The sequence below is a fragment of the Chiloscyllium punctatum genome, chromosome 10 (genome assembly GCF_047496795.1).
Source record: "Chiloscyllium punctatum isolate Juve2018m chromosome 10, sChiPun1.3, whole genome shotgun sequence".
NCBI lineage: Eukaryota > Metazoa > Chordata > Chondrichthyes > Orectolobiformes > Hemiscylliidae > Chiloscyllium > Chiloscyllium punctatum.
Genome location: NC_092748.1, coordinates 78091905 through 78163993, shown reverse-complemented (window position 1 = coordinate 78163993; position 72089 = coordinate 78091905). Strand labels below are relative to the sequence as shown.

General features: G+C 40.0%; 1 long non-coding RNA gene across 1 annotated transcript; it reads right to left on the bottom strand.

Annotated features, from left to right (window-relative positions):
- Positions 1-24926: 24926 nt before the first annotated feature.
- On the bottom strand, positions 24927-61818 carry LOC140481803 (uncharacterized). The gene is made up of 4 exons (XR_011961609.1): positions 61610-61818; positions 59190-59295; positions 27500-27662; positions 24927-25162 (listed from the first exon to the last, which is right to left on the bottom strand). It is a non-coding gene; the product is annotated as an uncharacterized lncRNA (long non-coding RNA).
- Positions 61819-72089: the final 10271 nt, after the last annotated feature.

Genomic DNA, 72089 nt, shown 5'->3' with positions numbered 1-72089 from the left:
TGAAACTTTTGAAGAGCTGGTGTGCATGCTGGAATGGATAAAGATAGAGGAAGCTGATGTGCTGAAAATTTTGTCAAACATTAAGATTGACAAATCGCCAGGCCCGGACCAGATTTGTCCTCGACTACTTTGGGAAACGAGAAATGCAATTGCTTCGCCACTTGTGAAGATCTTTGCATCCTCCCTCTCCACTGGAGTCGTACCTGAGGACTGGAGAGAGGCAAATGTAATTCCTTTCTTCAAGAAAGGAAATAAAGAAATCCCCAGCAAGTACAGACCAGTAAGTCTCACGTCTATCATCTGCAAGGTGTTAGAAAGGATTCTGAGGGATAGGATTTATGACCATCTGGAAGAGCATGGCTTGATTAAATGTAGCCAACACGGCTTTGTGAGGGGCAGGTCATATCTCACAAACCTTATCGAGTTCTTTGAGGATGTGACTAGAAAAGTTGATGAGGGTTGAGCTGTGGATGTGGTGTATATGGACTTCAGCAAGGCATTTGATAAGGTTCCCCATGGTAGGCTCATTCAGAAGGTCAGGAGGAATGGGATACAGGGGAACTTAGCTGTCTAGATACAGAATTGGCTGGCCAACAGAAGACAGCGAGTGGTAGTAGAAGGAAAATATTCTGCCTGGAAGTCAGTGGTGAGTGGTGTTCCACAGGGCTCTGTCCTTGGGCCTCTACTGTTTGTAATTTTTATTAATGACTTGGATGAGGGGATTGAAAGATGGGTCAGCAAGTTTGCAGATGACACAAAGGTTGGAGGTGTCATTGACAGTATAGAGGGCTGTTGTAGGCTGCAGCGGCACATTGACAGGATGCAGAGATGGGCTGAGAGGTGGCAGTTGGAGTTCAACCTGGATAAATGTGAGGTGATGCATTTTGGAAGGTCGAATTTGAAAGCTGAGAACAGGATTAAGGATAGGATTCTTGGCAGTGTGGAGGAACAGGGGGATCTTGGTGTGCAGGTACATAGATCCCTTAAAATGGCCACCCATGTGGACAGGGTTGTTAAGAAAACATGGTGTTTTGGCTTTCATTAAAGGGGGATTGAGCTTAAGAGTCGTGAGATCTTGTTGCAGCTCTATAAAACTTTGGTTAAACCGCACTTGGAATACTGCATCCAGTTCTGGTCGCCCTATTATAGGAAAGATGTGGATGCTTTGGAGAGGGTTCAGAGGAGGTTTATCAGGATGCTGCCTGGATTAGAGGGCTTATCTTATGAAGAGAGGTTGACTGAGCTCAGACTTTTTTCATTGGAGAAAAGGGGACCTAATTGAGGTATACAAGATAATGAGAGGCATAGATAGAATCGATAGCCAGAGACTATTTCCCAGGACAGAAATGGCTAACATGAAGGGTCATAGTTTTATGCTGGTTAGAGGAAAGTATAGAGGGGATATCAGAGGCAGATTCTTTACACAGCGAGTTATGACAGCATGGAATGTGTTGCCAGCAGCAGTTGTGGAAGCAAGGTCATTGGGAACATTTAAGAGACTGCTGGACATGCATATGGTCACAGAAATTTGAGGGTGCATACATGAGGATCAATGGTCGGCACAACATCGTGGGCTGAAAGGCCTGTTCTGCGCTGTACTGTTCTATGTTCTATGTTCTATATTCATTTAATTGAACAAATTTTACAATTTAAGAAGATAATTAGGCCACTTTCACTTTTGGTGTAGTGGGCAAACTGACACTAAAAATGAGCCACCTATTTTATACCCTGACTGATTTTCATTACCAAAGACTTACATCGAAATGAAAATTGATTAGGGTGTGTAACTGACAGTTCATCTGCAACCTCCAGTTCAATGTCTGTGTTCTGAAACCCAGAATTACCCTGCTGTGATTTAATGCATTTTTATGTTAGTTATTTTACTTCAATTTTATGTGTCAAATTTTGTAAGTCTGGTCTAATTTCTTTATTTCATGTCTGAACCTTTTAAAAGGAAATTGTATGTTCACCTGAGTTCAATTTAACCAGAAGTTTATTGTCTAAAATTTGAATCAATAAGTCAATGTTTTACTTTAAAATTTTCACAGCTGCAACCAAAAGAGGATGGCTTCAAGATCTGAAACCTTAGCACCTATTTCTCAGCGCCATCAGTGCTGTGTTGGAAAATGCAAGATGCATTTTGGTGAGAAAGTTAGTGCACGTGCAGAGAACATTCTCCAGCAATGTGCAGATTGTGACATTATCAGCATGTAATGCTGATTTGATGGCATTGCTCCTGTTTTGGAAGTCAGTTCTCCAGCTGATGCCCCCTGGTGACCTTGTACATGTGTTCAGCAGCAGGATGGATGCCCCACCAGTGTTACTAAAAAGGAATCATCAAGTACTTACAGGTTTGATGCTAGTGTTCTAGTTCATAAAACCCACAAGAAACAGGGCGACATGTGCTGAAAGACTTGTGGCCGATTTCAAGGATTCTCCTCAAACCAATTGCTTCCAGACATAATACTGTAGTTTGCAGCCTTCTTCAATAACATTGTGACAGAGAAAATTAGGAAAGGTATCAAAACAGATTAAACTGCTGGAGTGGGAGGGCTGAGAGGAATACTCAGAAATAGGAGGCTTTAGCTTCCCAGAAAATTCATGAAGTAATTCTCCTCCTTCAACATCAGCAAGTGATAGTGACAGGATATTAGAGGGGCATAGGATGTCTGCTGGGAGGAGGAGATGGCCTACATAATGACTCCAGAGAGCTTCACCAACTCTGATGTATTCCTGAAATTAGCCACAGTTCCCAGTAGCATGGCTGGGAGAGAAGAGTTGTTTTATTTATTCATGGTATATGCATATTGCTAGTTGCACCAGTTTTTATTGCCCATCATTAATTTCCCTGGAATATGTGTCAAGGAGCTGTGTTCTTGAACCACTGCAGTCCTTGGGATATAGGGAAACCACCATGCCATTTAAAAGGGATGTCCAGGATCTTGACCAGCGATTGTAAAAGGATGGTGATATAGTTCCAAGTCAGGAAGTATGTGGCTAGGATAACAGCTTGCTTGTGATGGTTCTCCCATGCATCTGTTAGTCTTGAATAATAAACACGTAATCTGGGTTTTGTGCTTACTGATGATACTGTGCATTACATAAACATAGTTATCATAAATCTAAAATATGCAGGTGAAAATCTGAAACAAAGTGTTCTGAAGAAGGGTCATTGTACTCAAAATGTTAACTCTGCTTTCTCTCTACAGATGTTACCAGTCCTGCTGAGTGTCTCCAGAAATTTCTGTTTTTGTTACAGAAACATAGCTGCCTGATTGAAGACATAACAGAGAGTGACTGAAGGCATAGCATCTGCCTTCGTACCAAAATTATATATCCTAATGTTATGTAACTGTCTGATATTGGAAACAATGCTAGAATACAATGCCTTCCAGTCTGAAATAAGTGATACTTGCAATTTTCAGTATAGGAAAGGTCAGTGAGATAAAATGCATTTTATTCTCTACTGGGATGCACAATTCTCTGCATATGCTTTTCCAAAATTCCTTTATATATTTTAAAATGGCCCCAGTGGTTTGAAAAATATCAGAAACAATGCTGCTATACAAGAAAGAAGCAAAAGAGAAAACACAAATATGGAGGTCATTTAACTTGACGCCAGTCTTGGGTTACTACTCCCACAGGAGGGTGGGCAAGGACATGAATGAGAAGGTTGAGATTTAAGATAATTGGCAAATGAAACAATGCAGACATCTGGAGAATTTTTTTCATGCAGCAAGTTATTAAGATCTGGAAATGTTCTATCCAATAGCATGATGGATGCAGAGTCAATCATAGAATTCAAAAGACAATTAGATTATTATCTGTAAAGGAAGATTGTGCAGGAAGAAGACAGGGGAGTGATATTATTTGTGTATTCAAAGGTCTGTGTAGACCCGTTGGGCTAAATAACTTTCTTAAATTTCTGTACCAATTCTATAATTCTACACTTTGGAGAAAATGCTGCAATGTATTATTCAGAAAATGTTGGAACCACTCATCCCTCACCAACACTCCCAGATTGCTGTGCATCTTTTTAAGGTCCAGCCATGCACTAGGTCAAGTGCTGCCAACCAGGAGCTTCCCTTCACCACGTACATAGTAGGGGATCCAAAAAAAGTGCTTCTCAGGGTACATAGGTGACATGGCTGACACTTATTGAAAATACAAGAACACATTCAGAAATATATTGCAAGTTAAGAACTTAGCTATATATGTCTTTAATATTATCCACCTTAGAACCTTGTTATGTGAAAAGATAACAAGGGGCCGATGGATATAGTAGGTCTTTAAGGTGAAAATCTGGTGTTAAGGTTTCCATCCTCCCTGAAAGTGCCTACTTATGCAGATTCCATCTGGCAGAAATGACATGACCTGTCACCTCCTCTGTCACTGAGACATTGACCCACATCGAAAAAAACGTTTGAGGCCCCCCCCCACCATAATTCCACTTTCCCATGTCTCCCCTTCAAGTTCTACTCCCTCAACTTCTTAAATCCCTCCAGCCACATCCCCCACTGTAAACAAAATTCTATAATACCTTCTGGAAGTTTTTGGAATTCTCATAAATATACAAAAAGACATTACTTGGTTACCATTTAAAAAAACTTCTTAAAAGCTCAAAAATGTACTGTTGCAATTCTGTATTATACTACTGTAGACTTAGAGTTTATTTAATGCACACATTCCCTGATGTAAAAATAATAAACTGTTTGTGGGGCTAACCTGCCATGCTGTGCCTGAGTAAAGACAAAATACTTCAAGATGCTGGAAATCTGAAACAAACGCAGGGAATGTTGAAGAAACTCAGCAGTTCTGGCAGCATTGTAGAGAGAGAAATAGAGTTAATTTTTTGAGTGCAGTATGATGCTTCATTGGAACTGAACTTTTGGAAAATCTGAAATAAAAACAGAAATTGCTGGTGAAACTCAATGGGTCTGCCAGCATCTATGGGGAGAAAGTAGAGTTAATATTTTTAGTCTGGCATCTGTTCATCAGAATTGGATTGCTGTAGGAAATTGTTATTTTAAAATGCTTGTGACAGAGGCAGAAGGAAAAGGAGTTGTTAATGGCGAGAAAAAAGAGAGATGCAATCAGAGCATAAATTAAGGTATGGAAGAGAATTATTCCCCTAAGTACAAAGTAAACAAGACACAAATAAGGCAAGGCTTTGTAGTAGTGTGGAAGGAGAATGTATGAAAGATGGACACACAGGCATATTGCAGTTTCTGATGTTGTTGAATTCAATATTGATACCTCAAGGCTGTAACGTGCCTAATTGGAAAATGAGGCGTTCTTCCTTGGAAAATCACAGCAGACTCAAGACAGAAATGTTAGCATGACAGCAAGGTATTTTATTGAAATGGCAAGCAACTGGACATGGCAGAAGTGAGAGGGGATAATCCTTTGAATCAGAGACTAGTAGGCTGGAAAGTGAGGACAATGGGAATGCAATCATTGTTCTGGGAAGTAAGGGAAAGGAGTAAGGACAGAAGTGCATGATGTGTGTCGGACATAACTGAAGTTCCTCTGAACCACAATGGAGGGGATTTCTTCATTGAGGAAAAAGGAGATCATGTTACAGACAACCCAGTGGGAGGTGGCATCAACAGAACAGATGCAATGGAGTCAGAGAAACAAGAAGAATGGAATAGACATCTTGCAGGAAGCAGTGTGTGAAGATGTGTAGCCAAGGTAATTGAGAATTAGTGGGGTTTCATTAGATATCAGCGGATAACTTATTCTCATTAATAGAAACAGTGAAGTCAAGGAGGGGAAGGGAATAATCAGAGATGGACAAGATTGACTGCAGCAGCTCACCAGAGAGCTTTTGAGAACATTTGTCAAACCAGTGACCTTTACCACCAAAAAATACATGGGCATCAGATGAATAGGAATAGCCCAGCTGCAAGGTTCCTTCAATATCACACACCATCTTAATCTGGAACTAAATTACAATTCCTTCATGTTGTTAGATCATAATTCTGGAACACCCATTTTAACACAGCTGTCTGTATACTACAGGACCATAAGATTATAAGGTGCAGAAATTATGCCATTCAGCCCATCGAGTCTGCACTGCCAATCGATCATGACTGATAGGGTTTTCAACCCAATTTTCCTGCTTTCTCCCTATAACCTTTGCTTCTCTTGGCAATCAAAAACATATCCATCTCTGTTTTAAATATTCTCAATGACCTGGCCTCTACAGTCTTCTGTGGCAATGCATTTCATAGTTTCACTGCTTTCTGGCGAAAGAAGTTTATCCTTATCTCCATTCTAAAGGGTCTTTGTTTTACTCAAAGGCTTTGCTCTCAGGTCCTAGTCTCTCCTACCAATGGAAACATCTTCCTAACATCCACTCTGTCTAGGCCATTCAGTATTCTGTAAGTTTAAATCAGATCTCCCTCATCTTTCTAAACTCCATTGTGTACAGTCCCAGAGTCCTCAAACACTCCTCCTATGTTAAGTCTTTGATTCCTGGGATCATTGTCATGAATCTCCTCTGAATCTGCTGTAGGGCACAGGTACCTACACCACATCGTCTGTAGCAGCTCAAGAAGGCAACTCACCACCATCTTCTCAAAGGCAGTTAGGGTAATATAAGCTTGTTTCATCTGTATTGTCCTCATCTTATGAAAACATTTTTAAAAAGCCCTGAGAGAAGCATTCAATAGTCATTGGCTAAAACCTCACACTTTTCTTCTAAAAATTGTTTTGAAAGCAAATTATCCTTTAGTTTCAATTATAAACAATTTGCAAACCAATGTACATTGTAATGACTGCAATCTGGGAATTCAAAGAAAATAAAGGGAATATATAAATAGCTTTTTATGTCCTGTAGTTAAAATGCAAAGTGTATCGTCACCCATGCTTTCCCTCAATGTACAACAAAACCTACTGAAAAGAATCATAAAATCATTCTGTGTATTAAGTAGCTCACAGAAAACAATTTATCAAATACTGTATCATCGGTCATTTGCATGTTATGTATTTGCACATTAAACCTATTAGAGTAAAGCAATTTTGCAGTACTTTAATGGATTTGTGCACTGTTACAGAAAATGACTTTCAGATGCATCTAAATTTATGAAAGTATCTTTAATAAATACACCACAATCCAATTTTAATAACCATTGTTTTAATATTGTTGGTTTCAAATTAATTTTTCTCATTACAAATGAAACCTATCATTACAGTTCTTATATCCTTGTCAATGGGTGTATTAGATTCCTTTTGTTGCTACATGAAACAAAATTCTTCTCTGAGCATGGATGGTAAGATGTTTGGACAGTAATTATTTGAAAGATTTTTGAATTTTTCATATATAATGTGAAATAGTTGGAGAAATTGTGTTTTTGAAAGGAATAGCTTTAAGAGAAGTGCACTGTATCTATAGCAACAGGACCACATTTGGAATGCTTGGCTAAAGCCTCACTCCTTTTAACTTAAGGAAAATCAAACTATTGGTACTTTAGAAGACAATGAAAATTTTACATATTAAGGTAAGCTTATTTGAATTTGCCAAACCCACAGTTGCAGATTTTCAACTTGCTCCCAAGTGTCAAACTGATATTGTGAATCTCCAACCATTACAGAAATGGCCTGATTTTTATTGTCTTGATTTCAGTGGCAGCTTTCTACCTAGACATTGTTAAAACATTCTCCCCATTGTTACTTTTTTTTGTCAGAGGGAAAACCACAATCAAATGGCAAAGGAGGACTGCTGTCTCATGGTTTCTAGTTCTTGGTGTGCCTGAGTTTAAAAGTTTTCTGTGTGAGGTAGCCCTAAATTAACATCTAGAGTTTTAGTTGATGAATACAGTTACAAAGATTATGGACCATCCCTTCCTTAATTTGAAACAGTTGATATATTATGAAGGCTTTATTCCTCCCTACCTCTGCAATATCTTCCATTCTTATATCCCTGTGGACACTCACTACTCTTTTTGAAACCAATCTACTTATCACTTCTTGTTCCCTTGGGAGGATGATCAACTGACAAAAATTCAACCACTGTGCCAGAATCTTTGCAGTTCCCTCAGCATTTCCAATTTATCACACATTTCTCAGACATTTAATATGCTTTCCCATCCTACCCCACTCCTCTAATGTAAATGTATTATTGTCCTCTGGTATTAGATTTTTTTTATTTTTCTGTAACTTTGTCCTTCATTATGATGTCTTGCTCTTAAACAGGTTGCTTAATTTTATTTCCATTTTAAAAACTGGGGAATATGCTATTTACTGCAATTTGAGTAGAGTGGAGAACATTTGCTCAGTAACGATATACTCCAGCAAAGAAGAAGGATTATAAGAAGGGGATAAGCCAACCACGGTTTAAAAAAGAATTTAATGACAGCATGAGATTGAAAGAAAAATGAGTAATGTGACTTAGAGTAGCTGTAAGCTGGAGGTTTGGGAAAAGTTTTCAGACCCTACAAAAGACAGCCAAAAGAAAGGGAGAAGATAAAATTTGAGGCTAAAGTTTAAAGCAGTTTTAAGATGATCATATAATAATTTTTTAAAAAATATATAAAAGGAAGACAGGCCAGTGTGAGCATAGGCCCCATAGAGAATGAGAATGTGGAAATAATAATGGGGATCTAGGAAATGGCAGAGGAATTGAACAGATAATTTGCTTCAATCTTCATTGTAAAAGACATTAATACCATTCTAAAACCAGTAAATAATTAAGGGACAAAAAGGAAAGACAAAATAAATACAAAAAAAACACTAGAGATGAAGTGCCTGGGAAAGTAATGGGGTTAACAGAAGAACATAAAAACCTAAGAACTATAGCAGGAGTAGGCCGTCTGGCCCCTCAAGCCTGCTCCGTCATTCAATAAGATCATGGCTGATCTTTTCATAGAAGAAGCTCTATTTACCCGTGCTTTTACCGTATCTCATAATTTCTTTATCGTTCAAAAAATACCTACCTTAGCTTTAAAAACGTTTACTGAAGTAGCATCCACTCTGTCACTAGGCAAGGAATTCTATAGATTTATAAACCTCTGGGTGAAGAAGTTGAATTGAATTAAATTTATTGAGACGTGTTCTGAAGCACAGTGAAAAGCTTTGTCTTGCGAGCAATACAGGCAGATCACATAGTTAAATAGCATAGCTGAGTAAATACTAGGTAAACAGCGGCAAAAACCAAAACACAGGCATTGGCAAATGCTTAGAGCTTGTGAATCCATTCAATATTCTAACAACAGTAGGATAGAAACTGTTTCGAAACCGGCAGGTGCATGTGTCCAGGCTTCTGTACCTTCTCCCCGATGGTAGAGGTTGTAGAAAAGCATTGCTAGGGTAGGATGGATCTTTGAGAATGCTGGCAGCCTTTCCTTGACAGCGGGCCTGGTAGATGGATTCTACAGAAGGGAGTTTGGCCTTTGTGATTGTCTGGGCCGAGTTCACCACTCTCTGATCTTGAATGGTATAGTTAAATACCAAGTAGTAACATCCAGACAGAATGCAAGGGTAGGCAAGGGTATTCGCTGTCATGCCAAATTTCCTCAGCTGCCTGAGATAGAAGAGATGTTGTTAGGCTTTTGTAACCAGTGCGTCCATATGAAGAGTCCAAGAAAGCTTGTTGTGGATGACCACTTCCAGGACCTTGACACTCTCCACTCATTCCACCTCTGTGCTGTTAATGTGTAGGGGGCCATGAGTAACATCCTGCCGAATGTCAAGAATGAGTTCCTTGGTTTTGCCGGCATTGAGAGCTAGGTTGTTCTCAGTACATCATTTTTCCCAGTCTTCCACCTCCCATCTATAGTCTGTTTCGTCGTCATCTGAGATTTGACTGACTATGGTGGTGTCATCCATGAACTTGTAAATGGCATTAGTCTTTTATTTGATGACACAGTCATGGTATACAGTGAGTACAGTAGCGTGCTGAGTACATACCCTTGGGAGGCTCCAGTGTTGAGTGTTAATGAGGATGAAATATTGTCCCCAATCTTCACTGATTGTGACCTGTGGGTCAGGAAACTGAGGATTCAATTGCAGAGAGTGGGGCTTAGTCTGAGATCACTAAGTTTAGTAATCAGTCTCGAGGGGATAATAGTATTGAAGGCTGAACTGTGGTCAATAAGTAGGATTCTTACGTAGTTGTTCTTGGTGTCAAGATGTTCTGAGTACGAGTGAAGGGCAAGTGATATGGTATCTGACATGGACCTATTGGTCCGATAGGCAAATTGGAGTGGGTCAGGAGTAGTGGGGAGCCTGGAGTTGATTAATGCCATGACCAGCCTTTCACAGCACTTCATGACCACCAAAGTTAGGGCCACTGGGAGTAGTCATTGAGACATGCTGCATGAGCCTTCTTAGGCACTGGGATGATGTTAGCCCTCTTGAAACAGGCAGGGACAGTGGCCTACTGCAGGGAGAGGTTGAAGATGTCTGAGAAGACCTCTGCCAGTTGATCTGCGCATGCTCTGAGTGCACGGCCTGGAACTCTGTGTGGTTCCATCACTTTCCTTGGATTCACACAAAGGAAAACTGATCTGACCTCTGATGCAGTGACTGTTGGGATAGGTTCGTCAGGACTTGTCTGAATAGGTGTTACCTCTCTGCCGGAATTCTGCTTAAATTGAGAATAGAAGGCGTTGAGATGATTTGGGAGGGATGTGTCATTGTTTGCTATCTTGCACTGTCTCTTTCTAAAACTTGTGATGTCATTCAGTCCTTGCCAATGTCGCCAGGTGTCTGTCTGGGTCTCTGGTTTGGATCGGTATTGATCCTTGGCTGTCTTAATGCCTCTGCGAAGGCCATACTTGGATTCCTTATATCTGAGTGAGTCTCCTAATCTGAAAGTCCCACGCCTGGTTTTTAACAGATTGTGTATGTACTGATTCATCCAGGGTTTCCTGTGGGGGGAACGCCTGGATTAACGTCCTCGGTATGCAGTCCTTCACACACTTGCTGATAAAGTCTGTGACGGTGTGGTGCACTTGTCCAACATACCTGCGGACTGTTTGAACATGGCCCAATTAGCTGATTCCAGACAGCACCAGAGTTGATCCTCTGCCTCCTCAGACCAGCACTGGACCTGTATCCATGAAGGGGTCTACTGCTTGAGCTTTTGCCTGTCAGCTGGGAGAAGAAACATGGCATTGTGGTTGGAATTCCCAAAATAAGGATGGGGGATGGAGCGGTAGGCATCCTTCACAGTGGTGTAGCAATGATCTAAAATGTTCAGGCCCCTAGTAAGGCAGGTAATGTTCTGGTGGTACTTGGGCAGCACCTTCCTTAGATTGGTTTGATTGAAGTCACCCAGTTACAATAAACAGGGCCTCAGGGTCTTCCGTCTCCAGGGTGTTAGTGGTGGAGTACAACACATCCAGAGCTTCCTCAACCTTTGCTTGTGACGGTATGTACACAGCAGTTAGTATAACAGTGGTAAATTCCCATGGTAGATAGAAGGGACCGCATTTAATGGTGAAGAATTCAATGTTTGGGGAGCAATGGCTGACCAGGATTGCAATTCCTGAAGAAGGGCTTATGCTCAAAACGTCGATTCTCCTGCTCCTTGGATGCTGCCTGATCTGCTGTGCTTTTCCAGCAAAACATTTTTCAGCTCAAGGTTGTAATGTCCATGCACCACAAGTTGTTGATGAAAAAACAAACCCCTCCATCCTTTGTCTTCCCCGAGGATGCTGTAAGGTAAATATGATAGATTGAAAAACCATCAGCCTGAAGTGCACAGTGGGGAATGGATAGGTTAAGTCACGTTTCTGTGAAGCAGAGTGCGCAGCAGTCCCGCAGTTCACGCTGGAAATTGAGCTGTGATCTGAGTTCGTCCATCTTGTTTTCCAGAGATTGTACATTTGCTAGGAGCAAGCTAGGAAGGTGGGGGTGGGGGGGGGGGGGGGGTGTCGGGGGGGGCTTGAAATCTTGTAGTCTCAGTCTTACTAGCAGGCCGACATGCTTAGACCCGCTTCCTTGCAGGTTTCTTACATTTGAGTGGTCCGGTGGTCTGGTGGAGTGGATTATGACTGCTTCCAGTTAAGTGATCCTTCCTAGGACCCTGTGAAGCAGGTAGATTGCAGTTTAGTGTATTTTTGCAGAGGGTCTGCTCATGACCCAGTATAGCAGGTAATTTGTTGTGTGTGTTTTTTTTACCAGAGGGAGTTTGCTTAGGATTCAGTGGAGAAGTTCCTGGTTTTAGTTTTGCTGATTTGCTGCTCCAGGTCCAGCCACATTTTTTGCAGAAGTGTTTGGGCTGCCCTCCCAGTATGTTCTGATCGATTTCATGTCAGGCAGGTGTCTTATGGGGCCTGGAGCATTTCATTTCAGATCTTTCTCAATTCCTAAATTTGCTCCCTCTAAACTTGAGGATATGCCCTCTTCTCCTAGTTTCACCCGCCAGTGGAAACATCCTCTCTACTTCTATCTCATCTATTCCCTTCATAATTTTATATGTTTCTATAAGATCCCCCCTCATTCTTCTAAATTTCAATGAATATAATCACAATCTACTCAGTCTCTCCTCATAAGCCAACTCTGGAATCAACCTCGTGAATCTCCTCTGTACCCCCTCCAATGCCAGTATATCTTGTCTCAAGTAAGGAGACCACAACTGCACACAGTACATCCAGGCATGATCTCACCAGCACCATGTACAACTTCAACATAACCTCCCTGCTTTTAAATGAAGGACAAAATTATATTTACCTTCCTAATTACTTGCTATACCTGCAGACCAACCTTCTGTGATCCATGCACAAGGATGCCCAGGTCCCTCTGCACAGCAGCATGATGCAACTTTTTACCATTTGAATAATAATCTGTTTTATTATTACACCTACCAAAATGGATGACTTCATATTTATTAACATTGTATTCCATCTGCCAGACCTTTGCCCACTCATTCAAAGTATGGATGTTCCTCTGCAAAGTTTCACAGTCCTCTGCACACTTTACTCTGCCACTCATCTTAGTGAGAACTTGACACACTACACGTGCCCCCCAATTCCAAATCATCTATATAAATTGTGAATTATTGTGGTGTCAACACTGATCCCTGAGGCACATCACTGATTGCCAATCAGAATAGCACTCATTTATCCCCACTCTTTGCTTCCTATTAGTCAACTAATCCTCTATCCATGCTCATACTTTACACATAATGTCATGCATTTTCATCTTATGCAGCAGCCTCTTGTGAGGCATCTTGTCGAAGGCCTTTTGGAAATCTAGTTAGACCACATCCACTGGGTCCCTGTTGTCCACCTTGCTCGTAACGTCTTCATAAGTAATGTCTTCATAAAATTCCAAAAGGTTTGTAAATCATGGCCTACCCTTCATGAACCCATGCTGTATCTGCCCAATGGGACAATTTCTATCAAGATGCCTTACTATTTCTTCCTTGATAGTAGACTCAAGCAACTTCCCCACTGTAGAGGTTAAGCTAACCGGTCTATAATTCTTTAGTCTACCTCCCTTTTTAAACAGTGGTGTCACATTTACTGTTTTCCAATCTATTGGAACTGTCCCAGAGTCCAGCAAATTTGGAAAATTACCACAAACACACCTGCTATTTCTCCCACCATCTCTTTTAGTACCCTGGGATGTATTCCATCAGGGCCAGGGGACTTGTCTATCCTTACCTCCATTAGCTTGCCCGACACTAGCTCTTCTGTCATAATGATTGTTTCCAGGTTCTCACCTATCTTCGTCTCTTTGCCAATTTCTGGCATGTTATTAGTGTCATCCACTGTGAAAACTGATACAAAATACCTGTTCAATGCCTCAGTCATTTCATCATATCCCATAACTAAATGCCCTTCTCATCCTCTAAAGGACAAACATTTACTTTAGTCACTCGTTTTTATTTTATATATTTATGGAAACTTTTGCTATCTATCTTCATATTCTGTGCTAGTTTTTTCTCATGTTCTATCTTACTTTTCTTTACAGCTCTTTCTGTGACTTGCTGTTGATCTTTAAAGTTTTCCCAGTATTCTAGTTTCCTGCTGTTCTTGGCCATTTTGTATGCCTGCTTTATTTCTTTCAACAACCTTAAAGTGCAATATGTTTGTTGCACCTGATTGTATGGATCCTGAGAGTTTTTTTTTAAATCTTGCAAGAAATCTAGAAAAGTGTCAGAGGATTGGAAAACTACCAATGTAACTCCTTTATTCAAAAAGGGAAGGAGACAATAAACAAATAATTATAGGCTAGTTAACTTCACAGCTGCTTTTGGAAAATGTTAAGCATCTCTTCTAAAGGCTGTTATAGCAGAACATATAGAAAAACACAATATAATCCCACAGAACTCAGTTTGACTTCATGAAGGGCAAATTATGCCTAACAAAATTTGAAGAGGTAACCTTGCAAGGAGGAAAGTTAGATACAATATATTTGAAATTTCAGAACGCATTTGGAAATGTGCTACTTGTTAGGGTACTTAATAAGCTAAGAGCCCATTGTGTTGAAGATAATACACTACCATGGATAGAGATTGGCTAACCAAAATAAGAGAGAGAGTTTTAAGAATGGAAACTTGCAACTAGTGGAATAAATAATGGGGCTGCATATTATTTACAAAAGAATGAAGAACGTGGATGAAGAAAGTGAATGTACAATAGCCAAGTTTGTGGATAACACAAAATTAGATGGGGATACAAATAGTGAGTATGACACCCAGAGTCTGAAGAGTGATATTGACAGATTAAGTGGACAAAAAAGACTGGCAGATGGAATATAATGTGGAAAAATGTGAGGTTATACATTTTAGTAGGAAGAATTGAGGAGCTAAATATTATTTAAATGGAGATAGACTGCAGAGAGCGTTGAGATTTGGGAGTCCTTATGCATAAATCAGAAAGAAACCAGGATATAAGTTGATCAAATGATGGGGAAGACAAATGAAATGTTGACAATAAAAACAGAAGTAGTTGTAAAAGCTCAGCAGGTCTGGCAGCATCTGTGAAAAGAAATCAAAGTTAACGACTCAGGTCTGGTGACCCTTCCTCAGAACTGATGGAAGCTGGAAAAATGTCGTCTTTTATGTCGAAGATAGGGGAGGGGTAAGGAGTAAACAATAGGTAAGGATAGAGCTCAAAGAGAGAGAAGAACAATTGGACAGACAAAGAAGTCAATAATAATCTAGCTAGGAGGGTGAGTAGCTGATAATGGAGACTGTTAGTGGTTAACAATAGGTAGTATGTAAGGCAGACTATGTGATAACAAGGCCTGGTGTGCATGGAAGGGGGCTAGGTTAGGGGTGAGTTCAGACCCTGAAATTATTGAACTTGATATTGAGACCAGAGGGCTTCAGGGTCCCCAAGCAGAAAATGAGGTGCTCTTTTTTCCAGCTTGCCTGAGCTTTGCTGGAGCACTGCAGCAAACCTGAGACAGAGATGTTGACCAGGGAACAGGGTGGTGTGTTGAAGTGGCAGGCAAATTGAAGCTCAGGGTCATTTTTGCAGGCAGAATGTAGATGTTTTGCCTCCTCTACTTGGCCAAACTCATTTGCAGCCTCAGCAACTTCTCTTTTAACTCCTCTCATTTTCTTCAAGCCAGAAGGGGAGCCATGGGTACTCACATGGACCCTAGTTATGCCTGTCTCTTCATGGGGTATGTGAAATATTCCTTGTTCCAGTTCCATTTTGGACTCCACTCACAACCCTTTCTCTGATGTATCAAACATATCATCGGTGCTGCTTCCCTCTCTTGTCCAGGGCTGGAAATGTTCATTGATTTTGCTTGCAATTTCCACCCACCCTCTCTTTCACCTGGTCTATCTCTGACTCCTCCCTGCCCTTCCTCAGAAGCTACTGATGGTTGCTTGGAAATGTAGGTTTCTATGCTGAGGACAGGGTCATGGAAGGGGTAGACTGGCCTCTAATATCACTGGGAGAAAGTGAGGATTGCAGTTGCTGGAGATGCTTATCCTTGAAACATCGACTCTCCTGCTCCTTGGCTGCTGCCTGACCGGCTGTGCTTTTCCAGCATCACACTTTTTGATACTAATATCCACTATAAACCCACTGACTCCCATACCTACCTGCACTATATATCCTCACAAACTGCTTCCTGTAAAGACTCCATTCCATTCTCCCATTTCTTCCATCTCATATGATTCGATGAGGCCAACGTTGGTAAGGGAGCCTTCGAAATGCCCATCTTCTTTCTTAACCGAGGATTCTTCAGTACCGTTGTGACAGGACCTTCAACTGGGTCTGACCCACCTCCTGCTCCCCTCCCCCACCCTAACTTCTCCATAAAAACTGAAATTTTCCCAGCTACCATCAGTTCTGAGGAAGGGCCACTGGACCCGAAATGGAAACTTTGCTTTCTCTTCACAGATTCTGCCAGACCTGCTGAGCTTTTTCAGCAACTTCTGTTTTTGTTTCTGATTTACAGCATCTGCAGTTTTTTTAGATTTTTATTTAAATAAAATGTTGGCCTTTTTTTCACAGGGAATGGAGTATAAAAATAGAGGCCTTAATCTGACTATACAAAGCAATATTCAGACCACAGCTGCAATACTGTGAGCAGTTTTAGTCTTCTTACCGATGGAAAGATAAATTAACATTGGAGGCAATTCAGAGAAGTTTACAAGGCTGTATGCCAGGTATGGAGGGACTGTCTTATAAGGAAAGTTTAAATAGGTTGATCCTGCAGTAATCAGAGTTTAGAATAATATAATGCCATGTCATTGAAGAATAAGGATTCATGAGGTGTTTGACAGGGTAGATGCAGAAAGATAGATGAAGAAATTCTCCCTTGTGGAGGAATTTAGATGGCATGATCTCAGAAGAAGGGGTCACCCATTTAAGAAGGATATGACGAGGATTTTCTTTTTTCAGAGGGAAGAGAATCTACAAATATAACAGAGGTGTTAGCAATATAGGAGAAAGCGAGTAGAAAAGTGTGGCCCTGGAAAAGCATAGCAGATCAGGCAGTATCCGAGGAGCAGGAGAGTCAATGTTTTAGGCCAAGATCCTTTGTTAGTGTTAACAAAGTATCTTGTGCAAGACTGCACTGCTTCATCTTGTCTCCCTATTACAGGATCAGTGCTGCAGTCCAGCTGGTAGGCTTTGTCAACACACCTGGCTTTCACCAGTACAGAGTAACCATGACTGATGTCTCCTTTTGGCAAATTCCTGATTGAGAGACTAAATGCAGGTAAAATGCATACCATCCTTTCACCACGGTGGGCAATAAGAGCAAACAACAGTCCTCCAAATAATGGGTTTCCAATGCTTGGATCGAACAGGATGTATTTACAGGATGGTCCTGATAGAGTTGGCTGCCTAATACTTGCACGCTGTGTTCTGCACAAGTGGAATAGCAAAAGTTAATGTAATGGATGCTGAAGAGCTTGGAGGTCGGTGGTAGTATTCCAAGGAGGAAAATAATGATATTGAGCATGTAGATCATTATTTTTGGCATTATAAATAGTTGCAAGGTCAAATGCAAAAGGATTGAATAGATGCTCACTTCTAATAGTTCTGCATTGAATGATGATGATTCATTGATAGTAAATGTATTGTTGTTTGCAAGGTTTAGTCCCTGATACAAATGCTGCCTTTAAGCTTGTTATCTCTTCACATATCCTCTGGTTTAATTATCAGCAAACATCCCTATTTCTAAGCTTATGTTGGAGAGAAGGTCATTGGTGAAGCAGCTGATGATGGTTGGGTCTATGACATCATACTAAGGAACTCCTGCAGAGATATCCTGGAGATGAGACAACTGAACTCCAATAAACATGACCATCTTCCAATGTGTCAGGTATGACCCTAATCACCGGAGGGTGTGCTCCTTGATACCCACTGATTCCAGTTTTGCTAGGGCTACATCGATACCACACTCGGTTGAACGCAGCCTTGAAGTTAAAGGCTGTCAGTCTCACCTCACCTCTGGAATTTAATCTTTTGTCTATGTTTAAACCAAGGCTGTAATGAGGTCAGGAACTGCATGACCCTGACAGAACCCAAACTGGGCTTCACTGAGTAGATTTTTGTTGAGTAGTTGCTGCTTGATAGCACTGTTGATGACAACTTCCATCACTTTACTTATGATTGACAGTAGACTGATGGGGTAGTAAGTGGTCATGTTGGATTTGATGTATAGGACATACTTGGGCAATTTTCCACATTGTTGGGTAGATTGTAATTGTACTGTAACAGTTTGGTTAAGGGATTGGCTAGTTCTGGAGCTCAAGTCTCCAATATTATTGCTGGAATATTGTCAGGGCCCATAGCCTTTGTAGTATTCAGTGCTTCCAACCATTTCTTGATATCACGTAGAGTGAATCAATTTGGCTGAAGACTGGTATCTGTAATGCTGGGGACCACTGGAGGAGGGTGAGATGGATAATGGATCAATACTTCTGGCTGAAGATTGCTGCAAAAAGTTCAACCTTATCTTTTACAGTGATGTGCAGGGCTGTTGCATCATTGTGGATGAAGATATTTGTGGAGTCTTCTTCTCCAGTGAATTATTTGATTGTCCACCACCATGCCCCCCACAGATCCCACTGTCACCATTCCCGCCTCCCAGAACCCTGAGGGGAACACCACCCCTGCTCATGACTCCACCCCCATTCCCCCCACCATCACACCCACTCCAGTTACAGGCTCCGCCTTCCACTCCCAGCTCCACACCCACACCACATCCCAGCTCCCGGCCCTGCCGAGTTTTCACCATCCCTCCAAACCTCCCCCTCACTGAGGATGAACGATCAGTCCTCAGCAAAGGACTCACCTTCATCCCCCTTCGTTCACGCATCAATGAATTTAGTACATGCCGTGACGTTGAACACTTCTTCCGCCGCCTCTGCCTCCGAGCTTACTTTCACAATCAGGACTCCCGCCCACCTTCTGAGGACCCCTTCGTCAACCTCCAACACACTGCATCCACCTGGACACCCCACGCTGGCCTATTACCCGCCCTCAAACTCTTCATTTCCAACTGCCGCCGGGACATTAACCACCTCAACATGTCTACCCCCCTCCCCCACTCCAACCTCTCACCCTCCCAACGCGCAGTCCTTCAATCCCTCTGCTCCAATCCTGACTTCACCTTCAAGTCAGCAGATAAAGGGGGTGCAGCGGTAGTCTGGCACACTGAGCTCTACACCACTGAAGCCGAACGACAACTTGAGGGCACCTCTTCCTACCGCCCCCTCAACCATGACCCCACCCCCCATCACCAAACCATCATCTCGCCAGACCATACAGAACCTCATCACCTCAGGAGATCTCCCACCCACAGCTTCCAACCTCGTAGTCTGGGAACCCCCCACTGCCCAGTTCCACCTCCTTCCCAAGATCCACAAGCCTGACCACCCTGGCCGACCCATTGTCTCAGCATGCTCCTGCCCCACTGAACTCATTTCTACCTACCTCGACACTGTCCTATTCCCTCCTAGTCCAGGAACTCCCCAAATACATTCGAGACACCACCTACGCCCTCCACCTCCTCCAAATCTTCCGTTTCCCCGGCCCCCAAAGCCTCATCTTCACCATGGATATCCAATCGCTCTACACCTCCATTCTCCATGACCAGGGCCTCCAAGCCCTCTGTTTCTTCCTCTTCCGATGTCCCCAACAGTACCCTTCCACCGACACTCTCATTCGTCTTGCCGAACTGGTCCGCACCCTTAACAATTTCTCCTTTGAATCCTCCCACTTCCTCCAGACCAAAGGGGTAGCCATGGGCACCCGTATGGGCCCCAGCTATGCCTGTGTCTTTGTTGGCTATGTAGAACAGTTGATCTTCCATAATTACACCGGCACCACTCCCCACCTCTTCCTCTGCTACATTGATGACTGCATTGGCGCCATCTCGTGCTCTTGCAAGGAGGTTGAGCAATTCATCAACTTCACCAACACATTCCACCCTGACCTTAAATTTACCTGGACGATCTCTGACACCTCCCTCCCCTTCCTAGACCTCTCCATTTCCATTAATGACGACCGACTTGATACCGACATTTTTTACAAACCCACCGACTCCCACAGCTACCTGGATTACACCTCTTCCCACCCTATCTCCTGCAAAAATGCCATCCCGTATTCCTAATTCTTCCACCTCCGCCGTATCTGCTACCAGGAGGACCTGTTCCACCACAGAACACACCAGATGGCCTCCTTCTTTAGAGACTGCAATTTCCCTTCCTACGTGGTTAAAGATGCCCTCCAATGCATCTCGTCCACATCCCGCACCTCTGCCCTCAGACCCTACCCCTCCAACCGTAACAAAGACAGAACGCCCCTGGTGCTCACCTTCCACCCTACCAACCTTTGCATAAACCAAATCATCCGCCGACATTTCCGCCACCTCCAAACGGACCCCACTACCAGGGATATATTTCCCTCTCCACCCCTTTCCGCCTTCCGCAAAGACCGTTCCCTCCGTGACTACCTGGTCAGGTCCACGCCGCCCCCTTCAACTCACCGTCCCATCCTGGCACCTTCCCCAGCCACCACAGGAATTACAAAACCTGCACCCACACCTCCTCCCTCACCTCCATCCAAGGCCCTAAGGGAGCCTTCCACATCCATCAAAGTTTTACCTGCACATCCACCAATATCATTTATTGTATCTGTTGCTCCCGATACGGTCTCCTCAACATTGTGGAGACTGGACGTCTCCTAGCAGAGCACTTTAGGGAACATCTCTGGGACACCCGCACCAATCAACCACACTGCCCTGTGGCCCAACATTTCAACTCCCCCTCCCACTCTGCCGAGGACTTGGAGGTCCTGGGCCTCCTTCACTGCTGCTCCCTCACCACCAGACGCCTGGAGGAAGAACGCCTCATCTTCCACCTTGGAACACTTCAACCCCAGGGCATTAATGTGGACTTCAACAGTTTCCTCATTTCCCCTTCCCCCACCTCACCCCAGTTCCAAACTTCCAGCTCAGCACTGTCCCCATGACTTGTCCTACCTGCCTATCTCCTTTTCCACCTATCCACTCCACCCTCCCCCCCGACCTATCACCTTCATCCCCTCCCCCACTCACCTATTGTACTCTATGCTCCTTTCTCCCCACCCCCACCCTCCTCTAGCTTATCTCTCCATCCTTCAGGCTCTCTGCCTGTATTCCTGATGAAGGGATTTTGTCCGAAATGTCGATTTTACTGCTCCTCGGATGCTGCCTGAACTGCTGTGCTCTTCCAGCATCACTAATCCAGAATCCATCACCATTCATGATTGGATGTAGCAGGACTGCAGAGCTTAGATCTGATCCGTTGGTCACGGGATCGCTTAGCTCTGTCAATCACTTGCTGCTTATGTTGTTGGCATGCAAGTAGTCATATTTGGTGGCTTAGAAGATTAGATTAGATTAGATTACTTACATTAGATTAGATTACTTACAGTGTGGAAACAGGCCCTTCGGCCCAACAAGTCCACACCGCCCCGCCGAAGCGCAACCCACCCATACCCCTACATCTACCCCTTACCTAACACTACGGGCAATTTAGCATGGCCAATCCACCTGACCTGCACATCTTTGGACTGTGGGAGGAAACCGGAGCACCCGGAGGAAACCCACGCAGACACGGGGAGAACGTGCAAACTCCACACAGTCAGTCGCCTGAGGTGGGAATTGAACCCAGGTCTCAGGCGCTGTGAGGCAGCAGTGCTAACCACTGTGCCACCGTGCCGCCCACGAAGTGAGGACTACAGATTCTGGAGCGTCAGAGTTGAAAAGTATGGCGCTGGAAAAGCAGTTCAGGTCAGGCAGCATCGAGGTTGCAGGAGAGTTAACATTTCAGGCATATTCTGGATTAGTGGTGCTGGAAGAGCACAGCAGTTCAGGCAGCATCCAAGTAGCTTCGAAATCGACATTTAGGGCATATGCCCTTCAACAGGAACTCTTACCGATACTGTCATGGACAGATACATCTGCACTTGGCAGTTTGTTAAGGATTAGTTCAAGTATGTTTTTCCCTCTTCTTAGTTGCTTCACCAGCTGCCACAGACCCAGTCTAGCAGCTAAGTCCTTTAGGACCCGACTAGCTACATCAGTAGTGCTGCTGCTGAACTACTCTTGGTGATGCATATTGTAATCTCCCATCCAGAGTACACTTTGTGCCCTTGCCATCCTCAGTGCTTCCTCCAAGTGTACAACATGGAAGAGAACTGATTCATCAGCTGAGGGAGAATGGTATGTGGTAATCAGCAGGAGGTTTCCTTGCCCATGATTAACCTAAAGCTACAAGACTTTATGGGATCCAGAGTCAATGTTGAGGACTCCTGGAACATTAAGTAAGGCATTCGACAAGGTTCCCCATGGGAGATTGGTTAGCAAGGTTAGATCTCATGAAAAACAGGGAGACCTAGCCATGTAGATACAGAACTTGCTTGAAGGTAGAAGACAAAGGGTAGTGGTGGAGGGTTGTTTTTCAGACTGGAGGCCTGTGACTAGTGGAGTGCCACAAGGATCAGTGCAGGGTCCACTCCTTTTTGTCATTTATATAAATGATTTGGATGTGAACATATGAGGTATGGTTAGTAAGTTTTCAGATGACACCAAAATCAGAGATGTAATGGACAGCAAAGAAGGTTACCTCAGATTACAATGGGATCTTGATCAGATGGGTCAATGGGCTAAGAAGTGGCAGATGGAGTTTAATTTTGATAAATGCAAGGTGTTGCAGGATTTCTATACTGAATGGTAAGGTCCTAGGGAGTGTTGCTGAACAAAGAGGACTTGGAGTGCAGGTTCAAAACTCCTTGAAAGTAGAGTTACAGATGGATAGGATAGTGAAGACGGCGTTTGGTATGCTTTCCTTTATTGGTCAGAGCATTGAGTATAGGAGTTGAGAGGTCATGTTGTGGTTGTACAGGATGTTGGTTAGGCCACTGTTGGAATATTGTGTTCAATTCTGGTTTCCTTCCCACTGGAAGAATGTTGTGAAACTTGAAAGGGTTCACAAAGGATTTACAAGGATGTTGCCAGGGTTGGAGGATTTGAGCTATAGGGAGAGGTTGAATAGGCTGGGGCTGTTTTCCCTGGAGTGTTGGAGGCTGAGGGGTGACCTTATAGAGGTTTATAAAATCATGAGTAGCATGGACAGGACATGATTTGGAGATCCCTGTGTTGGACTTGAGTTTACAAAGTTAAAAATCATGCAATACCAGGTTATAGTCTAACAAGTTTATTTAGAACCACTAGCTTTCAGAGCGCTGCTCCTTCACAAATAGACAAAGTCTTTTCCCTGGAGTGGTGGAGTCCAGAACTAGAGGGTATAGGTTTAAGGTGAGGGGAGAAAGATATAAAAGAGACTTAAGAGGCAACTTTTTCACACAGAGGAAGGTGTGTGTGTATGGAATGAGCTGCCAGAGGAAATGGTGGAGGCTGGTACAATTACAACGTATAAAAGGCATCTGGATGGATATAAGTATAGGAAGGATTTAGAGGGATATGGGCCAGGTGCTGGCAAGTAGAAGTAGATTAGGTTGGGATATCTGGTTGGCATGGATGAGTTGGACTGAAGGGTCTGTTTCCGTGCTGTACATCTCTATGACTGTGTGGATTCCCTCCTGACTGTATACCGCTGTGCCACCATTTGTGCTGGGTTCTGTTGGTGGGAAAGGACACATCTAGATATGGAGATGGTGGTGTCTGGGACATTGTCTTTCAGGTATGATTCCATGGGTGTGACTATGTCAGGCTGTTGCTTGACTGGTCTGTGAGATAACTTGCTCAATTTTGGCCCTAATGTTCGTGAGGAGGACTTTGCAGCATTGTCAGGGCTGTTACTGCTGTTTTCTTTTCCAGTGCCTGGATCAAGTGATTATCTCTTTGAAACTGTGTAGTGATTTGTGCAACTGAATGGCTTGCTAGACCATTTCAGAGGGCAATTGAGTGCGAACCCCATGCTGTGGGTCTGGAGTCACATGTAGGCCAGACAAGGTGAAAATGGCAAATTTCCTTTCCTGAAGGACATTAGTGAACCAGATGGGTTTTTCCAACAATTGACAATGATTTCATGGTCACAAGTATATTCTTAACTCCATATTTTTAAAAATAAATTCAAATGACACTATCTGCCATGGCAGAATTTGTCTCTGAGTACCCATAACATTATCTGGGTCTCTGGATTAATGGTCTAGCAATAATACCACCAGGCCATTGCTTTCCCAATGGGAAAGCTCTTTTCCCCAGTGGAGGGGAGTTCAAAACAGGAGGGTATACATTTAAGGTGAGAGGAGAAAGACTAAAAAAGGGACCTCAGGGGCAACTTTTTCACACTGTGTGATGCATATATGGAATGAACTGCCGAGGCAGGTACAGTTACAACATTTAAAACACATTTGGACAGGTACATGAATAGAAAATATTTAGAGGGATAAGGGCCAAATATGGGCAACTAGAATGAGTTTAATTTGGGAAACTTGGTCAGCATGGATGAGTTGGACCGAAGGACCTATGTCTGTGTTGTATGAATCTATTACTCTATGACTCTCACATTCAACAATTATGTTATTATGTTACATTGCATGTTAGGGAGAGAATAGTGCAGATAAGTTTCATTTTCCAACAAAATGTCACCCATGTCACTTATGTTCCCTCAGCAGCTTTTTTTTTGTTTCACTTCCACAACATGTAATGTGAAGACCAATCTTGTCTGGCAGTGTTTGAGCTGGTGGACAGCTGGGATTTAAATTGATGCTCATGGTACGAAACCCTGAAAGTCCTGTTTTTTTTGCTGCTGTCAATGGGTCTGCCAAAATAATTTACATTGTATATTGGTAAATCTATTGTGGTGGGGAAAGTTCCTGATAGGTAATGGAAGATATTTTTTGTTGTGGTCCCTGTTCCCTGATACACCTGTGCGTGCAAACATTTGAACCCATGAAATTAGAGTAGGTTTATTCAGTTTTTAAATTTTAATTAACTACTGCTGTGATCAGTTAAATCTTTAACACAATTGTGCCCATGGGGGGACAATCCATTCCCAAACTTAACTTTCATAGCCTGATGTCCATGACTGTAAAAGATCCAACTCTGAATTCACTCAGTGACATATGACCTGCCATATTGTATCATGGAAGGTGTTCATTCCAAAACTTCTTTCTGGAATCAGAATAATTTAAACAGAATCTTGAATACTGGGGAGGATATTTCCAGAAAGTGATGCCTATGTAAAGTGAATGCTTGTTGGTTGCTGCTCCAGATTTGTCTGGAAAAACAAGATAGCCAAAGTTAACCACATATTTGACATTTAGTGCACTGAGTACTTAGAATACAGCAGAGTAAGTATAGTACTGATAAGAAATGGCACTCTCACTGCCCATTACACTCTCAAACATTACATCAGTGGATCAAATGTATTTCTAGAATCCATTTGTGTAGAGTAGAATACAAAATGTTGTTTACAGTTCTGGTGTCCAATGAAAAGGATATTGAAGAACTAGAGGAAGTACAATAAAAAATTTGGAACACTATCAAAAAGAAGAAATATTAAAACACTCAGAAAGAAATGAACAGATTTTGAATTTTTACTTTACAAAGTCAAAGACTTTCACCTTGCTGTTTGGAAGGATTTTGAATCATTGACTGCAAAGGAATGATAATATTGTTCCAAGTTATTATTGTGTGTGTCTTGGAGGAGAAATACCGGCAATGTTCATTTTGTGTCTGCTGCTCTCGTTCTTGGAGGTGTTAGAAGTCACAAGTTTGGAAGGTGCTAGAAGAGGAGCCTTGATGAGTAACTGCAATGTGTCTTGTGGATTATAAAGTTAAAAATCAAACAACACCAGGTTATTGTCCAACAGGTTTATTTGGAAGCACTAGCTTTTGGAGCGCTGCTCCTTCATCGGGTGATTATAACAATCACCTAATCACAATTGCCTGATGAAGGAGCAGCACTCCAAAAGTTAGTGCTTCCAAATAAACCTGTTGGACCATAATCTGGTGTTGTGTGATTTTTACCTTTGTACACCCCAATCCAACACTGGCATCTCCAAATTGTGGATTATATACAGCTTCGCCACTCTGCAACAGTGGTGAAAGAAATGAATTGAAGGTGGTGAATGTGGTGTTAATCAGCAGGACTGCATTGTCTTGGATAGTTCTATGTTTTTTGAGTATTATTGGAGCTGCACTCATTTGGGCCAATAAAATGTATTCCATCGCATTTTTGGTTTTGGCTTGTTAGATGGCAAATAGGAGGTGAGTAATTACCGCAGAATTCATGTCATATGCTCTGTGCTTGTAGCCGCAATCTTAGTGTGGCTGGTTCAGTTCAGTGTCTGCTGAGTGGCAAACCTTAGGATTTTAATAGTGAGATAATGCCATCGAATATCAAGAGGTAATGGTTAGATCCTCCCTTCTTGGATATAGTTATTGTCTGGGCATTTGTGTGAATGTTGGTGTGCAAATATTAAATATCACTCATCGATGCAAACCTATAAGTTGCCCAGAATTGGCTTTAATAGACATAGACTACATCAATAACTGAGAAGTCACAATGGTGCAGAACATTGTGCAAACATCAGTGAACATCTCACTCCTGTCCTCATCATGAATGGAAGATCACTGAAGAAACCACTGAAGATGGTTTGGCTTATGATGCTAACATGAGCAACTCCTAAAGTAATGCCACGTAGCTGTGAGTGACCATATCTGGAATATTGTGCACATTTTGGTTTCCTTATCTTAGGAAGGATGTTCTTGCTATACAGGAGTGCAATGAAGCTTTATCAGAATGATTCCTGATTTGGTGGGATTGACATACGAGAAAGGGATGAATCAAATTAAGATTTTATTCTCCAGAATTCAGAAGAATGAGATGGGATCTCCTAGAAACCTATCATATTCTAAGAGGACTAGACAGGGTAAATTCTGGAAGGGCTTCCCTGATGGTGGGGAAGTTCAGAACTAGGAGTCACATTCTAAGGATATAGGGAAAACCATTTAGGATTGACTTGAGGAGAAATTTCTTTATCCAGAGAGTGGTGAACTTGTGGAATTTGCTATCATAGAAGGCAGTCGAGGCCAAGACATTGTATGATTTCAAGAAGGATTTGGATATAACACTTGCGGCTAAAGGTGTCAAAGGATCTGGGGGAAAAGCAAGAACAAGCTATTCAGTTGGATTATTAGCCAGGATCATAATGCATGGTAGACCAGAATCGAAGGGCCAGATGTCCCACTTCTGCTCCTATTTTCTGTGTTTCTAATTCCATTGTTGAATGTTGTTAGAACCCATAGACTTTGCAGTATCAATGCCTTCAGTCCTTCTTTGATATCACATGGAATAAATTGAATTGTTTGAAGGCTGGCTAGCTTGATGCTGGGACCACAGAAAGAGGCTGAGATGCATCATTTACACACACTTTTGGTTGAAGATGCTTGTGACTCCTTCAGCCCTGTCTTTTTAACTTATATGTCATCTCCTCCATCATTGAGGATGTAGAAATCTGCTGTTAGCTATAGAATTGTCAACCACTACATACAACTGGATGTAGCAAAATTTCAGAGCTTAAAATGATCCATTTAGTCTGGGATCACTTACCTCTATCACTTGCTGTTTATGTTGCTTCGTAGCATGTAGTACTGTGGTATAGATTCACCAGGTTGATACCTCACTTTCAGGTAAACCTGGTGCTGCTCCCAGCATGCTTTATTGAACCAGGGTTGATCGCCTGACTCAATGATAAAGGTAACTTGGAGGAATCCTGAAATTATAAAAACATACAGTACAGAAGAGGCCCTTTGCCCATCAAGTTTGTAACATCAAAAATATACCACAACCTACACGAGTCCTATTTCCCACAGCCTTGGATGTTACAATACTTCAAATGCTCATCCATGTACTTCTTAAAGGTTGTGAGGTTTATAGAAAGAACTTCAGCACAAGCTCTTGATTATTAGTCCAGTGACCTTATCATTATGCCACAACCTCCCCATTGAAGAGTATAGTTGGTGATAGCTTTGAAGTCAGCATTACTGAGACTAACATTTTTGTTATAGTCCATACTTACTAATGAAAATTCTACAAGTTGCCATGATGGGATATACTGGATCATGCAGTTGTTGATTGCGGTTGCATGTAACTGATGGCTCACAGTGCCTCATGTGTGAAATCTATCCTGTTCAGATCTATTGATAATGCTGTATATATTGCAGAATATACTCAATGTGAAGGCAGTATTTCACCTCCGCAAAGACTGTGTGGCGGCCACTCCTACCAGTACTGTCATGGACAGATACATTTGCTATAGGGAGATTAGTGAGATGAGGTCAAGTCTGTTTTTACTCTCACCACTTGCTGCAGGTCCATCAAGCATCTACGTCCTTTAGCTCAGTCAGCAGTGGTGCTATTGAGTCACTCTTGGTGATGGACATTACGTCCGCTATTAAGAGTATATTTACTTCCTTGAACTTTCAGTGCATCCTCTAAGTGGGACCATGACAATTCATAACCACTGGGTCCACTTGTGGACTCCAAAGGCAACTCCTTCCTCTATGTATGCCACTGTGCTGCCACATCTGGTACATCCTGCCAGTGCCTGCATTAATGTTGGATGGTTGGTCCTTCCAGTTTCTTTCTGTTTGTAATGTTTTAAAGAGGTTTGATTCTTCTGAGTAGCTTTAAGAGTCAACCATGTTGCTGTGGATCTGGAGTCACCAGGAGACCAGTGGAGATGAGGATGGCAAATTTTCCTTCTCTAAGCACATTAGAGAACCAGATAGGTTTTCATGCCAATTCCATTAACCTAGCTTTTAATTTCAGATATTTTATTAATTACATTTGTTTTTCACCATCTGCTGTAGTGGAATTGGAAATGATGCAGAATTAGCTCATTCATTGGGATACTAGTCTTGTGGCATTACCAGCAGGCTACTTCCTCCCTATGTGATTAGGTGACTCCAGATCCACAGAAATATGGTTGACTCTTAACTGCACTCTGCTCTAATTAACCTAACAGACTTTAGTGCACATGCCCTAAAAAGCCACTTATTCCAAGACCAATTAAAGATGGGCAACAAATGCTGATGTTGCAGCATACCCCTAAATAATAACATTTTGAAACTGCCCTTTTCAGTTTACTTTGCACAGTAGTTGATCTTGAACCAACCTCTATTCTTAAGATCTGAAAATGTGTTGCTGGAAAAGCACAGCAGGTCAGGCAGCATCCAAGGAACAGGAGAATCGACATTTCGGGCATAAGCCCTTCTTCAGGAATCCTGAAGAAGGGCTTATGCCTGAAGCGTCAATTCTCCTGCTCCTTGGATGCTGCCTGACCTGCTGCGCTTTTCCAGCAACACATTTTCAACTCTGATCTCCAGCATCTGCAGTCCTCACTTTCTCCTCTATCCTTAAGATGCCCATCATAATGTTTTATCTGTTTTAGCTCCTTTATAGTATAATAAATTAAACATTTTCACTTAATTTGTCGAAAAAAATATTTCTAAACATTAAACATTAAACTGACTATAGTCTCAAATGTCTAATTGTGTAAGCAAACTCAAAGTTTCTTTGCCTCAGCTGTGATTTTTAAAAAAGTGTTTATTATTTTTAAAGTGCCTTTCACATGAACTTTATTAATGTAATGAAATTGGGATTGACGGGGTCATATAGAAGGATATATTCATGGCACTCAGTGCCCATCCAAACTAGAACTTTTTTAAAATCTAAACTAAAAGAAGCTTTAGATTGTTTGACTCACCTCTCACATCAGTCTGGATGTCATGATGAACTAAAGCATGGCAAAACTATTCGGATGCTGCCTGAACTGCTGTGCTCTTCCAACACCACTAATCCAAAAACTATTTATGTGGTCATGGATTGACAAAACAGTGCATCCTCTGACCTATTGTGATCAAGACCACGCTTTCATATAATCACCAGCACAATTGTTACTTGTGTGAAAGGAAACACTATTTCAAACCTCCAAAAGCCAGAGGATATTAAACAATACTAGTGGTGCTGAGACTCTCTGCAGGACTTCTACACTGACGCATATGATTTGACACCACAAGGCAGTACAGTCTAGGGTTGTCACATCTTGATTAACTCCCTACAGGTTTTTAAATTTATACTGCGTTTTCTGATCACACCATAAGAATCAATCAGTAGAACCACAGCATGACTGAAATTCCACTTTGTACAGGTATGATAAAAAGTTAACATAGCAGGCCCAAGCCACAAAGATTGCTTCCATTACTAATAATAGTTCCAAACACGTCCTTTATCCCTATGTTTTTGCTCTGACATTTCTCATATGCAGTGCTCTGTACTGGTTTCCCTGTACTGGTTATATCACTTTGCTGATGAAACATAAACTGTTAAAACTGGCTTCTACAGCTGAATCTAAAAACATCATTTTAAAATAAAAAACAGATGTGTGTTCATCAGATTTATTGAGGTTTCTAGTCTGTTGACCATTCCATAGCAATGCCAACAATGAATGCACAAGAAACTTTAATCGCAGCATGAGATCCTTGGCTCAGAAAAATTGCTAAAGATTTATATGTATGGTTTGATAACAATGAAAGACACAAGCAAAGATGACTATATTCTGAAGTATGGTCTTTATAAAAAGTAGGTCACTGGTGGCAGATCATTTACTTCTCTTCATACTCCAGATGTTTTTGTTGTTACATGCTTGTGGCTTGACTTTCAGGATTAAATATATTTAATTTTCTTTAATTGTTATGCATGCAGTGAGGAAAAAAATTAAATATCTCACGTGAGGTAAGGAAAAGGACTAAATTTTTTTTGAACTGAAGAGAGGTATGTGGTATCCTGTCATGGTTGAAATGCTGGTGATGGACAATCTGACAGTGTTACTGCCATGCTGGTACCTGAATAGAGTTTATTTATTGTTTATGGAGCTGAATCGGAAACCTTTCTGCCCCAGTGTGTGTAATTCTCCACGGAGTCAATAGTCCCTGTGAGGGGTTCTGAAGCGGCTCAATATTCCATTTATTTTATTCATAAAGAAATTCTAAGCTTGAAAAGATGAAGTAATTGACTTACAGGAATGACAGTTAAGCCCACTAAATTTAATCTTATCCTCTCAAGTACAACAGATCACGCTTACAAATTATCACCTTGCACCAGACAGGCCTGCACTCTTCACCTAATCCAGATGGAAATGAGGGTCTCTGTTATTGTATTATCTGACTTTGCCATCAGCATTAATCCGGCTTAACTCACTTAATGATGCCACTTGTGGCGCTCTGAAGGAAGGAGAGAAGTCTATAAACTAGTTCTATTAAAATGCAAATCTGCCCCACAGAGAAAATAAGTGACACAAAAGTAAGAGAATTTGACCATATACAGTACTGTATCAGCCTCATGCCGCACTAAACTGATACCAGTATAATAAGTGAACCTGCAATTATTATTCTAGCCACAGATTTCAACTGAAATGGAGCCAGTCTAGCACAGAATGTCAAACCGCTTCAACAAACCAGCGTGTTTAATTCCTGTAGAGATTTATAGTTTTTTGTTGTCAGGAAATGAGCAAACAGTTATCAGTGTGAAAGCAGAGTTATCTTGAATCTCCATGCTAGGCCATTTTACTGATACTATTTGTACTATATACCACAGGAAATGAATTTTTTTTCATATTCCTCTTTCAAAGCCTTACATCATCTTAAAATCCTCTCACAACAGATTATTCCATTTTGTTGACAGTAAAAAACAACTCTGTGTGCTAAACAAACTACCTCCATTCAACGGATGATCAAAATGCAATATGTATCACTGAGTTTATTACATTTATACAGATTTCTATTGCTATTCTCAGATATCTTTTTAAAAAAGTGCATTATTCTCAATTTTTAAAATGCAATCAAACCATGAAGTCAGAAGAATGCATCGGAAAATGTTATTTTGGAGAAAAAGCAACATTTATAGAAGCAAGTGGAGTTGTTTTTGAAATAACTGTACTGTAAAAATTAACAAGTAACTATATTTGTTATATTTTGGCAAAATTTGCATAGAATATTATGCATTACAATTGAATGCATATTAATTTTAATGATGTTATTTTACAAAGCCTAATTAACCATTGAGAACTGGTTTCTGTTAAACTAAATCATTGTTATCTGGCATTCTCAAGGAATAAGTAGTGCTGGTTAATCTAAAATACTGGTGAACAGGGAGTTACATTATTTCAGATGTGAAACAAGGTCCTGTCTTTGACGGGTTGAGGGAAGAGGGGCAACACTTGGACAGTCAAAGGTCCCAGGATAGCAGGGCATTTCTATAAAAGCTCCACAAATGAAGATTAAGCTGACACCAGAATGGTATTCAGACTGGATTTTAAAAACAAATCCTGCCCTTATTTTCACTGCCAGTCACTTCAAGCAGTACATCTTTATTCAAGCACAATAACCATAATTGATAATTTCAATGTAAAGTCTAAGAACACCTTCTGCAGATTTACAGTTATTACTGTTATTATTAACTGTTTTTAAAGGATGCAGCATCTGAAAACGAAGATGAGTGGCTTCTAAAAAGGTGTGAGCTATCAGAAATTCTGGTTACGTAAGAATTCCCAGTTGGTAGAGTGCTAGATAACACAAAGTTTACTGTATTGTGAAATTGGCTCTCTTTGTATATTACAGCTCATTACCATGTTAACTGCAGTTCCATGATAATCCATATGCTTTATAATTGAACTGTGTACTGCTGTAAAATTTTGTTAGAGGAATATGAAACTACATAGAAATATAATGCAACTTACAACCGGTATTATAAATTATTGATGTTTATTTTTAATAATTCAATTTTTGATTAATATTGCAATCTTAATTTATCCTTTCTAATTTGTCCAAACAAAAATCAGTATCCAACATATGAGAAGCTATTCAGCCCATTCAGCCTCCAATGCCATTCAATAAGATCATTACTAGTTTTTGGCAGAACTCCATATATTCGCCTTTAGCCCATAACCCTTGATATCTTTGCTTTATGAGATTGTCTCTCATCTTCAGATTTAAAAGTAACAACTGATCTAGCATCCATTGTTGTTTGTGAAAGATAGTTCCAAACATCTACAGTCTTTTTGCACAGAAATTCTTCCTAACGTCTCTCCTGAACACCATGCACCCAATTCTCAGGCAATGTCGCCTTGTTCGAGAATCACCAATGAATGGACCTAGTTTATCGACATCCATTCTGTCATTCCCTGTTAATATCTTGAAGATTTTGATCAGATAACCCCTTACCTTTCTGAATTGTAGAGAAAACAGGCCTAATTTGTATAAAAGAAACAAAAGAACTGTGGATGCTGGAAATCAGAAACGAAACAGAAATTACTGTAAGATCTGACAGGTCTGGCAGCATCTGTGGAGAAAAATCAGAGTTCAGTGAGCTTTCTTCAGAACTGATGCTAGTCGGGAAAAAGTTGCATTTCATGCAGAAGATAGGGTGTGGGTGGGGTTAAGGAGTACTGTATATGATAGGTGGAGATAGAGCCCAAAGAGAGAGAAGAACAGTTAGACAGACAAAGAAGTTGATCATGGTCAGTTTAGGAGAATGAATGGCTGCTAATGGGGACTATTAATGGGTAGTATGCAATAGCAGACCATGTGATAACAATGTGGTGATTGGTGTAAGGACATGGGACAAGGTGCCTCAAGCCCTATAATTGTTGATCTCGATAGTGAGTCAGGAAGGCTGTAGTGTTCCCAAGCAGAATATGAAGCGCTATTCCTCCAGCTTTCCCTGAACTGAGACAGGAATGTTGACCAGGGAACAAGATAATCTCTTTTGCAGCTCTAACTCACCCATCTTTTACTGCTTACCCCCTCCTCTCACTCCATCTTCTGCACAAAAACAATTTTTCCCAAGCTACCATCAGTTCTGAAGAAAGGTCACTCGACCCAAAACGTTAAGGCTGATTTCTCTCCACAGATGCTGCCAGACCTGTTGAGATTTTCCAGCCATTTCTGTCTTTGTTCCTAATTTGTATAATTTTTCTTCATAACAATACCTGAAGTCCAAGTCATTCTTGCAAACATATGCTTAGGGGGAGGTGATGGCCTAGTGTGATTATTGCTGGACTGTTAATTCAGAGATTCAGCTAAGGTTCTGGGAACTCAGGTTTGAATCTCATCATGGCACATGGTAGAATTTGAATTCAATACAAAAAATGTAATCAACAGTTTAATGATGACCATGGATCCTTTGTTGATTGTCCGGAAAAATCTATTTAGTTCACTAATGTCCTTTAGGGAAGGAAAGTGCCATCCGTACTTGGTTTGAGCTACATGTGATTCCGACACACCACAATATGGATGATGCTTAACTGCCCTCTGGGCAATTAATGATGGGCAATTAATGCTGGGTTAGCCACTGATGCCCTTGCCCTGTGAAGAAATTAAAAAAGAAATTGTACTTCCTCTGAAGCCTTCCTAAGATATCTACCCAGATTTGCTTGCAGTACTCCAAGTAGGATCTAAGCGGGGTTTTGTATAATGGCAGCATAATTTCTGCATTTGTATAATCTAGTTCTCTAGATATAAAGGCCAGCGTTCCATTTGCTTTCTTGATTATTTTCAGCACTTAAAAGTTATTTAAAGGTTTATGCACCTGAACACCCATGTCTCTTTGGACATCCGTTGTATTTAACTTCAGACCATACTTCAACAGTATAAAAGAAAGCAAAAGCTCAAATTTCATTTTTCTGGTAGATTTTTGATAAATTTGAGAAACATTGCAATCATTCAAAAATATTGCAGCTGCTGGAACAAAGTATCTATTTATTTAGATTTACATTTGCCAATTAAATGTTGAAAATATTTTGCTCTACAAATTGCTGGAAGAGTGAAATGGAAAAAAAATGTCTATCCATTTGGATGACTTTGGTAACTTAGTGACAATGTCAAGAAGTAATGGTGTTTCTAATCAATCACATTGAAGGACAGTGACATTAACATTACAAGCACACAGAGGAAGTGTGAAGTAGACTGGATGTATTCAATGATTCTGGATTAGTGGTGCTGGAAGAGCACAGCAGTTCAGGCAGCATGCAAGGAGCTTTGGAATTGACGTTTCGGGCATCAAATCAGGCATAGAACAAGATACAGAGGGAAAGAAAGATTGGAGTGAAAGGGAAGGCAAGAAGTAAATAAACCTTTTGTTTGTTCTGATCACTAAAAAAAGAGTTTGATCAGGACATTTGGTCCATCGAGTCAGCTCCAGCTGGAATCAATAAGGTCATGGTTAATCTGACTGTAACCTTAACTCCACTTTCCTGTCTGTCCTTTGTAATGTTTGGCTGTCTTATCAATCAAAATTCTTTTTAATTCAGCCTTGAATATATTCAAAGACTTAATCTCTTCTGCCACGTGGGGAAGTGAATTCCAAAGATGAATTACTTTAGTAATTAATAAAGAGAAAGAAAAAAACAATCATCCTCATCTCTGTCTTAAATGGGAAAGTCCTTATTACTAAATTATGCTCCGTAGTTCTAGACTTCTCCTTGAGAAGAAACGCTCCCTGAATATCTAACCTGCCAAACTTCCTCAGAATTGCTTGTTTCAACAGAATCATCTTTTATCCTTCTACACTTCAGTGAGTATAGGCCTAACCTGCTCTACGTTTCCTCATCCCATATGCAAACTTGTGAGCCTTCTCTGAACTGTTTCCAATGTAACTATTTACCTCCTTAGATTAGGAGACCAAAACTGTACTCAGCACTCTGGGTTTCACTAATGCTTTGTTCAACTATGGCTTCTTCATTCATCCCACTTGCAAGAGACCAACGTTACATTTTACTTCTTAATTATTTTCTACACCTGTACAGCAAAATGTGGTGATTTATATATGAAGAAACCCAGATTTCCTCTACTGCAGCATTCTGCAATTTTTTTTCTATATAAATAATATTCTGTTTTTCTATTCTCACTGCCATAGAGAATAACCATACTTTTTCCCACATTATGCTCCATCTGCCATTTTTTGTCCCCTAATTTAACCTATATATATGCCTGTGCAACCTCCTTTTATCCTACTCACGCTTGCTTTCCTACCTATATTTGTATCAGCAAAAAAATTGATAATACACTGTGTCCTTTCATCCAAGAAATTATTACTCATCCTAACTATAGAGGCTTTAGCTCTGATCCTTGCTGCAATCCACTTATTGTAGTTTGCCAACCTGAAATGACCAATTCATCCCAACTCTTTTATCCCCATTAGTTAATTGAATATCATGCTAATACATCACTCCCAACATCATTAGCTCCTGTGTTGTAACATTACTATTTCTCACCTTATCAAATTCTTTTTTGGAATCCAAATATAGTACACCTATGGGCTCCCCTTTATCCACTGTTCTTGTTATTTCTTCAAATAACTCTATTAAATTTGTAATACATGATTTCCCTATGATAAAATTATTTTAAAGTTGCCTGATTGCACGATGATTTTCTAAATATCTTTATATAAGCTCCTCAATAATGGATTCTAGCATTTTTAGAATGATAGATGTTAGCATAACATATCTAATACCTTGCTTTCCGATACTCATTTTATTAAACACCTGTATTACATATCATGTTTTCCTATATATTGGAACCTTTCCAGAGTGGAGGGAATTTTTAAAGATTACAATTAGTGCATCCACTTTCTCTGCAGCCACTTCCTTTAAGACCTCAGGATGCAAGCTGTCAGTTCTAGAGAACATGTCGGGATTTAGTCTCCTTAACTTTCCTAGTACATTTTCTGTAGTGCTTAAGTTCTTTTCATCTTCTTGACTATTTTATCACAAACGTTTACTTTGATTGGTGCTTTATATTCACTCATTTTCTTATGGTTCTGTGTTCATTAAAATAAAGAGCTTTAAGTCTAACTTTTTACCATTTTTCCCTCCACTGACCTTATTCGCTGGTGTGCTTTAATATTTGTACACTTTGTCCCTTCTTATTTCACTCTGGCTCTCTGCATCATGGTGTCATGGTCAGAGTGATTAACTCCCTGCAGTCCCTGTTCTCATCCACACAAACTGCAAGAAACTCAAAACCATTAGACAATTGCAATTCCTCCATTGCTCTTTTGCATTTCTATACCTCCCTAGTGCATCCTCACACATTCTTCTCCCAACCTACAGGTCAAATCTAAAGTACCTAGCTTAAGGGGTGGGCCTGGATTTTGGAACAAAGTGTCCAAGTAACTTTCTCCATCCTTAATGCATCACAAAGTTCAAAGCTTGGGACTTCAGTTTTATCAATTTGGAACTGAAGTTATTTGAGTTGCAAGTCCTTACTGCAGATGAAGTTCCCACAGATGCAATTGAAACACTTTACCTGCCCTGCCATTTTTATTCTGTTTAATTTAACTTTTATTGTTTCAATTTTAGAAACGTAGCTCAACTGCTCATGTAGTAACATCAAATAGCGTAACTAGTTAGGCTATAAATTTAATGTAAGATGTATACCGCCTCAGTATTAGTACAAATTGTTGCCTACATTTAAAAGGGTTATATCTTAAAAACTCATCAAATTATCATATCCAGGCTGCCTAATTAATACATCGAAGACTCACTAGTCCTGATGTCTGAAAAAAAAATCAAAATCATCATCTCTTTCCTTCACTGCACCAAATTCTCAATTGTATACATCATCCTGTTTTGCGCTGTTACACTCTTTATGAAAGCAAAACGTGTAAAGTCTTACAGAGATCCAATTACTCACAGTCAAATTGCAATTGCAAAGTCAGCTTCTTACTACAGTGATTAACACCCATTCAGTTTCAGTTCAACGTACCTGATGAAGGGCTTTTGCCCAAAACATCGATTTTCCTGCTCCTGGGTTGCTGTCTGACCTGCTGTGCTTTTCCAGCACCACACTCTCAATCCATTCAGTTTCAGTTGATTGATAAGTAACAGCCACAAGCAAGTTGTTTCTGCAACTAAAATCTGTGAATGCTGTAAATCAGAAACAAACACAAAAGTTGCTAGAAAAGGCCAGCAGGTCTGGCAGTATCTGTGAAGAAATATTTGAGTTAATGTTTCAGCTCCGGTGACCTGGTTCTGAGGAAGGGTCACCATACTCAAAACATTAGCTCTGACGTCTCTTCACAGATACTGCTAGACCTGCTGAACTTTTCCAGGAACTTCTATTTTTGTTTCTCCAACAAGTCACTTTATCCTGCTTTCAGTTCTGCATCAGAGTTTGACTGCTAATCAAAATTATAAATGTTAGAAACTTACCAGTGAAATTCCCTTTTGCATTCTTCTCTTGTGGGTGGAGAACAAGTTGAACTATGAACAATGTAAGTCTTATTGAAATCACAGGCAGCAACTTCTCAAGTAGCATGTTTTACTGCACATCTGCCCTTGCCATTTTCAAATAATAATATTTGAGAACTATTATAAATATATTTATACTTTTAAACTTTACAAAGGTTTGCAATGTTTGTATTAAAAGAAATTTCGAAAAATTGTAATTACATTGAATGTTCTATACAAAAATATTGAGCCTGATTTTCCATGGAATGGCAATCTCATGACTTTTGCCAGTCTGCTTTTTTTTAATGAAATGAAAGAGCTCCTCATTTCTAATTGGAGATTCCAATCAGAGCTCTTTCAGAAATGTGGAATCATACTTCCATTTTGACAGGTCCTTGTAGAATGCAACTGTCAGGGGAAGTCAAACCATGCCCCCTTTTTAAGGCTATTGGTTGTTTAATGATCCAGGTCTTGATAAAGAATAAGTACATGATGTAAGTATGAAGTTAGGGTGCTGGATGAGCTGGGTGGTTAAGGAAAGGTAGTGGACCATATAAGCAATGCTAGGTGGGTACAGCTAGGGTGCAAGGACGGTCAAGTGACAAGTCCATGGTGGATCAGTGGTTAGCACTGCTGCCTCACAGCACCAGGGTCCCAGCTTCAATTCCAGCCTTGGGCGACTATCTGTGTGAAGTTTGCACATTCTCGTCGAGTCTGCGTGTGTTTCCTCAGAGTACTCTGGTTTCCTCCCACAGTCCAAATATGTGCAGGTCAGGTGAATTGGCCTTGCTAAATGCCCATTGTGTTAGCTGCATTAGCCAGAGGGAAATGGGTCTGGGTGGCTTGCTTTTCGGACGGTCGGTATGGATTTGTTGGGCCGAAGCACCTGTTTCCACACTGTAGGGAATCTAATCTAATCTAAAAATTGGTGGGAGGTAGGCTGCTAGGTGGGACAGTACCATATGCACAAGGTGCCAGGTAAATTGGGTGCCAGTGCACAAGGAGACCAGATACATGATGGAGTGTTAAAAGTAGCTTGAAATGGGCAGGAGATATCTTGAGTGGCAGAATTTGGTGGTGGGTGGGTGATGTCTGTTCTCTGTGATGAAATGGGGATGTGGGATGTGGGAAGGGTACATTAGAAAGCAGACATATCAGGTTTGGCATATGGGAAGGGGAATTAGGTCTGATGGTGGTGGTGGAAGTGTGGTCAGGTCTGGCAGTGGGGTTGGGGTTTGGTTTGAATTGGTGGATGGGAGGTCAGCTCTGGTTAGGGGCAGGTGGGTTGGTTTTTTGGCGGGGTCAGAGGTGGGAGTTGCATATCAGTTTGGTGAGGAATGTTGGGTCCCAGGCATAGAGAGGTCACGTCAGATTGCTGGCAGGGTGTGTCAAGCATTGGGAGAGACAGTGTGCTGGGTCAGGGTCTGTGGGGTGAAAGGGGTCTGGGGAAGTGTAGATTGGATGCGTGAGATAAATTGGTGATCCCCTGAAGAGTTGCTCAGGTGTTATACTAGGTATCTAAAAGTCTAATCTTTCTCAGGTACCAATTTACCTAATACAGCAGAACTCTCCAAATTTTCTGATACATTCAGAGAGTTTCAAATGTAGGAGAATTGCCCATGGAATATTAAATTTCCCAGACAATTCCCTCGGTGTCTGCTACAATGGGGAGTCCTTTCCTAACCGTAACATGGACTTCAGTGCTTCAAAAAGGCAGCTCGCCACCACCTTCTCAAGAGCAACAAGGGGTGGACAATAAATGTTGGCCAACTAGCGACATCCACATCTCGCAGAAGAATTTTTTTAAAAAGTCAACACGGTCCCATGGACAAAAGCCCATCTATTGTCAGAAACGATTATCTGACCATTCGTAAATCTGGGCCATAGCTATTATGCTACAATGGAACCATCACATAGCTATATTAAACAGTGTACTGGTCTTCCAAAAGTACCCAACAAAACAGACACAAGTAAGCCAAGGAATCATGTGTGTCAAGATCCTGCCCTCAATACATCTACCTGTACTTTCATTTTCATCCCCACGACAACGAAGTGCAAACTTGCATACTGTTCCTGAGATCGTGTTAAAGTCCAATGGAACACATTCAATCAAAATAAATAAATGAGGACAGGCTTCTTCAGGTCTGGAAGTTATAATTTTCACTTGAAACTAATGTACCTACTGCTAAGAAATATCAGCCCACCTGGAAGCTTCAAGAGGAGTCTGTATGAAAACTAAAGAAATATATGTATCCTGTTGCAGTTAATAATGCTGTTGTAAGACTATGTAAGAGGATAGTAAGACTATAATAATACACACATGTAATCCGTTCTTTTAATTATTTGGAGGTTTGAAAACAATCCATGTGTTTCATCCAGTACCATTCTGCAAAGCTAAGGATTGGTTCTGTGATCTTTGATTTGAATAACCTTATTGAAGCAGTAATGCCTATTTCTTTCTCTATGCAGATTGTAAAAGAAACAGATTTTGTGGCTTTTAGATTTTTTAATTGGATAGATTGGAAGTTTTGGATGAATTGTAGGTATAATGAAATGCTAATACAGTGTATTTTGTCATTTGATCTCTGAAATTAGAATAACAATTACAGTATAAATTTGTATAATGAGAATAATCACTGCATGGTGGACAAGGTTTGATGATTATTAAACTCAGAACTTGGCAGCAAAAGCAAATATAAGAGAAATGTGCAAAGAGCTATGTAAATGAATCAATGGTTAATTTTAAGTTGTGTTCTATGTTATCAAATAATGAAAAATGTTAGGGCTGGGAGAGGGGAAGGAAGCTCAGAGAGAAGTTTAACCAAGTGAACAAAAAATATGCAAAGTTCTGAAATCAAATAGTACCCAACATGGAGGGGTGCCTTTATTCTCAATGATAGGCTGCAGGGTGAAAGTTAGAAAAAAATTACACAGACACTGCTTCTATAATGTCATGGTAAATTCTTCCTTATAGCTGTTTACCATCTTTGAAAGTCAATGATCGAGAAAAGCTTGGCACATTGCCACTAACATCCTACGTTTGGCCCTGCTTCATTCGTCACATCTTTCTGCAGCTGCTCTCCTTTTATCAGTCTAAGAATTGCATGTCATACACACATAGACATAGAAGTTTTTCTACACAATGTGCAAAATAAAAGTTTGCCATCAATACAAAAATATTGTTCAGCTGAAGACAGCCAAATAATTTTGCCATTCACCCTGGCACTGCTTCAGACGAGAATGAGAGACTGGTAACTGTGAGCCAGCACACTGTGATTATCCTTCTAAATTTTGCTCTTATCCCAGCAACATATGAACCGCACACAAAAAAAGTGTTGTTTATCACCTTTGGGATAAGGCAACCACTTCAGCAATCACAATTGACAGGAACTGGCTTACAGACACTGGTCTCAAAAATTTCAACCAATAAAAAAACTAAGATAAAATTGATTTTGGACCTTGTTTTGAATTATTTCTAAATGAATAGAAGAAAACATAAAGCGTTTTGAACAGTTTTTAAAAAGACACAGAACAAAGTTGTGGACTTAGCTTTAGTCTGTTTTTAATGTAACGACCACTCACTGAATATAGCAGCACCTGACAATGTTATAGCTAATGGGGCCTGGAAATAGCAGTTAAGGGAACAGGCTGTTGTTAACAGCCTCTAAATCTTTATGTAGTTGACAAATTAAGTGAATGCAAGTTGCATATTCTCAGCATTCCTACAAACTGCTAGTTCATATAATTGCCACATGTTTTAAAGATCAAGAAAAATGTGCCCTGTTTTCAATGACCATTAGCAGAGTCAGTATAATAGTCCAGATATATGCATGCTGAATGATTAACAAAACCTTCATAATAATCCCAAAGACATGATAATAAAATAAGTTTTTAATGTGGTGAATTTATCGTTCTCATTTTTTAAATAAAGCAGGCGACAAACCTGGTGGCAACATGATTACATAGCCCAACATGCATTGAATATAATGTTAAGTACTGAGGTCAATGCTCCAGGATTCATACCAGAACAAATTATATCACATGCCATAGATATTTATGTAAAGTGACCTACTGTCTGCACTGTGCGCTTTGGACATTTCCTATAGTTGTATGCATGCCTAATTAATGCTATTATATAGGATGAATACAATGACTTGCAATTTGCATTTTGAAAAGAACAGAACTCCATGCTGAAATAGGTTTACTGTTTTTTTTCCATACCAGCTAATAGTGTTTTCAGGGCAGCGACCCATGTGTCGGCAAGATGATAAATCTGGTTGTGATTTGGCATTGTATGAGAGTTACTGAAACATAGCTTTTTGTGGCAACTGCCAGTTAAAGTGCGAGTCTGACCACAAGCTACCAAATGGCATTCATTAGCCTTTTGTTGCAGAAGCACTCTCTTTGTGACCAAACCTGTCAGGCTATACTCCAAGTTACAATATGCTCTTCAGAATGGAGGATTTGTTATTGAATCTCATGCTGTTCAGTGTGAAACCTTGTAATCACTCAAATTGCCAATGGTGAAGAAAAAAATTGTCAATTAAGTAAGCATGTGATGTGATCACAGTTTTTGAAAAATATCAAAACTTAAAAACATAAGTAAGAGATTGATGTATTAAAATGAACAGAAGTTGAAAGCTGAACAAATTAAAATTACTGTTTTTGTGTGACAAATCTGGTACAATTGAATATTCTGTCTGTGATAAATACTAGACATTTAGTAAATTCCATATAATATGTTATCCCATACATGAGAAAGTGTGAATAATTCAACAGCAACATGGATTGCAATTTATCCATATGTTTTGTTAAGCAAATTTATAAACAGTTTGTTGTCTTAAAGAAAGTTGTTGCCATACAAAAGTACATTGGCTGAGATAGGCATTCATGCAAGAGCATTTTCTTACAAGTTGTATGTGAACATAATTTATTTGAAGAACTGATTGCTAGATTGTCAGGTTTGTGTGGATACTTATTGTAATGCAAGCTCACATTTCCAATCTTGATTGAAATAAGATTACAAAAATAATTATGTTAACTATTTATTTCTAAATAATTTCCTTTGTCATCCCATCATTTTGATCTAAGTCTTTTTATAGGGAGGTGCAGATGTTTTTCTACATTTTCAACATCCCTTAGAATTTTCCATTAACATAAATCAGAGAAGGTTAAATAAACCAAAATAGAATGCAACAAGTTAGGTATATGTTAAGACTCTTAATGAGTATCACATTCTAAATGTGTCTACAATCTTCACCTACATTCTGGTTTCATAATTACCTAAGTTTTACAAAATATTCTAGAATATTTAATGGACTCCTGGATGAAAGAAAACAATAACTATATATTAATAAATTACCAAAACAATACTGAATGTTAATAAAAGACAAATTTGCAACTATGGCAAACAAAACATTAATGGAAGTAACATTCTACATTCTAAGGCATGACATTCTCAGTAGTTCAGTAACACCATAATGACTTCAGTTTTGTGCTAGTAATAATGGGAAAGCTGTTAGAATCTGCAGACATTAAGCCACTGGAGCTGACAGAAAACTTGTGACTCTAGAAACGCACAGAAACTAAAAACAGAGTCAGAAGTTGCTGTCAATGATTTAAAATTCCTCTAAAGAATACGCTCTAAAGTATGACCAGAATGCAATAACTAAGTCTTTTATGGTGTCAGTCTTGCTTTAGAAATCTTTGTCAGAGTAGATATTTTTAAGTAAAGTGCAACTGGGTTTTAATGGTCTACCAACAACATAATTACTGATAAATATATTTGTTGGCTTTATAAACATAATATTCTGTGCTGTATGATTCGGATTCTATGAATTTTATATTTGTTATTTCAAGTTTCTTCCACTTTTGAAATCTGCATATTTCTAACATACTACTTTCTAAGTTTATTTCTACTGTTTTAACTTTGTGTTTCAATCCATAGTCATAGTCATTTGTTTCACTATCTGACAACTTAAATAAAAAAAAACGTGCTTTTAGTTTCCAGTTTTACTGTCTGTGAGAATGCCCAAATCTGGTTCACTGTTATCTTGTTTACTGCCATTGTCTGCACATTACCTTGAACCTGGGCCAACTTTACCATTGGGAAAGGGAGGTATGGGAAGAGAGATCGTTACATTTTTGTGGGCAGGCTTTTAATAGTGTACAGCATTACTTTAGGAGAAAGTGAGGACTGCAGATGCTGGAGATCAGAGCTGAAAATGTGTTGCTGGAAAAGCGCAGCAGGTCAGAATGTCGATTCTCCTGTTCCTTGGATGCTGTCTGACCTGCTGCGCTTTTCCAGCAACACATTTACAGCATCGTTTTACCACTCTGAGTATTCGAGCATAAGATTGAGCATTTTTCATCAGATGAAAACAAATAATAAAGAAAAGTTTGCCTCCAATTATTTGACTCTAATTTGTTTTTGCAATAATATTGGATGTAATCATTTTGAAATGATCATTAATATTTCAGTTAGAGAAAGCTGAGTGAAGACATTATTGACTAATTGACTCATAGAGTCATAGGGATGTACAGCATGGAAACAGACTCTTTGTTCCAACTTGTCCATGCCGACCAGATATCCCAACCTAATCTAGTCCCATTTGCCAGTACTTGACCCATATCCCTCTAAACCCTTCCTATTCATGTATCCATCCAGATGCCTTATAAATGTTTTAATTTTACCAGCCTACCCACTTCCTCTGGCAGCTCATTCAATATATACACCACCCTTCGTTTGAAAAAATTGCCCCTAAAGTCCCTTTTAAACCTTTCTCCTCTCACCCAAACCTATGCCTTCTAGTTTTAGAATTCCCCAAATTAGGGAAAAGACCTTATCTATTCACCCTATCCATGCCCCTCATGACTTTATAAATCTTTATAAGGTTGCCCCCTCACCCTCAGATGCTCCAGAAAACAGCCCCATCCTGTTCAGCCTCTCCCTATAGCTGAAACCCTCCAACTCTGGCAATACCCTTGTAAACCTTTGCTGAACCCTTTCAAGTTTCACAACATCCTTCCAATAGGAAGTACACCAGAATTGCAAGCAATATTCCAAAAGTGACCTAACTAATGTCCTGTACAGATGCAACATGACCTCCCAACTCCTGTACTCAATATCTGACCAATAAAGGCAAGCATACCAAAGGCCTTCTTCATTATCCTAGTTACCTGAGACTCCACTTTCAAGGAATTATGAACCTACACTCCAAGGTCTCTTTGTTCAGCAACACTCCCCACGACTTTTTCATTAATTGCATTAGTCGCTGTCCACTACACCTCCAACTTTGGTGTCATTTCCAAACCTATTAAATATACTTCCTATTCACATCTAAATCGTTTATATAAATGATGAAAAGCAGTGGACTCAGCAACGGTTCTTGCGGAACACCACTTGTCACAGGCCTCCTTTCTGAAAAGCAGTCCTTCACCACTGCCCTCTGTCTTCTACCTTCAAGCCAGTTCTGTATCCAAATGGCTAGTTCTCCCTGTATTCCATGTGATCTAACCCTGCTGACCAAATTATATATATATCTATAGATAATATTTTTGTTTTACAGATTCCTTATACTTACTATCTGTAGTCATGATATTTGAAATTAAGCTATGATGAACGGCAGCTTGAAAGTTCAGTTAGGCAAAGACAATATCTTTCAGGACCTGGTGGTAAATCACCAAATCAAGAACCTATAGCAGAGAATAGCTTTAAAATAGTAATCCAGCAGCTTGCCTAAAGTATATGGAAGCATAGATTTTTCATGGTGAGATCTGCTTGATTATGCAAAGTTTAAGTCTCAATTTGTTACAGTAGCACACTATGTAAAACAGAAGTCTGCAATGTTATTTCTTTCAGTTTATACTACCTGTAGCCATACTTTATAACAGCATTCATTGTTGATTATCAAAATATGCTTCAAAGTGATTTAATACAATTGTTGTTTTTCTGTTGTATGTTACAACATTTTCATTGCTTGATGTGATTAGAAACATAGAGCTGAAGTTTCCAAAAAATCAGCAAAGTGTCAATCCAAAGGAATTTCATACAGGGTTTCTCTCTGTGAGCTCCAGTAAGTTTCCTCATCCAGTTTTATACTGCTCATCTCATTATCTATCCATCACTTCCCTGCTCCGGTTTCCTCCCACAGTCAAAAGATGTGCAGGTTAGGTGGTTTGGTCATGGTAAATGCAGAGTCATAGGGACAGGATGGGTTGTAGGTCTGTGTAGGATTCTCTTCAGAGAGTTGTTATGGACTTGATGAGCTGAATAGCCTGATTCCACATTGTAGGGAATCCATGATTCTGTGATTGCACTCAGTAGCAGTGGAAATGCTTGTACTGCTGGGATACTCTGGGTTTCCCACTGGCGCCATAAAGCCTTGCTGTGCACCAGTTCAGATATGAAGGCTGATAATTGCCTTTCAGGTTTCCAGTGTGGGACGAGTTATGTAAGAGATGGCAAATGGAGACGTGCTGACATTCACTTTTCCCACAAGGGGCTGGAGGTCTTGGTGGATGATATGGTGGACAGGAGAACTGCCCTCTTTCCTCAGGAACACCAAGCAAGACCATGGCACCAAGTCTAAGCAGCCTGTCTGAGGTTGTCACCTAGATCAGTGCAGTGTCCCAAAATTCTGAGGAATCCTGAAAATAATTTAATTAATTTTTGTTCTATCCTCTTTTTTTTCTACCTCATATTTATTATAACTCTGATACAGCACCTGCCTCTCACCACATCTCATGGTCAACAACTTTCAATAATACATGTACCATCTTCCCTCAATCACTCTCACACAAGCCCTCTCCCCAAACTACTGACCCTTCCTGCCCTCTGCACTTCCTACTCATTCCTCTGCCACACGGCAGCCCCTTTCAATGACCTGCATTAACACTAACAACTGTGTCAGTCACTTTGCTCTCACTCAATCCTTTGCTTTGTCTCATTCCATGAGAAAATGATTCATGATAGGGCACAGAGGATCAAGACAGGGGCAATGTGCCTTACATCTGTCTTCTCCCCCGTACAAAGAAAGAACCCTTGAGACCAGCGGATACAATAGCGACAGCTCATGTGGTGATGCTGATACCTCCATGTCCCAGTAGAATTCATTTTCAAGTGCAGTGCCACTCTCTCATCACTACCATGGTGAATGTTTTCTTGACATGCCCAAGCTTCTAATCCTATTCCACAACTCTGTCACCATTTATCTTCTGCAGGCAACAACAGCATCTGCATATCTGTCCAACTTGAAGAGAACAGCCTCCCCAGCCAGCACGTCCTCCTCCAGCTCAGAATAAGCATGAGCAAGACATTCACGTATGCCCACATCAGTTTAGATACGAAGTTCTCAATGGCACATTAGCTATATTAATCTCAGGAACATAGTCTAGTGAAGATATCATTGCCACGAGTCCATAGTTGGCCAAGGAAATGTTCCCCAGGTCACTGGTACTCAGAGGATGGCCAACGACCAGGCAACTGCTTGGCATCATGCAGGAGAGGACCTATAGTGTTAGTCACGAATGATTTCATCAACATGTACAATCTAACACAGGAACAACTGGCAGGTTTGCCATGGACACTCAGAAAAATGGATCAAAGCTTGGGTGAGTGCATCTACACCATCTATATCATATTTGCTCCAGTATGTTTGTGTCTGCCTGTCTACAGGAAGACTGCAACTGCCACATGCAGAGTAGTCAGTGTCTTCTACATATGTGCACAGACCTGCACTCCATCACTGTCATCATTGGGGGCTTAGCACAGGCAGCAAGCCAACATGGACTTGACGGACCTTGATCTTCCACAAGGTGCCCTTTCTCACAAGGAGACAGTGTGGTGCATGTAAGCACTCAGCCAAGAGTGGAACCACCACAGGCAGGCACCCCAGAAGTTGAGAGGGTGAATTTGTATCTAGCCAAGACATTCTCAGTATTTCTGGGCTCTGCAGACACAAATGCCCCTGGGATTTCCTGCCGCAAATCTCCAAGGCCAACAGGCTCCATGATAGGGCAGGCTGCTCTAAACCTGCTGCAAACCCCAGCACTGCACTTAACAAAGATGGCGGAGAGAAGAAACAAAATTTTCTGAAAGCACATCGGTGGCATGGGTGAAATTTTGTTGTGAACCAAGGATCACATTATTAAATGTATGTTCACTATTCATCATCAGCTGTGTGATCAACTATTATTTTAGCTGCAGTTGTAAGGGTGTAAATAAAGTGGCTCACTACTCTTAACACCACCCAAAATTCTAACCTGACCTGAAGGAAAGCTATTCTTTGTATACTGCTGATGAAATGAAATGAATAAACTTTGTCAAGATTGAATGAGGGAGCATCAGATTCTCTAAAGTTTCCATCAATGTGTAAACTTAACTCATATTAAACAATAGGAAACATGAAGCAAGAACAAGCTGGTCAGCTGCATTTATAGTTGGTCTTAACCAGTGGCTACTGGACACTGCAATATCAATATATTCACTGAATGCTGATGAATGATGACTTCATTCAATGGAAACTTGTTGCTAAATAAGTCCTGCCTAGGTTGCTAGAGCCAATGATGCTGCACTACAGCGTGGTAAAGATAATGAACTTTCTGATGAATATTCTCATTTCCCTACTCAGTATAATACTGTATCTCCCACAAATCCTCACCAATATCCTCACTAAGTCCTCCTGTTGTCCAGAACAAAGCCTCCAGATATTGTGTGCCACTCAGTGAACCCGTAGCCTTGAGCAAGCATGGAAATCTCCTGTGGAGGAGACATTTTATTTGTTTGCCCATTCAAAGAAATTTTGCATTGGATATTTATTACAATCTACAACCTCATGCACCGGTATATACCCATTCTACTGTGACCATCAAGCTGGTTCAAGTGTGCAGGAGGGCATGTCAGGAGCCAGACCAGGCATACTGAAAAATGAGGTGTCAAACTGGTGAACTGACAAAACAGGACCACTGTATAACAAACAGCATAAACTGCAAGTTATAAGTAGGCTTCAGTAATTCCACAACCAACAAATCAGATCAAAGCTCGCCATTCCAGTCACATCCAGTTGTGAATGGTGGTGGAAAAATGAACAATTCACTGCAGGAAGAGGCTCCACAAATATTCTCATCCTCAATGATGAGGGATAAGTAGAAAAAGCAAACAAAAACAGAAATTGCTGGAGAATCTCAGATCTCTCAGCATTTGTGGAGAGAAAACAGAAATAGGGTCATTGAACTCAAGATATTGGCTTTGTTTTCCCTTCACAGATGCTGCCATGCTTGCAGAGTTTTTCCTGCTATTTATGTTTTTGTTTATTTCAGCATCTGCAGTTCTTTGACTTATTTTATTCGAAAAGAGTAAGGCTGAAGCGTTTGCAATAATCTTCAGCTAAAAGTGTTGAGTAGTTGATCTATCTCAGCCTTCTCCAGCAGTCTCCAGCATGACAGAGACCAGCCTTCCGCCAATTTGATTCGGTCTATATGCTGTCAAGAAATGGTTGGAGGCATGAGATACTTCAAAGCATGTGGGCCCTGTCAACACTCTGCAATTGTACTGAAGATGTGTGCTCCAGAAATCACTGCACTCATGGCCAAGTTATTCCAGTGCACTACAATACTGTCATCAAACTGAAAATGGGGAAGAATTCCCAGACATATGCTGTACACAACAAGTAGGACAAATCCAAGCTAGACAAATACCACCCCATCAGTCTGCTCTTGATTATCAACAAAATGATGGAAGGAGTCATTAGCAGTGCTTTCAAGCAGCATTTAGTTAGCAACAGGCTGTTCACTGAGCTATTAAACTCTTATATTCTTCCTGCCAAAATGCATAAGCTCACACTTTCTACATTATATTCCATCTGCTAAGTTATTTCCCACGCACTTAGTCTGTGTATATCTCTCCGCAGACTCTTTGTGTCATCCCCCCACTTGCCTTTCCTCTTATTTTTGTGTCAGACACAAACAAGGCTATTCTACATTCACTTTCCTCATTCAAGTCATCAACCTATGTTGTAAATAATTGTGACTGCAGGACTGATCCCTGTGGTATTCCATTAAGTTACCATCCTGAAAATGTCCAGCTTATCTGAATACTGTGCCATCTATTAGTTAGCCAATTCTCTAACTATGCTAGTATATTACCTCCAATAACACAGCTCTTAGCTTAGTCTAACTTGTGGTACCTTACTAAGTGTGCTCTAAAATTTAAAATAGATTTCATCCACTGCTTCCCCTTTATCTATTCTGCTTGTTACCTCCTCAAAGAATTATTATAAATTTATCAGGTATGATTTTCCCTTCATGATACTATGCTGACTCTACTTGATCGTGTTATTGCAGCGTTGATTTAAACATGGACAAAAGAAGTGAGCAGAGAGGTCATGTTGAACTTGTACAATGATGTGGAGGAGCTGTGTTGGACTGGGGTGGACTAAGTTAAAAATCACGCAACATCAGGTTATAGTCCAACTGATTTATTTGGAAGTATTAGCTTTTCAACCACTGCTTCTTAATCAGGTAACTAGTAGAGCAGGATCATAAGACACAGAATTTATTGCAAACGATCACAGTGTCATGCAATTAAAAAGATATATTGAACAAACCTAGATTGCTGTTAAGCCTTTCATCTTTTAGAATGGATTACAGGTTTCGGTTCATTAATATGTAAATCCCAGAACTTGTTTTAAATCACGGTTTCGAGATAACTTAATGTTTTGTACAAAAAAGGTGACATCTCAGCTCAGACAATGTATTAAAGGTATGAGGTTCGACTCTATCTGTATCCCAATCTTGAGTTCTATTTCCAAAGTAGGAATTTATAAATTGTTATATGAATTGACTGCCTGCAGGTTGTGTGCTTTTTGAGCAAAAACAGAATGTATCTGCAAATTCAATTCTGCAAATGCAAATACATCCCATAGACTTGTGTGTGTGTGTGTGTTTTGTGTGTGTGCGTGTGTGTGTGCGTTTGTGCCCGCACGTGTGTGCATGTGAGGGAGAGAGAGAAAGTCTGAGTGTGCGTGTGTGAGTGTGAGTGCGCATGAGAGAGTGTGTGTTTGTGTTTGTGTATGCTTGGTACAGTGTGTGTGTGGGGCTGTGGCAGAGTATGCGCCTGTGAGAGGGTGTGTGCGTAGCTGTCAGTATGGGGGGTGTATGTGTGTGTGTGTCTGAGAGAGACGGAGCATGTGAATGAGAGAGGGTCTATGTGAGTATGTAAGAGTGTGTGTGTTGTATTTGTGTATGAGAGTGTATAGTGTAGTGGGGTCACCTGTAGTGTGACATGAACCCAAGGTCCCAGTTGAGGCTATCCCCATGGGTACTGAACTTGGCCAGCAGCCTCTGCTCAGCCATTCTGAGTTGTTGCAAATCCTGAAGTCCACCTTGGAGGATCGTCACCTGAAAATCCAAGGCTGAATGTCCCTGACCACGGAAGTGTTCCACAGCTTGGAAGGAACATCCCTGTTTGGCGATTGTTGCACACGAACACACACTCTCTGACATGCATTCACACTCACATGCACACTTTCACACTCTGTCCCTCACATGCACACGCACGCCCACACACACATAAGTCTATGGGACGAATTTGCATTTGCAGAATTAAATTTGCAGATATATTCTATTTTTGCTCAAAAAGCACATAACCTGCAGGCAGTCAATGCAGATAACATTTTATAAATTCCTACTTTGGAAATAGAACCAGTCTGACTCAAGATTGGGATACAGACAGACTCTAACCTCATAGCTTTAATACATTGTCTGAGCTGAGATGTCATCTTTCTTTATAAAACCTTAAATTATCTCGAGAATGTGACTTAAAACAAATTCTGGGATTACATATTAATGAACTGAAACCCACAACCCATTCTAAAAGATGAAAGACTTAACAGTAATCTAGGTTTATTCAATACAGAGGAACCTTGATTATCCAATCATCGATTATCTGAATTTTTAATTATCCGAATATGATCGCAAGATCCCAATGCTTGGCTAAACTGTATTATCCGAACATTCAATTATCCAAACAAAATACTCCCGTGTCATTCAGATAATTGAGGTATATCGTTTTAATTGCATGACCCTGATTTTTTGCTCTAAATTCTGTGTCTTATGATCCTGCTTCCACTAGTTACCTGATGAAGGAGCAGCGCTCAGACAGCCAGCACTTCCAAATAAATCAGCTGGATTATAACCTGGTGTTGCGTGATTTTGAACATGTACAAGACATTGGTAGACCTCAGCTGGAGTGCTGTGTACCATTATGAGCACCACTTTTAGGAAAGATGTGAACGCATTGGAGCAAGTGCAGAATCGATTTATAAGAGTGGTTCTAGAAATAAAAAAAACTTCAGTTAATAGGATAGATCAAAGATGGTGGATTATTCTCTTCAGAGAGAAGGAGGCTGAGTGGAGATTTTGAGAGGTTTTCAAGATCTTGAGTGAGCTGGGTAAAGAGGACAGGGAATAGCTGTGTCCACTTTTAAAAGAGAAAAAAGCGAGGGAGTAGATTGAAAGTAATATGTAAATGAAGCAAGCATAGTGCACAAAAATCTTTTCCACACAATGTATTGAATGCACTGCCTGGAAAAATGTGGGAGAGGCAAGGTGAATTTGTAACATTCAAGAGATCTTTGGATGATTGTTTTGGATAGAAATGGCATGCAGAGATATGAGGAAAAGGGAGGAGATTGACATTAAATAATGGAACAAGTCCAGGCATGATGGGCTGAAAGGCCTTCTTCTGTGCTGGGACAGTTCTGCGATTCTGTGATTCTGTAACTTCAGAGGAGAGGTGAGAGTGACTACCTTTGACAGAAAAGCTGTATTTGACCAAGTGTGGCATCAAGGAGCCTGAGAAAAAGTAGTCAGTAGGAATTAGGGAGAAAAATTCTCCATTGTTTAGAATCATGTCTAACATAAAAGAACCTGGTTGTTAATGATCAATTATCGCAGCTCCAGGATACCTCTGCAGCAGCTCCTCATGTTAATGTAGTAGAACCGACTATCTTTAGCTGCTTCATCGATGGCCTAAGCTCCATTAAAAGGCCAGAAGTGGCAATGTTCACTGATGATTGCACAATATTAGGACGATTTGACATTCTTCAGATACTGAACCAGTATGTGTTGAAATGCAGCAAGCCTTGGATACTGTCCAGGTTTGGGCTGACAAATGGCTCGTGAAATTTATGCCATAGAAGTGCCAGTCAGTGATATTTTCAATGAGAAAGAAGATAACCATCACCCCTTGTTATTCTCACTGAATCTCCCCATCGCCAACATCCTAGTGGTTGCCATTGACCAGAAGCTGAACTGGACTTACCATTAATTACTGTATCTGCAAGAGCAGGTTAGAGGAAATGAATCCTGCACAAAACAGCTCACCTTTTCTGACTACGCAAAGCCCATCCATATGACACAAGTCAGGCGTGTGATAGAATACTTGCAACTTGCCTCAATAAACACAGCCCAAACAGCACTCAAGAAGCTTGACGCCATCCAGGATAAAGCATCCTGTTTGATTGGCACTACATCTACAAGCATCTATTCCCTCCAGCACCGATGCTCAGTATCAGCAGTGTCAACAACATACACTGCAGATTTCTTAGATAGTACCTTCCAAATCCATAACCACTATTGTCAAAATGGAAACGGGTAGGAGATATAAGGTAACACCACCACCTGAAAGTTCCACACCAGGTCATTCATTCTGACCTGATAATATATTGCTTATCCTCCATGTCAATGTGTCAAATCCTGGAATACCCTTCCTAATGGCATTGTGGGTCTATCTTCCCCAAATTGAGAGTTGCAGTTCAAAAAGGCAGCTTATCACCATATCCTCAAGGGTAACTTTTAATGGGCAATAAATGCTGGCCAATCCAGTAATGTCTATACCTAACGAATGAATGAAAAAGAAACACTCTCTTTGTCTTTGCTCTGCGCATGCTCACCAACAGTTACATTGCTTCCAATCCCACTTTATCTATAGCTTAAAGTCATCATTTTCCTCCTCCTTCAGATTCAAAGAAGAGTCATATTTCTCCATGGATGCTACCAGACCTACAGAGCTTTTCCATTACATTTTCTGTCATTTCAATTGCTTTATTGTTTTCCTTTGAAGCAACTTCGGTAGAGAACACATGAGAATAGAATATGTAGTGCTGAGTGAAAAGGAGTTGGATGAGGTTTCTTGGAGATATCAGAGTGAATAAAATATCTCAAAGAAAGAATTAATAGAGGAAGAAATTAGAATGCAGTCATATATCTAGGAAATAGTTATAAATATGTTTACAATATTATTATTGACCCATAAAAGTTAGATTATTTCTAGATGCTGTTAATCATATAACACAATGAACCAAATAGAAATGTCAGAGTCTCACTATTGCTATGTAGTATGATAATATTTTAATACAATCACAGCGATAACTAATTCCTGTGTTGTTAGTAACAACAGAATGAATGTGGATGCATACTTCTAACAGTGAAATCAAAGAAGGGTACAAACGGATGAAACACAAGTTAACATTGAAGCTTTCATAAAACAATCAATAAGAAAAGTCACCTTCTCCAAAGAGAGTGAGAGATCATATTACATTCTTGTTGCCATCTTCCTTATTCTCCTATAATCATCATGCAAGATTTCTAACTGTCGATTGTTGCCCTCAGCATGATATAATCAGTCAATGTAAAATATATGTGGTGCCGACACACCACCAATGATTTATTGATGCTGCATTCTGGTACCTCCTGGTAATAGAAAGAGAAACAAAGCCAGAAGTGTACAACCTCCTTCACCTTTCAACTTATACATTTAGTCTCGAAAGGTACACACAATTTCATATTGATCTTATTGACCATGTTCTGTACAGTTTGGAAGAACAAGCAGTGATCTTATTGAGACATACAAGGTTCTGAAGGGATTTGATTGAGCAGGTGATGAGAGCTTGTTTCCACTAGTCATGGAATCTAAAATCTAGAAACAGTCTTAGGATAGGGTGTCAATCATTTAGGACTGAGATGAGGAATGATTGCTTCGCTCAAAGAGTTGTAAATCTGTGAAATTCTCTACCGTCAGAGGATTGTGGATACTGCATAATCTAAGGCTGGAATAGATAATGTGGACAACAGTTAAGAAGGTGGAGATGAAACCCAAGATCATCCATGATTATGTTAAATGTTAGAATAGGCTCAATCGACCATTTGTACTGTTTATGCTCCTGTTCTTGTTTTCATTATCATCAATCATGTAAGTATGACCCTGACCTTGCAAACTCAGTGCAGGAACAGAATCAGGGTGGCACGGTGGCCCAGTGGTTAGCACTGCTGCTTCATGGGACCTGGGTTCAATTCCAGCCTCAGGTGACTGTCTGTGTGGAGTTTGCATATTCTCCCTGTGTGTGCGTGGGTTTCCTCCCACAGTCCAAAGATGTACAGGTTAGGTAAATTGGTCATGCTAAGTTGCTCGTAGTGCTAGTGCATTAGTCAAGGGGAGATGATTCTAGGTGGGTTACTCTTCGGAGGATCAATGTGGACTTGTTGGGCCGAAAGGCCTGTTTCTACACTAAAGGGAATCTGATCTAATGCATCAAACCTAATCTGTAGGACAATAGCAATCTTGATCAAATTATTGTTAGGTTCAGAAATGAATTAAAAGCGGCCACTTTCAGATCAAATAGGGCCTGATCTAACTGAAATTATCCTGGAAAGACAGAGCCTTTAAGATGTTAAGATAAATTGCTTAATTTAAGATAACTTGAGCAAGTCATTTCACACTGCTGCTGGCAATGTGAGTGGTATTTTTCCACTAATAAGATGCAGCTTTCCATCCAAAAAGATGTTCTGCCTACTACCCAAATGAGCAATGTTGCACTCGAATTTCAGTGTCAGTATGATGCAATTAAGACATATGCTCCAATGACTAGCTGATCAATTCAAAAATATATTGCGCTGGCTGCTCATGATAGGTAGAATGCAAACTGTACTTAACTAGCTTGAAGTTGAAAAACCGAAATGGAACATCTACTGTTAGATGCAATTGTTTGCACTTACTAAAGTATTCTGTGTGTGCTACTAATTATATCAATAATAAATGCAAGATGATCAGTTGTGCCCGTAATCTGACTCACTTATGGTTGTGAGAAGTATGCCGCAATCCATTTTTTTCAACAAAAGGAATCCGCTCAAGCTTTGTGCATTTCTTGAATTATCCATGTTTTCTGTGCATTGGACACCTCATCCAATTTATGTATTGAAAACAATTTACTGGAGCACTATTGTCGGTGAGGTGAATAGAGGGATATAGGATTTTTTTTTAAGATTAGATTACTTACAGTGTGGAAACAGGCCCTTCAGCCCAAGACGTCCACACCGACCTGCCAATGCGAAACCCACCCAGACCCATTCCCCTAACACTACAGGCAATTTAGCATGGCCAATGCACCTAACCTGCACATTTTTGGACTGTGGGAGGAAACCGGAGCACCCGGAGGAAACCCATGCAGACACAGGAGAAGGTGCAAACTCCACACAATCGCCTGAGGCGGGAATTGAATCGGGGTCATTGGCGCTGAGAGGCAGCAGTGCTAACCACCGTGCCACCGTGTGGCCCCCTTTTTTTCATTTTTCTCCAAAGAGCTTGTACTGAATATTCTGTACTTAGGTCCCTTTGGATTATTAACAAAGGAATAAAATTATTAAAAGGAATAAGCTTTACCCCAATTCACAGAATATTTACTCTCCATCTAGCTCTGTCTGTCTGAGAAAAGATATTACCCACAGTGACCCATGTGTTTGAGCTGGGCCATGAGAATCTCCTTCCACTCTGACCAGGACACCTGGATTGAAGTCCCATCTGTTCCATGAAAGTGTAATAACATCTCTGAGCAGTTGTTTAGAAAAATAAGCCAATGCAAAGAGAGTGGCCATATTCACTTATCACATGTGCTATCACAATTGATCAACTATTACTTTTAAAAGCTCTTTTATTCAGGACATTTGCGCCAAATTGTACGGTACTTGTGCAGCACATGCAACCCATCATAGACAAATGGTGAATCACATAAAGTTTTTAAAAAGAAGCCTCTGCCAGCATCTGTGACTAACCTGAAAAATCTGTTACAATTTAGATCATGATTTTGAGATTCTGAAATAAAAACAAAACACCCTGGTGGTCTGGCCACCCTCAATGTCATGGTACAATTTGCACAATCAAAGAACCTATCTAAAAAATTAGTTCCATGAACCTATAATGTCTTGCATACACTGCTATAACAGTGAAGTGTGTTGCCAACACATTTTTAATGTATGTCTTCTTTATTTTTGAAAGAGTGAAAAATTTCCCACACCACTCAACTACACTTGTGATTCAAGATCTGCACCTGGCAACTAATGTGCCCTAATTGACTGAAATACTGATCACATTGGTATCCAAAGGTCACATCTTGTCTATGTAATCATTTTATGTGTTGCTGTTCACTTACTTGGCAGGAATAAGGTTCTCTCACCAAGAACAGATGCAAGCCAGCCCCGATTAAAATGGCCCCTTTTCAAAATCAAGCAGTGACAAATAACTACAGCTCAACATCAAAGCAGTGTTAAATGTTATTAATTATTCCTAGCTCTTTGAAAATGGATACTAATACTGATACTTGTGTTTTAATTGTGACATATTTACTCAACCAGAAATAAATTGATGATCAATTTAAATTAATTGATTATCAAAACCAATTGGATGATGACAGAAAAAAAACTTTACAGTAGAAATCAAACTTAATTGATAGATAGCATGTTGAATCTTGTGCTTAATTTGCAGGTAGTCAGAACCCTGACATCAGGACTTACTGAATATACTGAGCCAACACTTGTTAACATTGTATTGGATTGTACAATCCTTCAAGATATGTCCTCTGAATTAGCCACTAAGTGGTTACCTTCTGACTAATGACAGTTGGCAGACTCTTAATATCCCTGGTCCAACCAGAGTCCTAATAATTATTGTGCCTGTGTAGCTCCACCAGAAAGGTGACTGTTGCTGAGGCAAGTCAGGAGCAATAAGAGTTCTCTGTAAGGAGGTGACTTTGTGTCAGGACTGCAATAAAGACTCATAAAGCTGGTGGAATGTGGGAATTGTGGGGAAACTGCTGCACAGCAATTGATTGGGCTACAGGCACGGCCTTTTCTATCTTCTGTGCTGTCACTGGGCAATTTAGCCCCTGACTCTGATGGACTCAGCTTGTGCAGGGAAGTCATTTGTAGTAAGATGACAGCTAAGTCTACTTGATGGTGGAAAAAAAACCTAATTGGGTCCATTATCACCTCAACTGGCTGGCCACCTCCATGGTCTGGACAGCAGATCCAGATCACTGCCATTAAGGAAACCTCCCCAGTGGTGGGAATGCATTAAAGATCCATTTAAAATTGTCATTCCTCATTTTTCTTCTCTGGACTCACCTGCCTCCAACTCCTCCTCCTTGGGGCTAGGGAAATCTTCCCCCTGGTGCACTGGCCAACAAGAATCAGATGCAGGCATTTAAGTACTGGAGGATGTGCAAAACATGACCATAAATGTAATTCCTAGTTCAAGATTTTAAGTAATGGGGACTCTTGGAGAAATGTGGACTTCTTAGTCTAGACAACAGACATGGGAAAAGTTATGTTAAAAGTGTTACCATCAGTGAGGAAGGATGGGATGGTTTTCTTGATGCTTCTTCTCATTTAATTTTAGCAGGTATGTTTTAAAATTTGAAAGGATTAATTTTGTCAATCCAGTGTACTTCACTCTTTGTGTGCTCATTGCAAAGAGCTAACTTGTCAAGTTTTCTTGTGTTTTAGCAAAGTAAGAGATCAAGTTTATTATTTTGAAATTGACCTGAATGAAAATATTAAATGGTTATTATAATTCCAAGACACAATACATTCATGTGAAATCCATTCACACAATTACAGATTTAAAATAGAGATCGCTAAATTTAGCCAAATACTAAATTATACAAACAAGAGTCAACTCACATTTTTGGCTGGTGTCACGGTCCAGTTGCAATTCTGACTTTCAGTTCTCAATGAGATGATTTTTCAAAATGTGATTGGAAAGTTCCTTCATTTTCTAAAAACGTTGCTGGAGAAATAGAGAAACATTTTCTTCAGGAATTCCTTGTCTGTTTGTAAGAATTCACATAAGAATTGACTGACAGGGCTCAAAGGAAGGGTAAGGTTGAAAGAGGGAATAAGGGTAAGCAGCTTCTTCTGACTCCTGCTGGTACCTTCTGTCACACAAGTCCTAGGACACACACACAAAGTTTGACTGGTGACCTGACTTCCTCACAATTGTCATTCAGTAGTTCAAAAATCCATTGCATATTCCAAAAGCTTTAATTAGCTTCTATTTGCAGAGCTTCTCAGCAATGGTTTCATGGTCCCAGATGATTGTCTTTGGATACTTTGAATCATTATTTTTGATAAGTTAGGAAGGAAACTGATTATGTCTTTTTCAAGGGTTTATTGTCTCTGGTCTTCATTTTTTCTGACATAATGAAATGTGACTAAGGTAGTAATATAAATTGACAGCCATTTTAATTGGATCATTCTATGTTGTTATGATTATTTTTCACCTACAATTGCTTTTTATAGATGCCTGAAATGTAAATACTACAGATGAAATTCCAGAATTATGACAACGTTAATAACAATTGACCTGGAATATTACTTCCAATTAAACTGTATGACTTTAGCGGGTGTGTTTTAAAATTTGAAAAGATTGTTTTTGTCAATCCAGTGTACTTCATTCTTTATGTGCTCAGAAATAAATTGAAATTTTAGGAGTCATAGCCAGAAAGTTTTCTCCAAACTAATGTTGGTCACTATGTGGAATAGATTTCCCATTACAAACTCAGGAATAAGGAAGAATTGATGGCTCCGTGAGACAATATTTGGAACTCCCTTCAGTCGTGATGTGGATGCGCTGGTATTGGGATGGGGTGGACAAAGTTAAAAATCATATAACACCAGGTTATAGTCTAACAGGTTTATTTGAAATGAACCTGTTAGACTATAACTGGTATAACGTGGTGTTGTGTGATTTTTAAGTCAAGCCAACATGCCTTGCTCATCTGTAATATGACTAAATATAAAAAAAACAAATTTGAGCAGTTTGGTGCTTCACATTATAAGTGCCTCTAGTCTGAGATGCCAGGATTTAAATAGCATTTTGGCAAAGCAATTTAGCAACAAACTAGAGTCAACTAGTTGTGAAAGGAGAATTGCTTGCCTCACTCACTTTGATTCTTGGAAAAACGAGACTCTCAGTCATGACACTGCTTGGCTCATGATGTTTTTCTCTCATACTTAATTCTCAAGAGTGTCTGTAATAGTAAGTATTGGAACAGGCAGCTAAATAAAGCAGCAGAGCATGAGACACAAGCACAGAGGAACCCAATTTTACAGATTAAGAAAGATATAGAGCTAAGACTGCCAATTGTTTGCCAGCAAAGCTTGTAGGCACCAGCTCGGATAGTGTTACCCAGATGTCATGAATTATGTTAATAGTTAATAAGGACGGGCACTGAACAATTCACAGTGCATGAAGAATCCAAAATGTGTAGTTAGTGAAGATTTACCAGATTAATGTTCAAAGAAAACAATACCTCTGCCTATATATTCATAAGCCCCTGCACCACGAAAAGAGGGCATCTAGGGAAAATTGTATTCACATGCAAATTAATCAGGGACATATCCCCTCAGTACAGTCATGATGTAACCTGTGTTACCTGAATATTTAGTGTGATGGAATTTATGGGGCAACTGCCTTGAAGGTTGTACAACTCTGTCCTTTCCCATAATAATGAAACCCAAATTTGTGGCCACATGGAATGACTTCTCTGCTCCTAAGATGGCTTCACATTGGACAAGAGTTGTTTGGTAACCTTTCTGCAGTCTGACATGCTCAGCAGTGATCTACATAAAATTTAGATGAATCCAGCAGATTGAAGAGAAAGTGAACTACAGTATCACAGAGAGAAAAAAAAAATCCAAGCACAGAAATTACAAGTCAAACTGTCCGACTCTCCAGACTCAGACATTCCACATTTCAACCACTCTCAGCTGTTCTTGGTAACAGCTGCACCATATCATTCTGAATAAGGGCAAGCAAGGATGAAAGCAGAAAATGCACCACTTGTCTTTGTTTACAAATCTTCATCTGATCTTATTCAAGCAGAATGTTCTAGCCTGTGAACTCCAGTTCTCCAACACTAACGAGCTGATTCTGTGACTGAAGTTCAGATCAATCTCTTTAACTTGTTTAACTCTCTTCCCATTTTTTAAAGCTTCTTCAAAACTTATAATATTTGATCAAGCTTTTGCAGACAGAAAAAAAAACGAGAATTAGAGAAAAAAAGGAAGAGAGGGCAATAAAAATAAAGAGAAAAACTTACATTTTCGTCATGCTTTTCATGATCACTAGTTGTTTCAAAATGCTTTACAGCCAATGAAATGTGTCTTGATTGTTGTTACTCTCCTCTACCACATTTTCTATTGCCTTCAGCAGCTTTGTCATTTGCTTTCACCCACCCCAACCCCCTGCTCACTTACTTGGGAGACTTTCCTGCCAGCACCAATGATAACAGCTGCACCACTACCTTCCAACTCCTTTAATATCTGTTTCTCCCTCTCCCTTATTCCAAGAGGAAAGGAGCTCACAAAAGGGCAGAAAAAACTGATTGGAGGGCTGCCCAACATTTGACTCCTAATGAGGAGAGGATCCTGACTCTGACAATCCTGAGTGACTGACAGACCATGTTCAATCCCCTGGACTGGTATCAGATGCTGCCTTTGACATTTTGTGCTCAGGCCTCCTAACTGAAGGCTATATCTCTTGATTTGACAGAGAACTACTGACAACCATGACAAGCTTCTTGGTTTTGTGTCTGCACTAAACAGCATGGTAATACAGTAGTACTGTGACTCTGTTATCTCTGGTTGAGAGGCTAGGTGCAAAAGAAGCAAGGCAAGGCAGGGAAACTGTAAACATCCAGGTTAACTTAGAGTTAGTGAGTGCTATGTGAGGAAGTGAACAATTGGTTCAGGAGATGCAGTCTTTTCCAGTGGGTGAGCAGTACATGTTCTTGAACACAAAATGTCCTTCCTGTAACATTACAAGGAACATTTTTGTTGAACCTAAGGTGCAACATTGAAGTAGAGACACATACTGTAAGTGGATTCAAGATGTGCAATAAGGATTCTTAAAGTATGGCACATGCTGACACCCATGGATTTGGGCTGCATGCATCCAGTGCTCAAGAAGCATTTTCTGAGATGTTGTGGGGTAACTGACATTGAAGTTCTTCACAGCCAGTGGTGAACTGAAGTTTTCAGTACCTGTTCTGTCTTCCATGCTGAGAATCCTCAGTATCTAGCTTGCTCGCAGTGGTTTACAAAAGAAAGGTGAATATGAATTAGAGGAGATTTGCAGTTAATAAGATCATTAACAAGCAGTAATCCCCCGTAATAGGCCACCTAGTGAGAATCTTGTACAGACACCCAGAAGTTGGTGAAAAGATGTAGCAAGTTGCTCCCAAATTCAAAGTAGCCTCTTTGGACTTCTCACCCAATTCTGCCACATTTCCCACATAGTCCATGTCCTTCAGGTCACAATAAGGTTGCTTCTATTATGCTAATGGAAATTTAATATATATAAACACAAAACAAAGCTCTTATATGTTTTCAAATATTCCTATATAGTACAAAAAAGTCCAATCCTTTAGTTTTCCTACAAGCTATAATATGGAGTTGGAATGCAGCATATGTGAGGACAACTTATTCCATTGAATAAAGTAAGCTTGAAAGAACTGTGGGTCAGCGATAGGAAGGTTAAATAGCCTTGATTCTTCAACTATTTCTTTCTCTGTGAGAATATATTTGTTATTGGGAACGTAGAGTCATGGAAATTTCCCTGTTATCTGAAGGTAGAGTGCTTTTAGGCTGCTTTCATACCTCTTGCATTCACTGACAGAATAACAGAAAACAAAAACACTAATTGTCTCATCAAACTAGTTTTTTTGTCAGCCTGAGGTACATTCTCAGCATTCCACATCAACTGGAGTTTGTTGTCTTGTGTGTCTGAAGCAAGACCTAGCACTCAACACAGTGTGATGGATGAGGAGGCACTATGGTGGCCTGAGTGGACACTGACATGGGAGTGATTTGTCCCTTTTGTCGCTGTTTTTCTGGTAGCCCCACAACTCTACAGGGGGCGATAATTGAGATCTTTTCAGAAACCTGCACTGTCATTTGAACACCCTTTAATCATGATACCTTTACAAAGTATTATTCCACTTCCAAGTGCTGAAACCTAAAACTAAGCTTGAAAATTTAGAAGTGGGAATAGAGGCCAAAAATAAAATGATTAGTCGATTAAGAATAAATAACTGTCTCCTTAACATGATTGATCTTGACTGGATTTCCTAAAAGTTAAATTCAAATCAAATGATTTAGTTTTTGAAACATTTTAATATAATTACTTACATTTAGAATATTGAATTGATTATTGAAGTTGGAATGATTGCATTCTACATTGTTCCATATTTTGTGATAAAATAGATGCAAACAAAACCAGGCATGTAACAAATTTTTTAAAAACTTATCCATAATTACCTCTGTTTTTAGCTTCCTGACTTGCCCAATTAATGAATTATTAAACTCTAGTGAAAAATAAGGAAAACAACAGATTTTTCTCTGGTTGTAGGTGGTTAGGTAGGAACACATGCAGTTTTGTTTTACAATAAAATGAGCATTTTAGTTCAGTTCAGACCTGCTTTTGTGAAGTTAATACATCCATGAAATGCTGAGCTATCAGCACCGTAAAAACACAAACAATGGGAAGGAAGTTAAATTATAGATTATTGCGTCTAGAAAAGAAAATTGGATAAATGTTTGAAGCAAAAAGATTCATGTCTATGGGAGAAACTAATGGAAATTGGATTATCCAGCATCAATCTGACACAGACACAATGGGATATTTTGAGAGATGTAGACAAGGTGGATAGCAAGAAGCTTTTTCCTAGAGTGGGGGACTCAATTACTAGCAGTCACAAGTTCAAGGTGAGGGGGAAAAGTTTCAGGGAGATATGTGTGGAAAGTTCTTCATGAAGAGGGTGGTGGGTGCCTGGAACGCGTTGCCAGCGGAGGTGGTAGGGGTGGGAACTATCGCGTCATTTAAGATGTATCTAGACAGATACATGAATGGCAGGGAGCAAAGGGATACAGACCCTTAGAAAATAGGTGGTAGGTTGAGATACGAGGATCTGGATCTGCGCAGGCTTGGAGGGCTGAAGAGCCTGTTCCTGAGCTGTAATTTCTTTTGCTCTTTGCTCTATTTTACCTCCTTTTCTGTCAGCCTCAGTGTGTATGTATTACATTTATATGGTTTCAAGCTAATTTTACTCCTTCACTGTTCAGGTATTTTGAAACATAATTTCATGAGCTACAAATATGTTTTACAGTGATTACTGGTTTCTATTATCTACAGATGGAAAAGAATTAAGCAAAATTGGTTTCCTCATTAGAAGTGCCCTATATGATAAAACCAAATAACATTTTAAAACAGTCTATAGTCCAATCTACGCCCCAATGTCAAATATTTATTAAAAATGATAAATAATAAATCTCTTAGATAAATGTGATGCATTGATTTTGTGAAAAAGAGAGAGAATTTGAACAACTAGTGATCCTGTTAAAAAGATATCAGGCAGCTGAAATTGGCAGTGGGACAGAAGCTGGCCTTTCAATATCTGAGACCTCGTTCTGTGAATTTGTAAATGCTGACACACACTCGATTCTGATACAGATAAATTATTCCTTGCCTATGCAAATTTGGAACCTGTGTGGGATGTAGAATCTTGGTAAAGTTTTTGGGATGCTAGGAAAAGCTGTTTTTCCTTGTCCCATAAAAACGCTTGTCCCACGTAATGTTTGGCCTGTTACGTTGACCAACAGCTTTCATTACCTCAGCCTCTCGTCCAGTGAGTCTATATTCTAACCTACTTTTGACATTTAGTATCCTATCTCCTCACTAGTATAAAATACTTCTTTGGGGCAATACAGCAATTGCATCTTTTAATATCATATGCTGCACTACATAGTAGACAAGCAGGAGGCCGGAAAAACACAGCAAGCCAGGCAGCATCAGGAGGTGGAGAGGTCAATGTTTTGGGTATAATCCTTCTTCAGCACTATGCATTATACCATTTTGATGTTCACTTGCAATCTGCTGTACACTTAGGAGAATGAATAAAGATTGAAAACGGGTTTTTGGAACACCTCAGTTCAGTCTCAAGAATGATCCTGATCTTTTGACTGCCTCATTTTTATTTTCCTCTTTGCTATTTTGCTGATCATTTGTTTTTAGTCTTTTGCAAAGTTTTGATGGTGTTCAATGTAAACTTGATGAACAACAACTAATCTTTCAGTGAAGCTTTTTAAAGCCTTCTGGACTCAACACTGGTTTCAACAATTTCAGACTGAAAGCTCTACCTCCTTTTCTCTCTTTATTGAATTGCACGATTTGGTTTTAAGCTTACTTTCCCTCATACACAACAGCTGTTTGTAGTTCTGCCATTCATACATAGAACATAGAAGACAGAACATAAAATAGCACAGCACAGTGCAGACCCTTCAACCCTCAACTTTCTGCCAGCCTTTTATCCTACTGAAAGATCAAACTAATCTACATACCCTTCATTGTACTATCCTCCATGTGCCTATCCAAGAGTCGATTAAATGTCCTTAATGTATCTGACTCTACTACCACTGATGGCAGTGCATTCCATGCACCCACCACTCTCTGTGTAAAGAACCTACCTCAGACATATCCCCCAAACCTTCCTCCAATCACCTTACAATTATGCCTCCCTTGTGATAGCCATTTCCAAAAAGTCTGTGGCTGTCCACTCTATCTATGCCCCTCAACATCTTGTAAACCTCTATCAAGTCACCTTTCATCCTTCTTTGCTCCAATGAGAAAAGCCCTAGCCCCCTCAACCATTCTTCATAAGACATGCCCTCCAGTCCAGGCAGCATCCTGGTAAATCTGGTCTGCACTCTCTCTAAAGCTTTCACATCTTTCCTATAATGAGGCAACCAGAACTGAACACAATATTCCAAATATGGTCTAACTAGGCCTCTGTAGAGCTGCAGCATAACGTTGCAGCTCTTAGACTCAATCCCCCTGCTAATGAAAGCCAACACACTTGTATGCCTTCTTAACAACCCTTCAAGGAGAAAGTGAGGACAGCAAATGCTGGAGATCAGAGCTGAAAATGTGTTGCTGGAAAAGCGCAGCAGGTCAGGCAGCATCCAGGGAACAGGAGAATCGATGTTTCGGGCATCAGCCCTTCTTCAGGAATTATCCGTGCAGGAACAGTTGGTTCCGTAGGCAGATGCTGAGGAAGGAGATGTGGCTGTAGTCGCGAGTCTGTTTGAGAACGTGGCTGAAGAGCTTCTGTGCAGAGGAGATGACCTGGGGTGTGCAGTGAGAGAGGGACTCACTGAGATCCTTGTAGAGGGAGGAAGAGAACTTCTTCAAGGAAGGCATCCTTGTAAGAGGATTCGCAGTAGGTTAAAATCTTCGAGGAGAAAGTGAGGACTGCAGATGCTGGAGATCAGAGCTGAAAATGTGTTGCTGGAAAAGCGCAGCAGGTCAGGCAGCATCCAAGGAACAGGAGAATCGACGTTTCGGGCATCAGCCCTTCTTCAGGACAGATTCCTGAAGAAGGGCTGATGCCCGAAACGTCGATGCTCCTGTTCCTTGGATGCTGCCTGACCTGCTGTGCTTTTCCAGCAACACATTTTCAGTTCTTAACAACCCTACCAGCTTGGGTGGCAACTTTGAGGGATCTGTGGACTTGGACCTAAAGATCCCTCTGTTCCTCCACACTGCCAAGAATCCTGCATTTAATCCTTTATGCTGTATTCAAATGCGACGTTCCAAACTGAATGGCTTCACATTTTTCCATGTTGAACTCTACCTGCCACTTAACAGCCCAGTGCTGCAAGCTATCAATGTCCTGTTGCAAGGTACAACAGCCCTCCCAACTATCCACAACTCCACCAACCTTCATGTCATGCCAAACATACTAACCCACCATTCCACTTCCTCATCAAAATCATTTATAAAATCACAAAGAGCAGAATTCCCAGAACCAATGCCTACGGAACACCACTGGTCACGGAATACTTTCCATCTGCCACTGAATTTATGGGATCAACTTTAACCCATGTTCCAAAATTTGACCATATAACTAGCTGATGTGCAATGCAGCATTGTGGAAGTGCTATATTGTCAGCAGTAGTACCTAGGTCTACCTGGACTTCCAAAAGACCTTTGATAATGTGCCACACGGGAGGCTGCTGAGCAAGGTGAGGGCCCATGGTGTTCGAGGTGAGCTACTGGTATGGATTGAGGATTGGCTGTCTGACAGAAGGCAGAGAGTTGGGATAAAAGGTTCTTGTTTGGAATGGCAGCTGGTGACAAGCGGTGATCCGCAGGGTTCAGTGTTGGGGCCGCAGCTGTTCACATTATATATTAATGATCTGGATGAAGAGACTGGGGGCATTCTAGCAAAGTTTGCCGATGATACAAAGTTAGGTGGACAGGCAGGTAGTACTGAGAAAGTGGGGAGGCTGCAGAAGGATCTAGACAGTTTGGAAGAGTGGTCCAGGAAATGGCTGGTGGAATTCAATGCGAGCAAATGCGAGGTCTTGCACTTTGGAAAAAGGAATACAAGCATGGACTACTTTCTAAATGGTGAGAAAATTCGTAAAGCCAAAGTACAAAGGGATCTGGGAGTGCTAGTTGAGGATTCTCTAAAGGTAAACATGCAGATTGAGTTCGTGATTAAGAAAGCAAATGCAATGTTGTCATTTATCTCAAGACGGTTGGAATATAAAAGCACCGTTGTGCTACTGAGACTATATAAAGCTCTGGTTAGGCCCCATTTGGAGTACTGTGTCCAGTTTTGGTCCCCACACCTCAGGAAGGACATACTGGCACTGGAGAGTGTCCAGCGGAGATTCACACGGATGGTCCCTGGAATGGAAGGTCTAACATATGAGGAATGGCTGAGGATCCTGGGATTGTATTCATTGGATTTTAGAAGATTAAGGGGAGACCTAATAGAAACTTACAAGATAGTACATGGCTTGGAGAGGGTGGACGTTAGGAAATTGTTTCCGTTAGGCGAGGAGACTAGGACCCATGGACACAGCCTTAAAATTAGAGGGGGTAAATTCAGAACAGAAATGTGGAGACATTTCTTCAGCCAGAGAGTGGTGGGCCTGTGGAATTCATTGCCGTAGAGTGCAGTGGAGGCTGGGACGCTAAATGTCTTCAAGGCAGCGATTGATAAATTCTTGATGTCACAAGGAATTAAGGGCTACAGGGAGAATGTGGGTAAGTGGAGTTGAAATGCCCATCAGCCATGATTGAATGGCGGAGTGGACTCGATGGGCCGAATGGCCTTACTTCCGCTCCTATGTCTTATGGTCTTATGGTCTTATACTTGGGAGTGAGATTTTAAAATTCTATGGTATAATTCAAAGTGGAGAGGGAATTTCCTGACAAACATTGCTGTCTTAACAATCAATGCACCTAAACAATCAGATAAAATAATCATTCAGCTGGGAGCTGGCTGAGTGCAAAATTGTTATTCTGTTTGCTTGCACGAAAACATTTATTCTCGAATGTAATTCTTTATGGGTGAAGCAGTTTGGAATGTTACTACAAGATGTGCTGAAATGATACATGCAAGTTCCAACCATTACCCAGGACTAGGGGGAGTGAAGATGTGACAGGAATTTAGAATGGCAACAGAGCTTTGAATATGAAGTAGAATGAGGACATTAAGAAAAGAAAATTTACTGAAAGAACAATTTCTCAGTCCAAAAATGTTCAATTTTTGCTTAAATAAAATATTCATTTGGTAGTCTTTTCTATGCTTCCATAGGTAATTAATTGTTCTCAACATCTGAAGATTTTCGATAAAACTATTTGTGACTTGACCTCATTTTTACATAGTTTCTTCTTCTGGACTGATATCCATTGATACTCCTTAAACAAAAGTTGTGATGAATAAACTTAGTTTATAAAGCTACTTTTAATTCTTTATAAATTATCATTGTATAGATTCCAAGTTACTTAAAATATGAACTAAAACCAGAACTGAAACTGACACTTCCATTTGTTAAAACATGTTGATAATATGTCTTGCTATTTTATTTGATTGTGAAATAATAATTTTCAAATCTGCATTAAATTTAAAACCAATCTTTGAAGGGATTGCCGATTTTCAAGGATAACAATTTTAAATCTTATTTTCTCTTTCTTAAAATCTTTGCATCTTCATGTGTGTTAAATATTTTTAACCATCTAACCTCATTTCCCATCTTAAAATCAAATCGTAAAATTAATATGCTGCTTAAGGATGTTGAAGCATTTCAAAATTCAAAGACAGCATGCAACATCTTCCTAATCAATAATTAAAAGACAGGGAAACAATTCGCAATGTGGAATGAAAGATCGGCACATGCTGAATAGAAGACAAGAAAGGAAGACTACATCTTGATGTGATGGTCAAATCTAGGCCAGAAAGAACAACATAGAATTGACCAAGAATTGAATGATTTATAATTATGATGTAGCAAATGTTTGGCTGAGTGTCAGATATTACAATATAATTGTTATTGCTCTTAAAAATATTCTTTGAAGATTTGCTTTCACATATTTTAATATCAATAAATTTAATTTTATCCCAATTTTTTTTGAGGCATTTACCACAAAAAAAAATTGGCTTAGCCATGTTTTCAACATTTTTGGCAGTGAAGTGATTTGATAACTACTTAGGAAGAATGAAACCTTTATTGCTATCAGTCTATCACGTTTGATAATTTCTCACCAACACCTTGTCCTCAAAGGTGTAAATTTCAAAATTGCATGTTTTATGATTTATCAGTAGGTCATAAGTCATCAGGGCAGTAAGCAGTTACACACTTACTTCATCTTCCAACATAAAAGGAAATCTTGTATTTACAGATATTTTCTAAAAGTAAATTAGCTTTAAAGCAAGTCAAATCTAAACGTTTGATAGACAAATTTATGTTTAACAGTTTTAGAACAAATTGCACTAAATGTTCCAGAGAAATGTAACCATTGCTGAAATTATTGAGAATGTATTTACAAGTGGATCAATACAGAAAACACTAACAAAATCAACAGTTCACAATTTAAACTGGGTCAGAAGAAAAATATTCCAGCCTCAAAACTAAACAGGCTTTTTTTATGAAAAGGTTTACTCCATAGAGGCTGGTATCCTGTCACCAAGTTACCCTTTATTTACATGTGGAGAGTCCTTGACACTGATCCAGCTGCCTCAGAGCCAACTCCCAGAGTGAACAGGATGTCTAACACTCCTGTTATTATCTGTCAGCCAGGGCTCCATGATTGGACCAGATTAGGAGCTCCAATTAGGAAACTCATATTCTATGAAGTTCCACCTAGCTGACCTCATTACAATCACTGCAGTCAAATTTATTTTGCACCCTGTTATGAAATGTAGAATCAATGTCAAGTATATTAGACTATCACTTACATCAGAGTGCCAAAAAAAGTGAAATATCATAAAAAATGTTTGTTCAAACAAATAAATCTCATTTAATATTACTTGTATGTTTTTCCTTGATTATGCCCATTGTGTCTTTTACCTGGAGAATGAGTGACATCTGAATATAAGTGGCAATTTTCCTCTTTGACCACACAATAGGAGCCACTTTTGCTGTTAAATAAGTTACATTACTTCTGTTCTTTCAGAAGAAGTGAAGAGCTACTGCCAAAAGGGTACAGACCAATTGTATTTTTGAAAACATGTAGTGTTCATAAAATTGGCTGATAGATGTTGAGTACTGTAATAGCAAAAACCCACAACCGAAGTTATGGAGGATTTGTAATTCACTCGCAAATTTCTCTTTGAATTTATTACACAAGTGATCAAATATTCATAAGATTGCTTTAAAACAAAACTGATTCACAATATGGTAACTAAAATATAGCTGCAATGCCAAAACTCAACCACTAGAAAGTGCTCTTGATCAGTTAATGTGAGAAAAATCTTGCTGACGACAAATTATTTTGGATCTCTAGCATTCATCTGAGTAGATAGAGAAAGTAAGTTTCAATCTGTTTTGTAAACTTTGGCAGTAATAATGTTGCTACTAACAATATTCTACTAACTACTTTCAGAAATCCTCATGAAAAGGGTGAACCAAGATAAAAGTTATGGAAATAATTCATCATGGTCTATGTTACAAAATATATGTGCCATGCCCTATGCCAATGGATTTATAGTAACCAGCTACTAACAAATCTTTTGGTAGAAATCCATTTTATTTATTTTAGATCAACATTTTTTATTCCTTCTAATTTGTTCTATAACTACACTTTACAATGCTAATATGAAATTATCTCAACATATTTAAAATATATGAGGCAATTTATTCAAAGTTCCCAGTACTAAGGAAAATCAGTGCACCAAATGTTTGACAGGGTGTTTTTTATTTCAAATGAGCAACCTATTTAAATCAATTATTGGCTTAAAATGAGCAGCCTGATCTAATTAGTATTATCCCCTAGAGATGTAAAGAATGAAAGGGAGGTGCTAGGCGAAGCTCTTGAGCTCCAATACCCCAAAGGATTCTATTCTAGTGACCAATGTGACACAGTGTCCCAATAGAATGATTGTTCTTGTAAGTGCTTGATCATGCAAACTACTCCCAAGACTCAGGATTCTGTTCAAAATCCATGGAAATAAAAACAGAGGATTTTCTGCAGCATTTAACTGGCTAAATTCACTTTCTTACTAATATGAC